Raw genomic sequence first — 70,641 nt, 5'->3', positions numbered from 1 at the left:
TGCTTCGGTCCCATTTGTTTCTTTCTCCACAATTTCAATACCAGTGCATTTTGAAGAAGGATTCTGTGTGATTCTACAGGTTGCTTGCCCCTCATTTTTTTTTTTCTGTATAATTGTACAACCTTTGAAAATTATATAAAACAGAAAACAAAAAGATGAGGAAAAGCAATAAAGAAATAGGTCGTCATCAAACTTATATACTTTTGCACAGCAAAGGAAACCATAGACAAAACAAAAAGGCAAACTACAGACTGGGAGAAAAGATTTGCAAAGGATGCAGCTGACAAGGGCTTAATTTCCAAAATGTACGAAAAGCTGTTACAACTCAATAATAAAGACAGGGAACCCAATCAAAGCATGGGCAGAAGATCTAAATAGACATTTCTCCAAAGAAGGCTTACACATGGCCCATAGGCACGTGAGAAGATGCTCAATATCAATATTTTTATTTTAATTAATTACAAATTTTTATTGTATATTGGAATATATAGTTGATGAACGGAGAAGGCAATGGCACCCCACTCCAGTACTCCTGCCTGGAAAATCCCATGGATGGAGGAGCCTGGAAGGCTGTAGTCCATGGGGTCGCTGAGGGTCAGACACGACTGAGCGACTTCCCTTTCCCTTTTCACTTTCATGCATTGGAGAAGGAAATGGCAACCCACTCCAGTGTTCTTGCCTGGAGAATCCCACGGATGGGGGAGCCTGGTGGGCTGCTGTCTATGGGGTCACACAGAGTCGGACACGACTGAAGCGACTTAGCAGCAGCACTTGATGAAAACTGTGTGTTCGTTTCAGGTGTACAGCAAAGTGATTCAGCTATACATATACATGTAACTATTCTTTCACACATTCTTTTCCCATTTATGCTATTACAGAATATGGAGCAGAGTGCCCTATGCCACACAAGTCCTTGCTGGTTATCTATTTTAAGTACAGTAGTGTGTATATGTTAATCCTAAACTCACAGTTTGTCTCTCTCCATCACCTTTCATCTCTGGATATATGCCAGGGAGTGGGACTTCTGAATCATATGGTAGCTCTGAACTTGCCTGCAATGCAGGAGACCTGGGTTTAATCCCTGGGTCAGGAAGATCCCCTGGAGAAGGAAATGGCAACCCACTCCAGGATTCTTGCCTGGAGAGTTCCATGGATGGAGGAGCCTGGCGGGCAACAGTCCCTTGGGTGGCAAAAAGTCGGACACGACTTAGCAACTAAATCATCCACATGGTAGCTCTGTTTTTAGTTTTGAAAGGAATCTCCATACCATTCTCCACAGTGCGTGTATCAGTTTACATTCCCACCAACAGTGTGGGAGGGTTCCCTTTTCTCCACAGTCTCTCCAGCATTTATTGTTTGTTCAGTTCAGTTCAGTTGCTCAGTCGTGTCCGAATTTTTGTGACCCCATGGAATGCAGCACGCCAGGCTTCCCTGTCCATCACCAAGTCCTGGAGCCTACTCAAACTCATAGACTTTTCAATATGGCCATGCTGACCAGTGTGAGGTTCCCTGAAGGGGGAAGGAGAATAAATGTCAGCGAATGAGCAGTAAAGGCTACAGCGTCTCAGCCCCAGGATCCAGGGCACCGACTGGGCAACAAGGACAGACTTTAGGAGACAGAGCAGGGTTGGTTGCATAGGCCTCTCATTGCAGTGGCTTCTCTTGTTGCAAAGCACAGGTTCTAGTTTGCTTGGGCTTCCAAAGCACATGGGTTTAGTGGTCCTGTGGCTGTGGGATCGTCCCTGACCAGGGATCAAACCTGTGTCCCCTGCATTGGCAGGCGAATTCCTATCACTGGCCCACCAGAAAGCCCCTGCCACATCTTCTTTATCCATTGATTTGTCGGTTGTCATTTAAGTTGCTTCTGTGGACTCTAAATAGCTCAGACTGATAACGAATCTGCCTGCTATGTGGGAGACCTGGGTTCAGTCCCTGTGTTAGGAAGATCCCCTGGAGGAGGGCATGGCAACCCTTTCCAGTATTCCAGCCTGGATAATCCCATGGATAGAGGAGCCTGGTGGACCACAGTCCATGGGGTCGCAAAGAGCTGAACACGACTGAGCTACTAAGCACACACACATTCTCCTTCCCCTGATGGTGTCTAGGCCCTGGTTCCCACCTCTTAATCTGAGCCCACAATTCTCCAGCTGAACAGCCTCAGGTTCTGAGTCCTTGCCTCATGTCTCCCCCAGGGTCTGGGTCTGTTCTGAGCAGGCCTTCAAGGCGTTAATTCTCCTCCAAGAGAAGCAAGGGTTTGGGCCTGTTACTGTCATAATGAAGGAAAGTCTGTTTCTCCGATGCCCTCGTGGAGCCTCCACCTCACATCAGGGCTGGAGTGACAATGAAGTTGTAGCCAAGTTAAGGGTCTGTGAGGAAACTTAGGTGCCAGCTGGCATGGGGAGTGCTGACTCACACTTCATGTGCCCCACAAAATTCGTCTGTTGCAACTTTGGCCCTGAATGTGATGGTATCGGAAGATGGGTGTGTGGGAAGTGATTGGTGGGTTCAGTTCAGCTCAGTTCAGTCTCTCAGTCATGTCTGACTCTTTGTGACCTCGTGGAGTGCAGCATGCCACGCTTCCCTTTCCATCACCAACTCTTGGAGCTTGGTCAAACTCATGTCCATTGAGTTGGTGATGCTTTTTGACCATCTCATCCTCTGTCGTCCGCTTCTCCTCCTGCCTTCAATCTTTCCCAGCATCAGTCTTTTCCAGTGAGTCAGTTCTTCACATCAGGTGGCCAAAGCATTAAAACTTCAGTTTCAGCATCATTCTTTCCAATGAATAATCAGGACTAATTTCTTTTAGGATTGACTGGTTGTATCTTCTTGCAGTCCAAGGGACTTTCAAGACTGTTCTCCAACACCACAGTTCAAAAGCATCAATTCTTTGGCACTCAGCTTTCTTTATGGTCCAACTCTCACACCTATACGTGACTACTGGAAAAACCATAGCTTTGACTAGATGAACCTTTGTCACCAAATAATGTCTTTGCTGTTTAATATGCTGTCTAGGTTGGTCATAGCTTTTCTTCCAAGGAGCAAGCATCTTTTAATTTCAAGGCTACAGTCACCATTTGCACTGAGTTTGGAGGCCCAGGAAATAGTCTGTCACTGTTTCCATTGTTTCCCCATCTATTTGCCATGAAGTGATGGGACCAGATGCCATGATCTTTATTTTCTGAATGTTGGGTTTAAGCCAGCTTTTTTACTCTTCTCTTTCACTTTCATCAAGAGGCTCTTTTGTTCCTCTTTGCTTTCTACTGTAATAGTGGTGCTATCTGTGTATCTGAGGTAATATTTCTCCTGACAGTCTTGATTCCAGCTTATGCTTCATCCAGCCCAGCACGTAGCGTGATTACTCTGCATATAAGTTAAATAAGCAGGGTGACAATATACAGCTTTGATGTACTCCTTTCCCAATTTGGAACCAGTCTGTTGTTCCATGTCTGGTTCTAACTGCTGCTTCTTGACCTGCATACAGATTTCTCAGGAGGCAGGTAAGGTGGTCTGGTATTCCCATCTCTTTAAGAATTTAGCAGAGTTTGTTGTGATCCACACAGTCAAAATAATGGGTGAGAACCATTATAGAAAATGACCCTGTGTTTCCTCCACCCTTCCACAAGGTGAGTGCACCATGAGAAGACAGCCCTCTGTGAACCAGACATCTTCCAGTGCCTTGATCTTGGACTTGCCAGATTCCAGAACCATGGGGAAAACTTTCCTGTCGTTTGTAAGCCACCCAGTGTATGGTTACTTGCTATAGCAATCCCATGGGACTAAGACAGGGAGGAAGGGAGCTCTTAAAAGCCTGGTGTCTAAGACACGGTTTCAAGTCTCCTGAAAGGCAGGACAGGCAGAGAGGACCCCAGACTTACTGGTGTCTCCATTTAACCCCTGATGTTCTGTAGACACTGTGCCTGAGGACTTCCCCAGGGTACATGTGGATGCCAGTACAGCAGCCATAACACACACTGGGGAGAGGAATCAGCTATGTGGAAAGGAGAGTGCCAAGGGCAGGACATGTGAAAAAAAAAAATGTGACCCTGTTTGTATCCCGCAGTTAACAACCTAGCTGAAAAAACGAACCATCCTGTGGAAAGTAGTGGTAAGTATTAGGGCGACCTCCTCAGGACAGCAGGGAGGACTTGGCAAGTGGGCATTGGCTCTAGGGTTTCCTGGATGGGAGCCAAGGGGTGGTGTGGGAGGGGTGGGATGGAGTGTGGTTGGGTTGGCTAGGGAAAGGAAGAGGGAGGAGCAGGGCAGGGGAGGGAGGGTAGGTTGTATTTAAAAGCTGCTGGGGAGTAGTCTCCAAGGTCACAGCTCAGGCTCCCAAGTCCCCACTTTTCTGTCGAAGCTGCTTCTGCTCCCTCTGGACAGAGTCCAGGACACACGTGCCGTGAGTGTCTAAGGGTGGGTCCGGGGGTCTTGCCATGCAGGCTCCTGGCTTCCCACCTGAGCTGCTGGAGAGAGCTGGGAACACCTGCGATGAGCGTAAGAAATGAGGGAAGGTGGGGAGAAGGGCGAGGTGGGGAGGAAGGAGTTGGGGGACAGTGAGGGGTCTGGGCCTGGAGAGCTGGGAGGGGCGCGGTGGAGAGGGTTGGGTCCCCTCCTCTACCTGTTGTGCCCCCCACAGGAGTCCCTCCCCCTGAGCTTAGTAGGCAGGAGGGGATTTAAGGGAATCCTATTGCTCAGAGGCTCCAAAGTGAAAGGCACTCAGTCGGGTCCAACTATACAGTCCATGGAATTCTCCAGGCCAGAATACTGGAGTGGGTAGCCTTTCCCTTCTCCAGGGGATCCTCCTGACCCAGGAATTGAACCAGGTCTCCTGCATTGCAGGCGGATTCTTTACCAACTGAGCTATCAGGGAAGCCCCAGGCTGACTAGAAACTGAGGGTGGGAACGCAGTTCAGCCCCTGGGCCTGGGGGAGGCGTCAGCTGGTGAAGGCAGGTGACCCCAGTTGACACCGGTCACAAGGCAGATATTCTTGTGTGGTGTTTCAAGCTAAAAACAGAAAGTAAATGATAAGGGGTATCAGCTTTTTCCCTGTCCCTGCCAGTTTTTGGTTCCCTTGGAACCTCGGGGTCCAGGCCAGAGGGTCCAGGCCCAGAGAAAGGAGAACCCAGGGAGCCGGTCACCACTGAGGCCCCTTCAGCAACAGTCCTGACCCACTGCTCACCCCACACTCTCCATGCACACCTGTCTTCCCACACTTCAGCCCCCACAGTTACACACACAAGCCCCCTCGCCGTCCACACTGCCCTCCATCACCCACAGCCCAGCCTGACTCTCCAGCCTCCCACACAGCCCCTCACATACACGTGTTCCCCACCTAGGCTCCATGCCTCTCACTTATACGCCTTCCACCCTTGTGCACGTCTCCCTTCCTGAAACTTTCCATGCAGGTCTCCTCACACCCCCTTCCCTCTGTGCACACCCCATCCCCCACGCCCACACACTTTATTTCACACACAAGTGCCTGCTTGCCTGCCCCACTGGCTCTCCACTCTCTGCAAAATCACACCACGTTCCCTTCCCACAGGGACCCTGGCTTCCTCACACTGTCTGTACACACTGCTTCACACAAATTCCACACAGAAGGCTGCCATCTACGTCCACTGCCATCCAGAAACTTTCCCCTCACAGCCATTTCCCTTCACTGTCTCTCTCCTCTCTGGGTCCCCCAGGGCACCCCTCTCTGGGCCCTCTGCATACGCATACTGTCCACTCCCCTTCTGTCCCAGGCTTACCTGTCCACAGTCACACACACACACACACACAAGGTTCCCAATATTCTCACACACTAGTTGTGGCCAGCCCCCACACATCCAACACACTCTTTCCAGAATTCCCTCACTCTCTTCACATTCACCTTTCTATCACAATTAGTGTCACTGCCCCACACACGCCTAAGTAGGAAATGGCAACCCACTGCAGTATTCTTGCCTGGGGAATCCCATGGACAGAGGACCCAGTTCAGTTCAGTTGCTCAGTCACGTCCAACTCTTTGCGATCCCACGAATCGCAGCACGCCAGGCCTCCCTGTCCATCACCAGCTCCTGGAGTTCACTCAGACTCGTGTCCGTCGAGTCAGTGATGCCATCCAGCCATCTCATCCTCTGTCGTCCCCTCCTCCTCCTGCCCCCAATCCCTCCCAGCATCAAAGTCTTTTCCAATGAGTCAGCTCTTCTCATGAGGTGGCCAAAGTACTGGAGTTTCAGCTTTAGCATCATTCCTTCCAAAGAAATCCCAGGGCTGATCTCCTTCAGAATGGACTGGTTGGATCTCCTTGCAGTCCAAGGGACTCTCAAGAGTCTTCTCCAACACCACAGTTCAAAAGCATCAAGTCTTCAGCGCTCAGTCTTCTTCACAGTCCAACTCTCACATCCATACATGACCACTGGAAAAACCATAGCCTTGACTAGACGGACCTTAGTTGGCAAAGTAATGTCTCTGCTTTTCAATATGCTATCTAGGTTGGTCATAACTTTTCTTCCAAGGAGTAAGGGTCTTTTAATTTCATGGCTGCAATCACCATCTGCAGTGATTTTGGAGCCCCCCAAAATAAAGTCTGACACTCTTTCCACTGTTTCTCCATCTATTTCCCATGGAGTGATGGGACCGGATGCCATGATCTTCATTTTCTGAATGTTGAGCTTTAAGCCAACTTTTTCACTCTCCTCTCTTACTTTCATCGAGAGGCTTTTTAGTTCCTCTTCTCTTTCTGCCATAAGGGTGGTGTCATCTGCATATCTGAGGTTATTGACATTTCTCCCGGCAATCTTGATTCCTGCTGTGCTTCTTCCAGTCCTGCGTTTCTCATGATGTACTCTGCATAGAAGTTAAATAAGCTACAGGGTACAGGTCGCAAAGAGGCGGACAGGACTGAGCAACTAACACAGCCACTCCTCTCTTCTGCCCTCCTCCTCTCACGTATACCCTCTCTCTGTCTCTCTCTCTCTCACACACACACACACAGTCACACTGACGAGTTCTCCCCAAGATACTGGGCCTTGCAGCTGCCACAAAGCCACACACAGCTCAGCATGGTCCTGGGAAGTGGCTGGCTGCCAGGACTCCGCCCCAGGGCCAAGCAGGAATTTTAGGTCTCTGCCTGGGTCCTACCTGGAAACGTGCCATCTCCTTTTTAATGCCCCAACCCCATATCTGAAACGATTCAGCAAACGTGCTCCAACTGGCATACAGCCCCAAGCCCCCACGAACAGTCACCTTCATGCATTAGTCAACCTAAAATGAATGTTTGTGTGTTGTGCTGAATAGAAATCCTCTTTTAGTTACAGGATTAGTCTGTTCTCCCACTGTCATCTATTGATCAGCATACCCTTCGCTGGTATTTCTTTCCTCGTCTACTAGGTGTCACATTTCTAGACATCCCTGGGTCTGTTTCTTGGCTCTTTTCTAAAACCACTCTCCTGCCTTCCTTCTTGCTCACCAGTTCCCTTTGTGCTGGGAATGCAGCCTAAGCCCCCACAAGCTGGTCAGGACAGTGAAGTCTTTATAAAAATGACCACAAACTCTATGGCTTGAAACAACCAAAATTTATTCTTTCAAGATTGTGAGGGTTAGAAGTCTGAAATCAAGCTGTCAGTAGGGCCCTCTCTGAAGGCTCTAAGGGAGGCTCCATCTTTTCTCTTCCTGACTACTGGTGGTTGCATGGAGAAGGACATGGCAACCCACTTCAGTATTCTTGCTTGGACAATCCCCATGGACAGAGGAACCCGGTGGGCTGCAGTCCATGGGGTCGCAAAGAGTCAGACATGACTGAGGTACTATGCACAGCACTGGTGGTTGCCAGAAACACTTGGCATTGCGTAGCTCCAGTGTCTACTTCTGTCCTTCCATGACACTCATGTGTCTTGTTTTCCTATATCCATCTCTGCCGGGGTCTAGCCCTGGTGGATCCAGGGTAATTCGAAGCAGGGACGGAGTAGGCGAGGAAAAACTTATTTGTTTAGAAATATAAAAAGAGGTTAGGAAGAAATAGTATAGTAGGAAAATTTAGTGGAGAAAAGAGGCTGAATAACTTGGTTTACACAGAGAACTAATAAAACCTCAGGACAAGAGGTTTGCACCATCTACGTTAGGCCACCAGCGCCTGTTTGAATAGCAGAGGGTGCCCCGCCTTGGGCTCCCTCTCTTGTGGATCTTAGAAGCCAGGACAAGTAAGTAGACATGGCGAGCCTCCATGCCCCAGATGGGAATTCAGCCAGAAAATAGAGTAAAGAAGACACGAGGGAAACCAGACTTTCCAGTGACTGGGCCCTCCTCTATTGTCCAGAAAGGCATTTTATACTTTTGATTGTACATAGAGATCAATGGATAATACAAAATTATGCAGCGTCAGCAGCCCTGACTCTTATCGAGACCAGGCTTTCTCTCTGTATACCTAGTTGTATACACAAGTCTTAGGTGATTTACATCATCTTCTGGCCAGAGGGCCAATTAACACTTTATGGCCATTTTCTGATAAGGGTCTGTCAACCAGAAGTCTTATTTGTGTTGTTCTTCCCAAAGTCTGGTGCCACTCTCAGAAAGCACTAAATAAAGTTACATTCTTACATAGCAAGGACACAACAATTTATAACAATGAAAGAAGTACAGTGATTTATAACAAAGAGAAAAGTACTTAACTCAAAAGTCTAGTGTTGCTAACATCAAAACTACTATATTCCTTTTTCTATATCCCAATTACATTGATTAATATCCTTCAGGTGCCTAAAAGATAAAGAATATGGAGGCCTGGCAGCAGTGATTGACTCAACAGTGAAACCCATCACCAATATAGTTTTTAGCTCTTTAGAAAAGGCTCTGTATCTTTAGATGCTTTAAGCTTTGTGCCTCTCGTGGTTAGGGACCGTAAACAATCACAAGTTGTAAAAGTCTGGGCAGACTGGTCAGGTAAGTTAGAAAGCCATCAGAGGGGTTTAAACCGAGACATTCTTTTTATATGCAGGGGACTGTTAACTGGAGCCCTAAGTTAATTCCTTTGAGAGGAAGGTGATCGGGGATGGCCCTCCGATATGTTAGAAGAGTGGAAAGCACAGTACAGTAAGGCAGGCAGACTCTGGTTTTGGGGGGTAGACGTTCAGGAAAACCCAGGGGGAAGCCCTGAAGCCAGATCACACCTTTTCATATGTCTGGCTTCCTTTCTCATGACCTTTGCCATGGGCAGGATTCCTCATGCTGGCTCCCGGCACATCTCTTCTTTGCGTGCCTACATTTCTTTAAAGGCGTGCCTCCTGATAAAGGCACTAGTCTTTGGATTAGAGCCCAACCTAATCTATGCTGACCTCACCTTGGTTGGATTACATCTGCACACACCCTATTTCCAGGTGAGGTCTCCTTCACCTAATGGTAGGACTTCACCACATTTGGGCCCCTAAAATAAAGGAGTTTCAATAAACATTCATGTGATTCTCATTGGGCAAAAAAGGTACAGTGTATAATTGAATTCTCCGCATCACTGAATATATTCCTGACAAGAGAAAACTTCGTTTGTCTAGACATTAGTGAAAACTGAAAGGTTAAAATTTTTTCTGATGTTGTCTTCTTCTCATCCTGGTATGAATGTATGAGCTCAAACATCCTCTGTGTTTGAGCATTGTTTTTAGGTGTTTCTGAGGTCAGCAGTGTTCTCTGTTAGCCAGTTCAGTGCAGTCGCCCTTTCTAAGTGGAAAATATTCATCCAAGAGCTAATTCTCTACAGTTTTGTTGTGCATGAGCTGGTTTAGAGCACCTGATAAGGGTCCATCTAGGTTGTGGATAGTCCTTTAAATAATATCTTTTCCAGTATGCATAATTTCCTGGTTGCAAGTCATGGAACATCTAATCTTCATCCATAAATTATTGAGATGTGATTTAGAAGCAAGCTTAGAATGTCTTTTTAATAATTCGATTAGGGGCTTCCCTGGTGGTGCATTGGTAATGAATCTGCCTGCCAATGCAGGAGACATGAGTTCAATCCCTGTCCGGGAAGATCCCACATGCTGCGAAACAGCTAAGCTCATGGGCCACAAATACTGAGGCTGTGCTCTGGAGCCTGGGAGCCTCAACTGCTGAGCCTGTGTGCCCCAACTACTGAAGCCCGCAGCCTAGAGCCTGCGCTCTGCTACAAGAAGAGTCATCACAGTGAGCGGCTCTTGCACCATAACTAGAGAGCAGCAAGTAGAGAAAGCCCACACACAGCAATGAAGACCCAGCATGACCAAAAATAAATACATCTTAAAAAGATAATTCAGTTAAACTGCACAATCATGTAACACAACAAATAGGAGTACCACAGCATATCTATTCTTTTGTGTCCAACACTTGCCTCTCAAATCCTTTTTATGAGGCATCTATGTTTTTACTGCAGTAATTCATTCTTTATTGATTGCGTTATAGTGTTCCATTTCTGGCTATATCACACCTTATCCTTTCTTCTGTCCTGGATACATCTTTATGCATTAACTGTTAGTATCTTAATATGCATATTAATCTACATGATAATTCAACTGGTAGCCTCATACTTTTGTGTCATGACATCTAGGCAGTTAGCACTTGACTGTGGTTTCTGCATATGTATTAATCTGCTAGGTCTCTAAAGAAAAGCTATTTTTCTACACTCAGAACACCAAATATGATACCAAAATGTGGGTTTTAGAAACTCTGCTCCAGGAACCAGGACTCCGACCAAACGTATACTTCCTATTGTGTCACAACACAGACTATAACCGCACACCACCGACTGAGTGGTTTCAACAAGTCTTCCTGGAGGTGAGGATTTTATCACATGAATTAAGAACATTCAGCCCATAAAAGCATGTGGTAACTTAACTATACAAGAAAGTGAGTGTGAACACATAAATTATGTCTCATTAAATCACAGAAGTATATCCCTAATGCATTATCTTCTTAACAGAATTAAAAAAATTCCAACACTGCCCCCCGTCCCAATTCCACCCCACATGAAGGGAAGTCTGATGGAAAGAATAGAACTGGAAGTCTTAACTGATTGTGAGCAAATATTTGACTTTTGCAAATCCTCAAAACGACCAAGTCAATACATCTTAGGGGCCCATAAGCAGTTGTGGAAAGTGAAGGAATTCTTAAGCATAAGCTTCTTTAGCTTCTTGTTAAACCCCACTCTGAGTAGAAGGTAGTATATGAGATCAACAGCCAGACTGTCATCAAGGGTCAGTGTTTGCCACCCAGAGTTGGGTTAACATTGTACTTTCTCATAGTCCAGGGAGAAACATCCAAATGATGGAATAGCTGTTAAAACATTGGGGGAAATGTTCAGCTAGATAGTGCTATCATCAAAGAACAAAAGGTTTTTTTCATCAAAGGGCTGGGAAAGCCTGAGTAACATCTCAGGACAACACCCCACCCCACCACATCGACATCTCGTACCCGAGGCCCCCAAAAGAGAAGACACTTGTCTTCATCCCCACTCCCACTGCACGGTCCTGCTGCCCACACCAGCCTCTTCTACCCCAACAACAGGGTGGTTCCCAACCCTACAGGGAAGTGCGTGGGCCCAAGACAAAGACGGAACATCATCTTGGTAAAGATGGGTCCAGTGGACAGGGGCTTGGTGAGACCCGAGGCTCACCTCTCCCAAGTCCTGACCAGAACATGCCTGCCTAGGAGCCAGAGGCCGGCTGGCTTCTCACCTGCTGTGGTCCCTGATTTCTTTATAAGATTCATGACAATGAAGCAATTAGAACTAACTGGGTGATGATCAATAGGATAATGCAAGCAACCAATCAGATGGATGCAGACTGGCTGATATCTGGGGCCATTATTAGTGGTTCTAAAATGAAAAAGCAAAAGCCTTGTCAAATCTAAGAATACACCTTCCTCAGCACCTGCTGTCCTTAGCACCTGTTCCCCATATAGTTACTGACTCATGGGAAGGCACGCTTCAGGTCCGGGTATGGAAAGATCAATGGGCTTGTGCTCTGTCTTCGTGGAGCTAATATTTCTCCTGAGTTGTGTTAGTCACTCAGTCATGTCCGACTCTTTTGAGAGCTCATGGACTGTAGCCAGCCAGGCTCCTCTGTCCATGGGATTCTCCGGGCAAGAATACTAGAGTGGGTTACCATTTCCTACTCCAGGGGATCTTCCCAACCCAGGGATCGAACCTGGGTCTCCTGCCTCGCAGGCAGATTCTTTACCGTCTGAGTCACTGAGACAGCAAGTGTCCATCTGATTATCTTTCAGGTGGACATGTTTACTGTGAGGAGTCCTTTTTGAGGAGGACACAATTGGGGGCACTTAATTCTGTCTGGGAAGGGATAAGGGCTTCATTAAGTGACACTGGAGCTGGTTAAAGGACCAGTATGACAGGAGGGAGAGAAGGCCTGGAAACATAATGCATATATAGATTTGGGGACCATCGTGCAGTGCCTGGGGTCTGGGTCATTGGTTAATGGGGAAGGGGGCTCCTGTGCTGAGGGAGGTGGGCTGGGACAGGAGGATGCTGGCAAGTTCTGTGCTATGCCCATCACTGACTCTCCAGATAAGAAGTCCACCAAGAGATCAGTCACTCCATCCATCCATCATATTTTCAATTACACACACATATGTGCTCACATCCACACATGAAGGCTCTAGACCTTTGAAGAGAGCTGCCATCCCCCCCCCACACACACACACCCCACTCAGTTACCTGTGGGCTCTGGGAGCAGCATGTTCTCCCAGTGTTCCAGGAATTCCCTAAGCCAATAGCTGCAGTCTCCTGTTGAGATCTTCCTGAAACACTCTGCCAGTTCCTGGTTGTTCTCCCACTCCTCCTTGATGCTTTTGGCTCCAGGATCAATGACTGTCCAGGTTACGCTCCTGGTGTCAAGGAGGAGGACTGTCCATCCATTGAGGCTGAAGTGCAAGGAGGCACCAGAGCATTGCTCAGCTTCGCGTTGACAGCACATTTTTACCTGCAGGATGCGAGGATCTGCGCCCCCCACACACAATGAATCTTTCTGGACTCTCCACAGTCCTTCCTCCCCAGTCACTCAAATGCGTCTGCACATCTAGGGGCCTGTGATCTTCCGACCATGACCTCCCCCTCTTACCCATCATGTCCAGCGGGTCTCTAAGGCTGGATCGTGTTCAGTCCTTTCACAGGAATCTCCACCTTGCATGCACTCTCTCTTGCTATCTCCAGCTCTCCACCCCCTTCCCATACTTACCCCCTGTCTCCTTTTTGTCCAGTTTGGTGACAGGCAGGACCATCTTGAGCTCTTTTCCTGCTTCTGCCAGTGTTTGGCTCAATTCGGTCCACACTTTTGTGTCGTTTACCTCCTTCCCCAGGAAACCCAAAGGTTTGACCTTGTTGCTGTCACTGTCACACTGGAGGAAAGGCTTTGTGTCCAGGGAGCCCTGGACTCGACACCAGGGCTGGCCAGGTCTGGACTGAGATTTGATAGTGAGGTCAAGGCACAGAGAGTGGGCATCTGTGAGAGAAAACCACAGGTGTGTCTGGGAGTTTCCTCCTCCAGGGCCTGGTTGCAGAGGGAGGGGTCTCTATCCCAGACCCCCTCCTCTGCTGCATCTTCAGTCCTCCCTCTCCTTTAACTGTCTGAGCTTTAGTTAAACACTTTGGTGCCACCATGGATCTTTTCCGTCCATATACTATTAGCAGGAAGATTTACCTGATATATGGTGGCTCAGGAAGTAAATAATCTGCCTGCAATGCAGGAGACCCAGGTTTGATCCCTGGAGAAGGAAATGGCAATCCACTCCAGTATTCTTGCCTGGAGAATGGACAGAGGCGCCTACAGAGTGCATAGGCTGGCAAAGAGTTGGACACACCCATGGACGGAGGAGCCTGGTAGGCTGCAGTCCATGGGGTCGCGAAGAGCCAGACACGACTGAGCGACTTTACTTTGACTTTTTACTTTTATGCATTGGAGAAGGAAATGGCAACCCACTCCAGTATTCTTGCCTAGAGAATCCCAGGGATGGGAGAGCCTGGTGGGCTGCCGTCTATGGGGTCGCAGAGTTGGACACGACTGAAGCCACTTAGCAGCAGCAGCAAGTGACTAAGTATGCACATGCCAGCTTGTGAGGCAGCAAAAACAGAAGACAGTGTCTGGTTTCTAGAGACTTCAAATCTATCTGAACAGACAAGACTTTCAACAGAATGGGGAGAAGGATGCCATAGGGCCCATGCCGCATTCACGATGGGCCCCTGGTCATCAGGAAAGTCTTACTGGAGTAGGAGGTGGGGCTTGCCAGGAGAGGGAACGCTGCTACAGGAGCACAGACCCAGGCACCATGCCTTGGGTGGGGTCCCGGAAGGCAGGGTGTCCCCTCCTGGGCAGCCAGTCCAGCTAAACCACACCCTGTCCTAAGAGCAGGTGGACAGGCACCCACCAGGGTGGAGCCCCTTCCCTCCCCATTTTCTCATGTCCCCCCTCCCCCACCAGAGCCCCAGATCCAGGACACTCACTGCCCAGAGTCTTCCCGGCTTCTGTCAGCAGCAGTGTCAGCGAAAGACGACCTGCGCTGTAAGCCACTGACATTCCTCCCTGAAGCTTTAGGAGAGTGACCAGCAAAAGGTAGCCTGGGCTGTGTCTATACCTCTGTCTCCTGGCACCACCCAAAGTCTTCAGTCCTAGACTGAGGAAGCCCTGCTGAAAAACAAGAAAAATCACACTTATACCCAGGAAGTATTTCTTAAGTTTCAAATGTAATTACTCATTTAAAAAAAAAGTCATGACATTACAAAGCCAAATTCACTTTGAATAACTATCCTCCCTCCAAAAAAGCCCCTTCCTGGTGTGAGCAAACAAAGCCCACATTTTGTTGGCTCTTCTGCTCATTCCTTGAACCACTTCCTGCTCTGATCTTTCTTTGAACTCACTTCCTCCCTTACCTATACCCCACCGCCACTGCGGCTGCCATCTCCTGCTCAGTTATCCCTTCTTTTCTCCTACATCCACTTCCCATCCTAACCTCTCAAACTTTCTCTGTAATGATTACGATTCACTACATTTTAGTCACTCAGTCGTGTCCGACTCTTTGCGACCCCATGGACTGTATAGCCTGCCAGGCTACTCTGTCCATGGGATTCTCCAGGCAATACTGGAGTGGGTTGTCATTCCCTTCTGTTAATCAAACTAGCAGCGGCGGACCCCACCAGGTCTGCCATATCGGAGGAGGGTGTACAACAGGGTCCAATAGGCCTGTTGGAGCCGAGCTTCAGAACAGCCGGGAATTTATTATCATTTGCTCACCTGCAAGTTGGCAAAATCCTCCTAGAGACCCGGAGAAGCAAGCTCACCGCAAAACACTGACGGATTTTCCCGAGTCAAGCAGCAGCAGCGGCCCCCTCCCGCCTTTCCCAGCTCCCTCCCCTGCGCTACCCGTCTCCAGCACGACATCCGCCGCGCAGGTGGCTCAACCCCGCGGGCTCCAGGTTGGTGGCTTCAGGGTGGCGAGAGAAGACAGAACATTTGTGGGGACCCGTCCTGGGTTCGTACTCTCCGCACCCGGCTCCTGCGATCGGCGGGACGCGGTCCTCGCCTGCCGGTTCAGCCAAGGTCAGGTTTCGCTCAGGTTGAGGTTGGAGTTCGCAACCACAAAAGTTCCGAAACTCTCCTCGGGGTTTCGTTTTGGGGTTTTCAGTGTGACTCGCCCTTTCGAATCTCAGCCCGACGCCCCGTGGCCCCGGCTCGGGGGAAGCTCGGCCGGCGGCTTCGGAGAGGCGTCGCTGGAGCGCGGACGCCGGGCGGGCGCGGAAGAGGGGCCCCGGGCCGAGGTGCTGCGCTCGGGGGACGGCGCGCCGGGAGGCCCGCCCGGCAGGTGAGTGAGTCTCTGTAAGGAAGTGCCCAGGGTTGGGGGTGATGACCAGGCTCTTTCCGGTTGTCAGTTGGGCGCCGCCGCTGTGATTTCGGGGACCCAGGACCTGGAACGGAGGCAGGCTAAGGAGCCACGGGCGATTTCTCGGTCCTGCCCGGGCGAGTTTCCAGGCGCTCAGGCTCCGCCCCTCTCTTCTCTACCATCCTATCCCGTGTTTCCTGGCCACCTGACCAGCTGCCCAAGTCAGTCCTTCATAGATGGCATTCCTTATAAGGGCAGCTCAATTAGAACTGGACATAGAACAACAGACTGGTTTCAAATAGGAAAAGGAGTACATACATCAAGGCTGTATATTGTCACCCTGCTTATTTAACTTATATGCAGAGTACATCATGAGAAACGCTGGGCTAGAAGGAAGCCCAAGCTGGAATCAAGATTTCCGGGAGAAATATCAATAACCTCATATATGCAGATGACACCACCTTTATGGCAGAAAGTGAAGAAGAACTAAAGAGCCTCTTGATGAAAGTGAAAGAGGAGAGTGAGAAAGTTGGCTTGACATTCAGAAAACTAAGATCATGGCATCTGGTCCCATCACTTCATGGCACATAGACAGGGAAACAGTGGAAACAATGGCTGACTTTATTTTTCTGGGCTCCAAAATCACTGCAGATGGTGATTGCAGATGTGAAATTAAAAGACGCTTACTCCTTGGAAGGAAAGTTATGACCAACCTAGACAGCATGTTAAAAAGCAGAGACATTAGTTTGTCAACAGAGGTCAGTCAAGTCAAGGCTATGGTTTTTCCAGTGGTCATGTATGGATGTGAGAGTTGGACTAGAAAGAAAGCTGAGTGCAGAAGAATCGATGCTTTTGAACTGTGGTGTTGGAGAAGAGTCTCGAGAGTCCCTTGGACAGCAAGGGAATCCAGCCAGTCCATCCTAAAGGAGTTCAGTCCTGGGTATTCATTGGTAGGACTGATGTTGAAGCTGAAACTCCAATATTTTGGCCACCTGATGTGAAGAGCTGGCTCATTAGAAAAGACCCTGATGCTGGGAAAGATTGAGGGCAGGAGGAGAAGGGGACAACAGAGGATGAGATGGTTGGATGGCATCACCGACTCAATGGACATGGTTTGGGTGGACTCTGGGAGTTGGTGATGAACAGGGAGGCCTGGCGTGCTGCGGTTCATGGGGTCGCAAAGAGTCGGACATGACTGAGTGACTGAACTGAACTGAAATAGATGAGCTAAATAAAATACATGGCAGCAGTTACTCCCACCGCCTTTCTAGGTGGTCTGTGATCAAGTCTGGGACAAGTTAGAGGGTGCAGGGCACCACCCCACTTCTAGGGACAGTCCCTCTCTGCTCCTCCCCCACAGTGGTTCCACGTTCACCTTGAACCTCCAGGGTCCGAGGGACACGGTCTTCCCCAGCACCCCTCACTTCACACTGCCTCCCACACGGAATGTCTGTTGTGTATTGGTTTGATCTGATTTCAAATCCACTTGCTTTTGACTTAAATGAAGTTGTACTACTTGTTTATGACTTAAATGTGCTAGTCCACTTGTTTATAACAAAAACAAAAAAGTTAGTTTTTCATGGTAAAGTTATTTTGAGACTAGAATGATGTAAGATGTGACAGCGTGTCCTTTCATCCGTTGTGGTTCCTCAGCACTTTTTAGATCATCTGCCATGGGTCCTCCCTGGGAGCTTGTCCGGAGAGCACACCCATTATGGAGTGTGAGTTCTTTATCTATTCTGATGTCGGTCACTTACCAGATATATGTGAGCTCGTTCTTGTGTTCAGCCGCTCGATTGTGTTTGACTCTTTGTGATACTATGGACTGTAGACCGTCAGGCTCCCCTATCCATGGGATTTGCCAGGCAAGAATACTGGAGTGAGTTGCTGTGTCCTCCTCCAGGGAATCTTCCTGATCCAGGATCGAACTTGTGTCTCCTGTGTTGGCAGGTGGATTCTTTACCAATGAGCCACCTGGAAGCCCTACCAGACACATGACTTGCAAATATCTTCTCTCATTTTTTCACTTTCTTCATGGTATCCTTTAAAAAGCAATTTTTAAAAAAAAATTTTGAAAAAGTCTTTTTTTTTTTCTGTTGTCATTTGTGGCTAGTATTGTATTTAAGAAGAGTTTTGTCAAATGCAAAGGCAAAAATTCACTCATCTTTTCTTCTAAGACTTTCATAGTTTTATCTCTTCAATGTATGTCTATGATCCAATTTGAGTTAGTTTTGTATATGTGACTCTCCAGTTGCCCCAGCACCTTTTGCTGAAAACACTCTTCTTTGCCCATGACTTGAAAATCAATTGACCATTGTCGACTTAAAAAATAGTCACAACCTAAAAGTTGAGAGCTGTGTTTTCTTTGGTGGAATTTTTTAAGACATAAATCAGGGAGGTAGCATCTCAAGTAGCCTTGAGAGAACTCTTCCAAGAAGGCAGCGGGGAGGACTCAGGTGATGTAGAAGTTTGCAACACAGGGCAGGTAGTCTGAACATCAAAAGTATTTTTGTGAATTAAAGAAAACCAGGTATCTCAAGTTAGGGAATTTAGTGCTTTCCTATATATGGGAAGATGCAAGAGTCTGGGCTCACTGAAATCATTGCTTTCATACGCATCTCAGCTCTCTGAGGCCACTTGTCTGTGTTTTCACCTTCCAAGTTCCTCAGGGCTCCCAGTAGCAAGTGGCTGCAGCCTGATTCCTGCCATATCACACAGGTGTTCTTTTCCCTCCTGAGTGCTCTGGAGGGCCGGAATCGCTGATGACTGTGACATCCTTGTTACTGACATAACAGGAAATATTCCATTTTCCAGTCCTTTCCCTTGGTCAGAAATTCGACCGATATTTGGGAGACATTTCATGACCAATTTTGGTCCCACGGTGCTGGCAGGCTCATCCCAGGTCAGGTGAAGGTTTTCGTTGATATATCGCTCCAGCTGTTAGTTTCTGGATTAGACCCATTGATAGAGAATGAAAGATTTCCTGGGTCCTCTGTCTTTTAACCTATTGTGATCCAGGAGATAGTTCTCTTCTTTTCTTTTCCCATACCTAGAGTCACACTATTATAATTATTGATCATATACAGAACTAAATATTTGATTAATTGTTTTAAGTCACTGTTACGTTTGTTGGAAGCCTGGTTATACACTCTAAGAGACAACAATCTTATAAAATAGAATATAAGTAATGTAACTGTTAATAGCTGGAGAAGGCAATGGCACCCCACTCCAGTACTCTTGCCTGGAAAATCCAATGGATGGAGGAGCCTGGAAGGCTGCAGTCTATGGAGTCGCTGAGGGTCGGATACGACTGAGCGTCTTCACTTTCACACATTGCAGAATGGCAACCCACTCCAGTGTTCTTGCCTGGAGAATCCCAGGGACGGGGGAGCCTGGTGGGCTGCCGTCTGTGAGGTCACACAGAGTTGGACACAACTGAAGTGGCTTAGCAGCAGCAGCAGCAGCTGTTAATAGCAACATTGACAGAGTCATAGTGTAGTAGAGACACGGACATAAACAATTTGGAAATGAAAAATAAATTAAAACCAAGATTAGTATCACTAGTTGTAATCCAGTTGTAATAAACCATCAAATCCATAGGAGAGCCAGCTGGAGAATCCAAATTTTGCCAGTATCAGGTAGAGAGAAAAAGTTAAATGTTTCATCTTTGTTTACAAAGGCTTAATATATCAACTTGGGACAGTATCAGAGAAAAAGGTTTACTGGAAGACAGATTCAAGTTAGTATGTTTTCTAAAATCCAAGTTATAAATTATATTTATCTATTTAGTGTCATGTACTTAACTCCTATTGATCTGCAGGAATTAGTCAAGTTTTCTATTATAGTGTGTCGTTTATTATCCAGTTTAGTGGCATTACCTAAAGGCTATCAGAAACTTACATTTGTTTAAACAGGTTCTTTTTATGAGTCTTTTTGAAAATCTTTATTTTGTACAAGCCATATAAAATTATAATACTCTATGAAGGACAAATTTAAAATAGTATAGTTAAAACTTTGAATACAATGTAATTAGCAGGAAGCTTGGATATTTCTGTAACATATAACCTTTTAGGATAATAACTAGAATTATGACTGATAACATTATATCAGGCCATATCAGATGTTAGGGATAAATTTTGGAATATCTATATCAATGACATTTATCTGTACATTACAACCTAAAGTTTACCTTCAATAACTTGACAATGTTTTTGAATTTAAAATAAACTTAATTTAGTATTTTTCTCTGAGATGTCTCAGAGATTTTTTTGAAGCATCTCTGAGTCAGCTGGAGGCTAAAGGAGTTTTAGTTAGATTTTACTATTTGGGAAGTTTGTTAGAAATATTTAAAAAAAAGTTTTAAAAGACAACAGGATCATAGGTCACTGAAACAGTACTTATTCACTTCACCAAAGTCACAAAAACAGTAAATATGGCTCACCTAAGGGCACAGAAACTCATGCAATTTGTTTTCAAACAGGAGTACTTTTAACAGAAAGAGAAATCAAATTCCAGTCTTGCATTAGCTTGCTTAACAAAATCCATTTAGTTAGCTTCAAGGCTCAGATGGTAAAGCATCTGCCTACAATCCGGGAGACCCAGGTTCAATCCCTGGGTTGGGAAGATCTCCTGGAGAAGGAAATGGCAACCCATTCCAATATTCTTGCCTGGAAAATCCCATAGACAGAAAAGCCTGGTAGGCTACAGTCCATGGGGTCGCAAAGAGTCGGACACAACTGAGCGACTTCACTTAGCACTTAAGTGTTGTTCATCCTAACTATGTATAAAATTTTTCCTCCTCAGGCTTCCTTTGCATAATCTCTCATCACTTTCTGTATTCATCCTGTCTCTCATTTTTCCATCTAAATATGATCAACCAGCTAATTGTTTTCCTGCATAGAATATAATCTCATTTCTCATGTATTTTTTAACTGAAAACATATATTTTACTTCTTACTATATACTGAAATGTTACTGTATTATTCCTTGTAGCTTTAGTGACATGTTTAAATTAGAATCCTCAACACTTAAAACCTTAGTTTTTAGTAAAAGCTAAGAATTAAGCAATGAACTGTCTTTTACATTGGCATTTTATAGATTGGTTATCATAAACACCGGTGATAAGGTTTTAAAACTTTTGTTCTCTTATAGAGAACATATCGATGTGATAGCAACATTTTTTAATATTTCTAAATACCTTTAGTTTTTCTATTTAGTAATTGATGTTTCAGTGTATTTTATTTAATACACTTTGATCACTTAAATTAGCACAGTTCTAGGACTTTCAGCCAGTCAGTCATTTCAGTTGTTCAGTTGTGTCCGACTCTTTGCGACCCCCTGGACTGCAGCATGCCAGGTTTTCCTGTCCATCACCAACTCCTGGAGCTTGCTCTGACTCAGGTATCAAATATCTAGAAATATTATTTTAGGTAGACATTTCTAAAATTTAATTATTTTAAAGAGTTTATCCCAATGTTTTTATCTCATTTACATTTACTTTCAGATTTCATAATATCAAGTTATTTTTCTTATAACAGATCTAGTAAGGTCTTATGTATTAAATCTAGGTACAATACGGAGTTACATAATTTTGATGACTTGAGATGTCTATATCAATTAGATAAACAAACGTTAATACCAGATATCAACTTAATATTGAATATTTGCCAGTTTACATGAACCTGAAAGTTACTTTAGCCACTGTCTTTAAATGTAAGTGCTTTTTATTAAAATTAAATAGTTATTTATAAATCGAATTTTGATAAAACTTTTTAGAAGTAGAGATATCTCACATGTATAATGTGTACACAGAAATATACAGGCAAAACCAGAGATCTCATAGCTTCACTTAAAAGCTTAACCATGAATCGGGTATTATAATATAAAGTTATTAGTTTACAAAGAACAGCTGAAATGCATTAACATTGTTTGCTCAGATGACGAAGGCTTTGCTATCTGTGCGGTTTGGTTAACAGAACATTCCCAGGGCTTTTAATTTTAAAGCTGCCACTTTTCCCCTTGGTTTCCAGTCTTGTCTGATGGAGCTAATTAGGCTCAGTCTCAGTCCTTGGGGCTTGTATTTACACTTTGGTTTGTAAGAGATTTCTAAGAGAAAGCCAGTTGCTTTTACAGTTTTCTAAAGAACAGTTCTGTCACCTAAAGATATTAAAATCAGTGACAAGATCTTTAACAAAACTGAAATTTCTTTTACTAATTGTCTGTTTTAGAACTTTAGAGTTTAACTTACCATGCCTTCAAAGGTTTATATTAAATATTTAGCAAAGATCCTTTTGAGTTTACAAATTAAACCCAAAGCAAAATCACTATTTTTATTAGTCCTTGTATGTTAGTTCCCAGTTTTTTTTCTTTTTTTTCCTTTTTTGTATGGCTCAGGTAACATTATTGGTTAGTACGTTTAGTTATTATCTCCTGGGTGGCAATCTATATCTCTTGTCTTATAATACCAGGCAGGAGAACTATTCTCCAGTGAAACATGTCTATCTCATAGTACAGTTAAGCAAGAGATTTAACCATTTTCTATAAATCCATTTAAATATACCAATGTTATATACTCTTATCTAAATTCCATTAACTTGTATACCTTTTAACTTTATTTTCTATCATTATTGTTGTTCAGTAGCTCAGTCGCATCTGACTTTCTGTGACTCCATGGACGGTAGCCCACCAGGCTCCTCTGTCCATGGATTTCCCAGGCAAGAATACTGGAGTGGGTTGCCGTTTCCTTCTCCAGAGGATCATCCTGACCCAGCGTTCGAACCTATGTCACCTGCATTACAGGCGGATTCTTTACCACTGAGCCACAGGGGAAGCATATTGGAATTTTTTTTCTTTTGTTCCCTGTCCATTTTATCGAGTTTTATATAAAAAGCTCTGGGATCCCCAGAGTGGGGTTGAGCCAAGATGGTCAGGCCCCTTGGTCTAATTCTTGCCCCAAATAACTGTTGGTCAGATATCTCAATGTGAATTTTTCTAGCCCCTTAAATAACGGCTGCAGCCTGATGGCTGCTAGATCATAGGTGTTCTTCCTGAGTGCCCTTAGGGCTCACCAGCTCTTGTAGGAAGGCTGAGCAATCACTGGTGACTATAGCATCCTCATTTGCTGATATGGCAGAAGATATTCCATTTCTCACTTTCTTAAACATCTTTTATCTCCCCTAAGCCTACATCCCTCTCCTCTCTCATTTCCTTATTAATGAGATATTTTGTGTGTGTATGAAAAACTGCTTTTTATTATTTATTAAAATTTTTTTGGATTGTGGTATTGAGATATCTATTATATAAGTTTCAGGTATACAGCGCAGTGATTCACAATGTTAACATGTTATTCTCCGCTTATAGTTATAAAATATTGACTGTATTCCCTGTGCTGTACAATTAAAGGTAGTATTTAAGTCTGAATTCTAAGGAGATACTCATTTTTCCGTGGGTATCTCCCATATATACATGAGGTATACATGTTAATAAACTTAGCCACCTGATGCAAAGAACTGACTCATTGGAAAAGACCCTGATGCTGGGAAAGACTGAAGGCAGGAGAAGGAGACAACAGAGGATGAGGTGGTTGGGTGGCATCACTGACTCGATGGACATGAGTTTGAGTAAATTCTGGGAGTTGGTGATAGACAGGGAAGCCTGGCGTGCTGCAGTCCATGGGGTTGCAAAGAGGCAGACACAAGCCACGGAACTGAACTGAAACTTTTGTTTCTTTTTCTCTTGTTAACCTGTCTTTTATTAGAGCCTAGAACTCAGAGGGATGGAGGGGAAATTATTTTTCCTCCCCTACAATACGAATATTTTATAAAATAATTTTATGTATCTATTGATTTAGTCGTGGCTGTGCTGGGTCTTCATTGTTGTGAAGGCTTTTCTCTAGTTATGGAGAGATTTTCTCTGGTCATGGAGAGCCGGGGCTACTCTGCATTTGTGGTACGCAGACTTCTCCTTGCAGTGGCTTCTCTTGCTGTGGCGCCACCGCTCCAAGGTGCGAGGGCTCAGTAGCTGAACCACGTGGTCTCAGGAGTTGTGGTTCCCCGGCTCTAGAGCAATAGTTGTGGCACAAAGGCTTAGTTGCTCTGCGGCACTGGAACCTTCCTGGATCAGGCAACGAACCCCTGTCTGCTGCATTGACAGGCAGATTCTTTACCACTGAGCCAGCAGGGAAACACCCCAGTATTTACAAAAGACTCATTCTTTCTCAAGCTGAGCGCTTTGTCTGGCTTTTGCTTGTCGGGCTTGAGAAGGTGTACCTTAGGTCTTGAACTACAGTGTGCTTACTTGACCACAAGCCCCAAGCTGAGCTCTGAAGTCCATCGCTGTGTTTGTATCAAGGTCATTCACCCCATGTCTGCTCCCAGCCAAGAAGTAAGCCTGATAGTCTTGGGGGCTGAGGCATGCCCCTTCCTGGGGGACATGGATTCCTCGAGAGCCTTATGGAACTTTCCCCAGACGACATGGCAGTGTGGGATGCCACCACCCTTCCTCCCGCCCCTCTCTCCTTCATTTTGGGTCAGAACTGCCTCCATCTGAATGGTTCTCCAGCCTCCTCAATCTTCCTCCTTTTCTCTCACAGGGGTTTTCTTCAATGAAATTCCTGTAAGTTAATCCCATCTTGAAATCTTCTTCTCAAACCTGGACTACCATCTGGATTTATGAGCTGAATGCATCTTATTTATTGACTATCAGGAGAAAAGTAAGAGAAGGGGGAACATGTAAGTTAAGCAGCGCTGTCCAGGTTTGGAATGAGTATGGAGAGTGAAAAGGTAGTCCAGAGAGTAAGCAGCTGAAAAAGGAATGTTCAGGTGAGCGCTGGGTGGGGAGAAAAGGATGCTTTATGTCCCCAGTGTCCCTGAGACCACAAGGAAACCTCTGAAGGGCTGGGCCACCAGTGGGAGGGGCCTCCATTCTGGGTCCCAGCGGTCTCAGCCCCCAAATCCTCAGCCCTAACTCCTCTGACTCTCTGAGGTTCACAAAAAATGGCAAATTCTGCAGATCACTGAGTGCGTGTTCACGGGTGCCAGGTGCATTCCCATGGTCAGACGTTGGGGGAGTAGCTACTATAAGCAGAGCATGAAGTGGGGTGTGGAGAAAATTATGACAGTGCAAGACAGGGTCTGTCCTCTGCCAGGGCTTCCAGGTGGCTCAGCAATAAAGAATCTGTCTTTAATGTAGGAGGCGCGAGTTGGATCCCTGGGTTGGGAAGATCCCCTGGAGAAAGAAATGGCAACCCATGCCAGTATTCTTACCTGGAAAATCCCTAGTGGGCTACAGTCAGTGGGGTTGCAAAGAATCAGACATGCCTGAGCTACTAACACATGTATCCTCCAAAGGCTCACAGTCTGTCTGGACACACAGGACGTTCAGCAGATAGTGAAGAGGCAGAACATCCTGGAAAACGTGGTAAATGAACCCGGGGCGCAGGGTGGCCAGAGGCCTCCTGGGGAAGAAGGTAGGACACAGCAACAGGCAGAGTGAAGAGGAAGACTAGAGGCAGGAGTTATAAACCAAGGGTCTTCTTTCCAGAAGATCCAGAGAAAGGCGCAGTGCGAGGAGGGGTCTACCTTGGGGTCTAAGAGGCAAGATTGCAGAGTAGTGATGAAAGAGATTTTCACATATTGGGATATAGGGAAGTCATTCTGGCTTATACATGAGTTTACCTGAATTTTATGTTAGTTAAAATAGCCTGTTTGTGGCCTATCAAACACACACTGTACGTCTGCTTTAATTGCTACGGAAAAGGACACCCTGACCAGAAGGACAGAATGTCCATGCTAAAAATGAAGAATTAAATGCCCTTCCTCCTGGGATTCCAATGCTGGTCCTTCTTTGAGGGTAAGACGCCCTTCCCAGGGGCCAAGGCTGTACCGACTGGATGTGTGCATGCTGGTCTGTTCTTTCTTGAATCATTGGAGAAATAGAAGCCTCGCTTCTTTTTGTTCTTTGTCCTGACGAGATATGAGACTGTGCGGAAAACCCTGCCTCTCTGGAGCATGTTCTCAGAGTGACCTGAAAGCTGGCCACGGGCTGGTTGTTGCTTGGCTCCAACAGAACTCTTTTCTATTCTTATTACAAATTGTTTCTTGCTTATTTCTGTTGACAGAGGGCCAGGCTCTCTCTCAAACACTGGGAGGGGAAAACTTCCCTGGTACCTCCTGGCTAATCTACAGGCCCCTCTAAATACACCTGGAAATCAGACAGACAGACACTCACACACACAAAGAAAGAAACAGGCAAAGCCCCAAGCCCCTGGCTCAGAAGATTGAGGGAAGGATGAGAAAGACTCATCTTCTTCCTTCACCAAGACAGAGTTCCCTCCTCCTTGGCTGAGGGGACCCAGCTCTGCAGAACAATGACCAATTCCAGGAGAGAGAAAAAGCATCGCGCAGCCATGCTCCAGAGACAAGGCAGAGGCAGGAACCTCAGCTTCACCTAAGGGCACAGGGATGGGAGGCCAGGCCTGAAGCCGCAGCCCCTCCTGCCCTTCCAAGTCCTGTACTTCTGTTAGGGGTGGATCCCCAGAAGTGGCACTGACCCGGGTTCTGGTGAGGGAGGCAACAGTGGGCCCCTTGGCTGGACACCTGGTATTTGTCAGGTGGAATAACATTCAAGCTTTGTTCTCACTCTAAGGACAAATTTAGTGGCAAAAGTTGAGCTCTGCTGAAGCAGAGATGAGGTGCCCACTCCTGAGGTTAAGGAAGACTTCCCTGGGTGCACATGTGCAGGAAGGCTTCTTGGAGGTCAAAAACGGAGGCCGCCCCATAATAAGTGTGAACATGTAGGCCTCTGTGGTGCGATCCAACTTAGAAAAACATTGCACATGTTACAGTTCGCAAGGGGCTCATAGCGTATTATTAAAATATGGCCCATTGTGGTCACCTGACAAACAAGGGATGAAGTCACCGTGGCCACATTGCCCTGGTGGTCAGACTGTACCTTCCTTAAGGCGATATCCTGTTTTCCCCTGTTGGTGCCAGTTTCTCAAGACTACGTGACCACCTGACCCTGAGAACCCTTCAACTAAGTGACCATAAGACCCCAGCTGTAGGCTAAAGATAAACTGAGACCACCTTCCTCCAGGGCACAATTTCCCATTAATAGGGGATGAGAAGGCTTGGCTGTAAAAAAGAGCACTGGTTTCTCTCTATAGCCAGTCGCTTTCTTTCTTTCCTCCTATAATAAATCTTCTCTGCTTGAATGCCTGGCTCACTCTTTTTCATCGCGCTTGCCTTACGTTTCTGGCGCTGAAACATGGGAGGGAAGACCCACTGCGGCTAGGTGGGCTCCTCTCCTGAGCCCACCTTTGGTGGTTCCCTCCCTTGGACCTCACTAAGAAACTGAAGGGAGTCCCCAGGTTGGGACTCTCCACTTGCCTTCCTGGATTGACATCCACACACAGCCTCTAATTTCATCAGCTGCAGGGGTGAGTGAATTCCTGCTCACTGGGATCCTCTTTCTCTGGTCTGGTTTTTGAAGCCCTAGAGCTAGGCAGAGGATCCCCTCAGCCCTTGGGCCCTGGTCCCACTTTGAAATAGGGGATGCCCATTTCAAAAAAATAAAATGCTGAGCACTGAAGAATTGGTGCTTTTGAACTGTTGTGTGGTATTGGAGAAGACTCTTGAGAGTCCCTTGGACAGCAAGGAGATCTAACCAGTCCATCCTAAAGGAAATCAATCCTGAATATTCATTGGAAGGACTGATGCTGAAGCTGAAACTCCAATCCTTTGGCCACCTGATGTGAAGAACTGACTCATTAGAAAATACCCTGATGCTGGGAAAGATTAAAGGCAGGAGGAGAAGGGATGACAGAGAAGGAGGTGGTTGGATGGCATCATGGATTCGATGGACATGAGTTTGAATAAACTCCGGGAGTTGGTGATGGACAGGGAAGCCTGGCGTGCTGGAGTCCATCGGGTCGCAAAGAGTCGGATATGACTGAGTGACTGAACTGAACTGATTTCAAGGTAGACCCTGCCGCTGTCTGGCTGTCTGAGAAGCCCGTGAGAGTGGGTATGCCTTTTCTCTGAGACCTTTCTCCTCGTTTTTCTCTCGCCCCAGTTTGCCCTCCCTCCCTATTCGTCCATAATGGGAAATTCTCAGTCCCAACCTACAAAATCTACCCCTTTAGGCTGCCTTCTCCAAAACCTAAAAACCTTGGGTTTTCAAGGAGAGATAAGGCCAATGCAACTCACTTATCACCCTAACACTGTCTGGCCACAATCTCGACTGGATATTAGGTTCCAATGGCCAGAAAACGGAACTCTCCGTTCCAGTACTTTACGGGACCTCTGTAACTTTGGCCGCCACAATGGCAAGTGGTCAGAGATCCCTTATGTTCAGGCTTTCTTTGCTTTCAACCCTTGGTCCTCTGTACTTCCTGTTCTACTCCTCAGATACTTTTAGGCCATCCTGGGGCACATCCCCCAATACTATATCTCCTGATCCCTGTTCGAATTTTTCCTCCTCTTCTTTTGAGCCTTCTGACCACAGTGCACCTCCAATCACCTCTAATCCTATGGTAGCAGACCTGGTTCCCCAACCTCCACCTTAGGTTCCCCCTCTCCTCTTGCTCTCAGGTGCAGGCTGCCACCACTTCTCACCCTCCCCCCAAGCCTGTTTGGAAGGGGCTCTGGGGCTTTGATCCACCCCTGCTACCAGAGTCTCAAGTCCCATCCCGACCTCCCTAAATCCCCTCCTCACACCTGGCTGCAAAGGGCCTTAAAGAAACAGGACCCTGAATCTCTACTGCTCCCCTCCTTCCCTTAGTAGAGGTGGCTGCTACAGAAGGCATTGTTCAGGTACACGTCTCATTCTCCCTCTCCGATTTATCTCAAATCAAGAAACATATTGGCTCTTTTTCCTCTGACCCTGACACTTGTTTCAGTTCAGTTCAGTCGCTCAGTCATGTCTGACTCTTTGAGACCCCATGGACAGCACGCCTGGCTTCCCATCGGGAAATCCGGGAGTCCATCACCAACTCCCAGAGCTTACTCAGACTCATGTCCATCGAGTTGGTGATGCCATCCAACCATCTCCTCCTCTGTCGTCCCCTTATCCTTCTGCCTTCAATCTTTCCCAGAATCAGGGTCTTTTCCAATAAGTCAGTTCTTTGCATCAGGTGACCAAAGTATTGGAGCTTCAGCTTCAGCATCAGTCCTTCCAATGAGTGTTCAGGATTGATTTCCTTTAGGATGGACCGGTTAGATCTCCTTGCTGTCCAAGGGACTCTCAAGGGACACTAATCCCTAATGCCCTAATCCCTCTCTAGGGATCCAGACATCTCCTGGTCCTGAGCAGGAATCCTCAGACTCAGCTCTGCCCAGGCTCCTCGGACTGGCTGCTGAAGACTGAAGGTGCCCAGGACCCCAGGCCCCAACTCTCATCACCTTTACAGAGTCCAGGGTATCTCACAGTGGCAGGGAAGCCGATCTCTTTTCTTATCAACACAGGGGCCACCTGTTCTGCCACACCTGCTTATTCCAGAAAAACTAAAGTCTTTCAGATCTCTGTCGTGGGGGTTGACGGTTTAGCGCCTACACCACAGATTACCAAGCCTCTGCCTTGCACACTTCAAAATACCCCATTCTCTCATTCTTTCCTTGTACTCCCAAACTGCCCCACTCCAATCCTTGGAAGGAATCTGCTCTCCAAATTCAAGGCTTTCCTCACTGTTCCAAATCTTTCTCCTGACATGGCCTGGCTACTGCTTCTCGAACCTACTATTTCTTCACCTCCCTCACTACCCTCCTCATCTCTAAACCCTATAGTCTGGGATACTGATAACCCCTCCAGTGCCTCCCACCATACTCCCATTTATATTTGTCTAAAAGATCCAACAAAGTTTCCCAATCAACCTCAATATCCTATTTCCCAAATACATCAACAGGGATTAAAACCCAACATCTCTAAGCTGCTGCATCAGGGTCTCTTGTGCCCTACTCACTCTCCTTATAACACGCCTATCCTACTTGTTAAAAAGCCAAATGGCTCCTACCGTCTGGGTCAGGAACTAACCCAGGGATTAAACCCAGATCTCCTGCATTGCAGGCAGGTTCAGAGCTACCATATGATACAGCTATCCCACTCCTGGGCATATATCCAGAGGTGATAGGTGATGGAGAGAGATAAACTGGGAGTTTAGGATTGACATATACACACTACTATACTTAAAATAGATAACAAGTACTTATTGTGTGGCATAGGGAACTCTGCTCAATATTCCATAATAACATAAATGGGAAAAGAATTTGTAAAAAAAATAGATACATGTACATGCTTAATTGAATCACTTTGCTGTACACCTGAAACTAACACACATTTTAATCACCTATATACTCTAATCAATATAAATTTAAATTAATTAAAAATAATAAATATTGATATTGAGCCTCTTTTCACATGCCTATGGGCCATGTGTATGCCTTCTTTGGAGAAATGTCTATTTAGATCTTCTGCCCATTCTTTGATTGGATTCCCTGTCTTTATTATTGAGTTGTAACAGCTTTTTGTATATTTTGGAAATTAAGCCCTTGTCAGCTGCATCATTTGCAAATCTTTTCTCCCAGTCTGTAGTTTGCCTTTTTTTGTTTTGTGTATGGTTTCCTTTGCTGTGCAAAAGTATATAAGTTTGATGAGGATCCATGGCTTTATTGCTTTTTCTCATCTTTTTGTTTTCTGTTTCTACCAGAGTAGAAGCCATCTTGAATTGGCCTTCTTTCAGGAACTTTAATTCCCCTGGATGGTTGCTGGGAGCAAGAGAAAGTTGTGTTGTTTTGTTTTGTTTTTGAATGACAAATAATACTGGATCATTATAACTTATGTAATTTTCAAAGTTGTACAATTATACAAAAAAAAAAAGGAGGGGCAAACAACTTGTAGAATTACACAGAATCCTTCTTCAAAATGCATTGGCATTGAAATTTTGAAGGAAAAATAAACAAATGGGACCGAAGCAAACTTGCAGAGTGATGAACTGGCCTAATTTCAATACTGTTGTGTCTCTGGGACTCAGGCAGCTGGAGGAGAGAGAGAGGGATGAGAGAAGGGCAGGTCGGTGGAACCGTCAGGACACAGACGACGTTTATCAATTAAGTTTGCCACCTGAACTGGCACCGGAAACAATAAGTGGGTTGGCTGAAAAGTTCCTTCAATTTTCATAATATGGTATGGAAAACTCTTAGTGACCCCATGGAATGCAGCCCACCAGGCTCCTCCGTCCATGGGATTTTCCAGGCAAGAGTACTGGAGTGGGGCGCCATTGCCTTTTCCATGGAAAACCCTCAGGAAACTCAATACAATGAAAAGGTCAGTGATCACCCAAGGCAAGCTCAAGATGGGGAAGTAGGAAGCCCTGAACTCTTCCCTCCATGACCTGCTTGCCAGAAATTCTTCCCTGACCTCTGATCAATTTCTATTAATTAGGGAGACGAAAATGACAAAATGATCTAACTAGGAATATTCTGGCTATCAGCCCACGAAACGCCTCCACCAAGTGGTAAGAGGAGGAAGTGGCGACACCCTGGCTTCGAGCTAGCAGTCTGGGGAAGCCACAGGTTAATGACTGCACAGGCCTTGCCTGGGGCGGGGCGTCAGGGCGGAGCAATGTCTGCAGCGCCAGAAGCGCAGTGTCTGCCTCCCCAGGGGCAGACCTCTGACCTGGCATCCTCCACTCCTGCAAAATCGAGATCCAGATGGCAAAGGGGGAGATTGGTAGCCCTGAGACCCGTTTTGGCTTCCTGGACTTGCTTGTCATTGTCTGATTCAGCCGGACTCCCAGTGGTGAGTTCCGGAATGAACCTGTGGGGGGGGCGGGGAAGTTGGGTGAGCGGGGGTTCGCGAAACTTCTTGCGGGGTTGCGCCACCGCCCTCTCCTCTTTTCCCTCCCCTGGGTCCTTTACTTCTCTGTGGCTCCCCCGGGCTACTTGCCGGCTCTTCGGGCCAGAACAGGGGTGCCTTGGTGAAGCAGTAATGCCTGGAGTTTGGGAGGTGACACTAGAAGCAGGGGCCAGAACGCTACAGGAAATGCTGAGGAGGCCCCCAGGGCTGAGCCCGGCCCTGGAAAGTGGGAGGGGACCCAGAGCCGCCCTGAACCACAAGCCCTTAATCTGCCCATCTGCACCATCGCAGCCGCCTCGCTCCTGTCCCCTGTCGCAGCCACCCAGCTCCCGAGCCAGGCTTCAGCAATACCTGAACCATGAAGTTCCAGATGTTCAAGCTGGTTTTAGAAAAGGCAGAGGAACCAGAGATCAAATTGCCAACATCCGCTGGATCATGGAAAAAGCAAGAGAGTTCCAGAAAAACATCTATTTCTGCTTTATTGACTATGCCAAAGCCTTTGACTGTATGGATCACAATAAACTGTGGAAAATTCTGAAAGAGGTGGGAACACCAGACCACCTGACCTGCCTCTTGAGAAACCTATATGCAGGTCAGGAAGCAACAGTTAGATCTGGACATGGAACAACAGACTGGTTCCAAATAGGAAAAGGAGTCCATCAAGGCTGTAAATTGTCACCCCGCTTATTTAACTTCTATGCAGAGTACATCATGAGAAACACTGGGCTGGAAGAAGCACAAGCTGGAATCAAGATTGCCAGGAGAAATTTCAATAACCTCAGATATTCAGATAACACCACTCTTATGGAAGAAAGTGAAGAGGAACTACAAACCCTCTTGATGACAGTGAAAGACGAGAGTGAAAATAGTTGGCTTAAAGCCCACATTCAGAAAATGAAGATCAGGGCATCTGGTCCCATCAGTTCAGTTCAGTTCAGTTCAATTCAGTCGCTCAGTTGTGTCCCAGTCTTTGCGACCCCATGAATCGCAGCACACCAGGTCTCCCTGTCCATCACCAAATCCCAGAGTTCACTCAGACTCACGTCCATCGAGTCAGTGATGCCATCCAGCCATCTCATCCTCTGTCGTCCCCTTCTCCTCCTGCCCCCAATCCCTCCCAGCATCAGACTCTTTTCAAATGAGTCAACTCTTCGCATGAGGTGGCCAAAGTACTGGAGCTTCAGCTTTAGCATCATTCCTTCCAAAGAAATCCCAGGGCTGATCTCCTTCAGAATGGACTGGTTGGATCTCCTTGCAGTCCAAGGGACTCTCAAGAGTCTTCTCCAATACCACAGTTCAAAAGCATCAATTCTTCGGTGCTCAGCCTTCTCCACAGTCCAACTCTCACATCCATACATGACCACAGGAAAAACCATAGCCTTGACTAGACGGACCTTTGTTGGCAAAGTAATGTCTCTGCTTTTCAATATGCTATCTAGGTTGGTCATTGGAGAAGGCGATGGCACCCCACTCCAGTACTCTTGCCTGGAAAAGCCCATGGATGGAGGAGCCACGTAGGCTACAGTCCACGGGGTCGCGAAGAGTCGGACACGACTGAGCGACTTCCGTTTCACTTTTCACTTTCATGCGTTGGAGAAGGAAATGGCAACCCACTACAGTGTTCTTGCCTGGAGAGTCCCAGGGACAGGGGAGCCTGGTGGGCTGCCGTCTATGGGGTCGCACAGAGTCGGACACGACTAAAGTGATTTAGCAGCAGCATCTAGGTTGGTCATAACTTTTCTTCCAAGGAGTAAGCGTCTTTTAATTTCATGGCTGCAATCACCATCTGCAGTGATTTTGGAGCCCAAAAAAATAAAGTCTGACACTGTTTCCACTGTTTCCCCATCTATTTCCCATGAAGTGATGGGACCAGATGCCATGATCTTCGTTTTCTGAATGTTGAGCTTTAAGCCAACTTTTTCACTCTCTTCTTTCACATTCATCAGGAGGCTTTTTAGTTCCTCTTCACTTTCTGCCATAAGGGTGGTGTCTCTGCACATCTGAGGTTATTGATATTTCTCCCAGCAATCTTGATTCCAGCTTGTGCTTCTTCCAGCCCAGCGTTTCTCATGATGTACTCTGCATAGAAGTTAAATAAGCAGGATGACAATATACAGCCTTGACGTACTCCTTTTCCTATTTGGAACCAGTCTGTTCCATGTCCAGTTCTAACAATCTTAAAAACTATTTATTTTATAACATTGTTTAAAAATTTCTTGGTCACAAAAGTTATACAAACATTTTCAGATTAACCTAATGAAGGTGATATCTAGAAAATATTCCACATCCCTAAGTCTGTCTTAGAAAGTTCAGATGCTATGGCTTTCCTAAGGCACAGTGTTCTGGAAGACAGTGTGCTTCTGCGGTGCTGGGTGATGTATGTGGCTGCCTGGCTCCAAGCGGGCTTCAGCAGGCACCTTCCCCCTGACGCTGGGGGACTGTGAGAGGACAGTCAGACACAGGCCCCCAGGGCTGCATGGAGCCCTGTGAGACACTGGGCCAGCTGCTGGAACTGGGCTTCTCCTCCGAATCTAAGGCCCAGCACAAGCCATCACATTTTGTAGCACATTTTCCTTCCTTTCAAATTTTTGAAGAAGGGAAGTTTTTGAAGAACTTACGGTCAATACTAATACTGACAACAGACAGACTAATCCTGTCAGTGCAGCACTGCATTTAGTATCAGAACCTCATCATCTACTTTGCAGAGAAGGAAAGCTAGAGCCAAATCACTGATACAGGGCCTGGAAATCCCCCCACCCCGTGCCTCTCGCACCCCCACCCCCAAGCAGAAATGCTGGCCTGGGGAAGGTTCCCGAAATTGTCTACTTGGAAACCTGCTTATATTCAACTTGTACTCTGCAGGCCACGTGAAAGGCAGGACATCTGTTTCGCTGGGTAAGAACAGGTTAAAGGATAGACGTAGTGCCCAACAAGATCAATTCTCTCTTTTTTAAATTTATTTTTATTTTATTTTACTTTACAATACGGTATTGGTTTTGCCATACATTGCCATGAATCCACCACGGGTGTATACGAGCTCACAATCCTGAATCCCCCTCCCACCTCCCACCTCATATCATCTCTCTGGATCATCCTCCTGCACCAGCCCCAAGCATCCTGTATCATGTATCGAACATAGGCTGGCGCTTCGTTTCTTACATGATAGTATACATGTTTCAATGCCATTCTCCCAAATCATCCCACCCTCTCCCTCTCCCTCAGAGTCTAAAAGTCCGTTCTATACATCTGTGTCTCTTTTGCTGTCTCGCATACAGGGCCATCATTACCATCTTTCTAAATTCCATGCATATGTGTCAGTATACTGTATTGGTGTTTTTCTTTCTGGCTTACTTCACTCTGTATAATCGGCTCCAGTTTCATCCATCTCATTAGAACTGATTCAAATGTATTCTTTATAATGGCTGAATAATACTCCATTGTGTATATGTACCACTGCTTTCTTATCCATTCATCTGCTGATGCACATCTAGGTTGTTTTCATGTCCTGGCTATTATTAAAAAAGTTCTGCATCTAGATCAATGGGCCAGCGCACGTAATCCCTGCACAGGAAGAGGCTCGCACCGACCCCGGGGTCCGGGGTGGAGCCGAGCAGGGGAGCCCAGGAACGGGGAAGGAGCTGCGTCTTGGAGCCCAGGGATCACCCGGGGAGCAGCGCAGCGGAGCCTCGGGGTCCAGGGGTGGAGCCCTGGGGCCGGGGGTGGAGCCCAGGGAACACCGTTGGAGCCGCGCCTTGGAGCCCGGAGACCAGGGTGGAGCCAGCAGCTGCGGCTTGGACAAGAGCCACTCAAGCACGTTTAAGCCAGGAGCGCGCCGCCGCCGCCGCCGCCGCCTGGGCACCCGGGTCCGCTCTGCGTTTATAACTTACCGCCGGGAAAGAGCGCGGGTCCTTCAAGGGCCGGCAGATGGAGGGACCAGAAGGGTCTCTGTTGCACAGGTCGGGGCGGGAGGGCGTGCTTTGTGGGGTGGATCTGGGTCCCTTCTCCCCGGGAAGGCCGACTGGTCCCAAACCGCCCGGCTCCAGGGCTCCCACTTTGCAGGGGCGGGCTGGACCCTTGGGGGTGGGGGTGGGGGGCGGTTCACCGCATTTCCTGCCGCGTCCCGGCCGCCCGCTTCTCCCAGCGTCACCTTCCAAACTCCCTGCATTACTATTTCACCCAAGGCGCCCCTGTTCTGGCCTGGGGAGCCGGCAAGAAGCCGGGAGGAGCCTCTGAGGAGAAAAGGGGCCGAGGGAAGGGAAGAGGAGGCAGCGGCGGCGACACCATGCAAGAAGTTTCGCGAACCCCCGCGGACACCACCCCCATCCCCTTTCCGGGTCAGAACCCATGCAACCTCCTCGCGTTTCCCTGCAGGTTCATCCCGGAACTCACCGCTGGACGTCCCGCTGAACAAGACAATCAGAAGCAAAACGAGGAAGACAAGACTGCTCTTGGAATCACCCATCTCTCCCTTTGCCACCTGGATCCCAATTTTCCAAGAGTGCGAGGCTGCCAAGTCAGAACCTGTGATCCTCTTCCGCTAGGCGGCAGCTGCGGTCTGGACCTGCGCCTCTGCGCTGACTGCCTGGGCGGTCCCTCCGCCGACAGGCCCCGCCCAGGTTTCCCCTTGGAGGCTTCGCGCCAGGGTCTGGGCTGGGCACTCTTGTCAGCTCCCTCACTCACAGGCTTGCCTTCCTGTAAACCAGCCTACCCGCCTGTTTACCCTGGGCGCCAACGTGCACTGGTTACAGGAGACCGCCAGGCCCTTGTTCCTTCAATTCAGTTCAGTCGCTCAGTCGTGTCCAACTCTTTGCGACCCCATAGACTGCAGCTCGCCAGGCCTCCCTGTCCATCACCACCTCCTGCAGTTTACTCAAACTCATGTCCACTGAGTCGCTGATGCCATGCAACCATCTCATCCTCTGTTGTCCCCTTCTCCTCCCGCCTTCCATCTTTCCCAGCATCAGGGTCTTTTCCAATGACTCAATTCTTTGCATCAGGTGGCCAAAGGATTGGAGTTTCAGCTTCAACATCAGTCCTTCCAACGATTATTCAGGACTGATTTCCTCTAGGATGGACTGGTTGGATCTTCTTGCACCAAGAGTCTTGTTCAACACCGCAGATCAAAAGCATCAATTCTATGGCACTCAGCTTTCTTTACAGTTCAACTCTCACATCCATACATGACTATTGGAAAAATCATAGCTTTGACTAGACAGATGTTTGTTGGCAAAGTAATGTCTCTGGTTTTTAATATGCTGTCTAGGTTGGTCGTAACTTTTCTTCCAAGGAGCAAGAGTTTTTTTAATTTCATGGCTGCAGTCACCATCTGCAGTAATTTCTGGAGTCCAAGAATATAAAGTCTCTTACTGTTTCCATTGTTTCCCTATCCATTTGCATAAAGTGATGGGACCAGATGCCATGTTGAGCTTTAAGCCAACTTTTTCACTCTCCTCTTTCACTTTCATCAAGAGTTCTTTTTCACTTTCTGCCATAAGGGTGGTGTCATCTACATATCTGCGGTTATTGATATTTCTCCCAGCAATCTTGATTCCAGTTTGTGCTTCCTCCAGCCCAGCATTTCTCATGATATACTCTGCATATAAGATAAATAAGCAGGGTGATAATATATAGCCTTGATTTACTCCTTTCCCGAACTGGAACCACTCTGTTGTTCCATGTCCAGTTCTAACTGTTTCTTCCTGACCTCCATACAGATTTCTCAAGAGGCAGGTGAGGTGCTCTGGTATTCCCACCTCTTGAAGAATTTTCCACAGTTTGCTGTGATCCATAGAGTCAAAGGCTTTGGCATAGTCAATAAAGCAGAAGTAGATGTTTTTCTGGAACTCTCTTGCTTTTTCAATGATCCTTCTTCCTTAACTTGTTCCTTATCAGATCGGGGCACTCAGACCAGTCGTCGGAGTTGAGGGGAGACAAAGGAGAAAAGAAAATACTTGTTTAGGCCACTGGATTGGGTCAGTCAGTGGACAAGCTTGTCCCTAAGTACCTGAATGATCAGGGCATCGGTCACAGTGAAGAAACCCCACCAGAGTTGCCATCTGTTACAGAAAGGGAGACTCCTTGCAGGGTCTGAGAATGGGCTTTTGTCTAACACTGAGAAGTGAATTGTTCCATGCTAACAAAGCAAGAGGCTTTTTTGGGAAGGGGCTACAAGGTGGAGAGCAGCAGGGTAAGGGAACCCAGGAGAACTGCTCTGCCACATGGCTTGTAGTCTCAGGTTCTCTGGTGATGGAGTTAGTTTCTGGGTCATCTCTGGCTAATCATTCTTACTCAGGGACCTTCCTGGTTTCAGAAATGTGTTCTGGTGAGTTTTATTGATATTTCTGAGAGTTTATTTATATAGTGCTTCAGTTCAGTTCAGTTCAGTTCAGTCGCTCAGTCGTGTCCGACTGTTTGTGACCGCATGAATTGTAGCACACCAGGCCTCCTTGTCCATCACCAACTCCCAGACTTCACTCAAACGCATGTCCATCGAGTCGGTGATGCCATCCAGCCATCTCATCCTCTGTCGTCCCCTTCTCCTGCCCCAAATCCCTCCCAGCATCAGAGACTTTTCCAATGAGTCAACTCTTTGCACGAGGTGGCCAAAGTATTGGAGTTTCAGCTTTAGCATCATTCCTTCCAAAGAACACCCAGGACTGATCTCCTTTAGAATGGACTGGTTGGATCTCCTTGCTGTCCAAGGGACTCTCCAGAGTCAATTCCAACACCACAGTTCAAAAGCATCAATTCTTCAGTGCTCAGCTTTCTTCACAGTCCAACTCTCACATCCATACATGACCACTGGAAAAACCATAGCCTTGACTAGACAGACCTTTGTTGGCAAAGTGATGTCTCTGCTTTTTAATATGCTATCTAGGTTGGTCATAGCTTTCCTTCCCAGGAGTAAGCATCTTTTAAGTGCATGCCAGAACTAGAAGTCACTTCCACTTACTATGGTGTTTATAATTTATGAGCTTCATAAAATTAGTCCACATAATACTATATTTATTACAAGTATGATAGATATTTTAATGAGCTGCCCACTCACTTTTAGTCACTGGAAACACTTATGTTGATTATAGACTTAAAAAAATATGGACTTCCTTGGTGGTCCAGGAGATTAAGACTCCATGCTTCCAATGCAGGGGCATGGGTTCGGTCCCTGGCGAGGCAAGTACTACATGCTGCATGGTGTGGGCCCCCACCCCCTAAAAAAGTCCACAGCCGTTGGTGACAACATGGATGGACCATGAAAGTGAAAGTGAAAGTCAGCTCGGTCGTGTCTGACTCTTTGCTGACCCCATGAACCATATAGTTCCATGGAATTCTCCAGGCCAGAATACTGGAGCGTGTAGCCTTTCCCTTCTCCAGGGGATCTTCCCAACCCAGGGATTGAACCCAGGTCTCCCGCATTGCAGGTGGATTCTTTACCAGCTGAGCCATTAGGGTGGTCCGAGAATACTGGAGTGGGTAGCCTATCCCTTCTCCAGTGAATCTTCCGGACCCAGGGACTCGAACTGGGGTCTGCCTGCATTGCAGACGGATTCTTTCACCAACTGAGCTCTCAGGGAAGCTAAGGGGAATAAGTCAGACAGAGAAAGATAAATATTGGTATGCCTTTGCATGTGGAACCTAAAAAACAAAACAAATGAACAGAGTCATCGATACAAAGAACAAACAAGTGGTTGTCAGGGTGGGTGGAGGCGAGAAAGAAGTAGGGGATGGAGATTAAGAGGAACAGACCTGCAGTTACAAAATAAATGAGGCAAGGGCATGAAAAGTACAATGTGGGGAACATAGTCAGTCAAGTTTAACATCTGTGCATGGTGATCAGAAAGTAGCTCGAATTTACTGACTTACGGTGATCATTTTGAAATATATAGAAAAATTTAAGTCACTATGCTGTATACCAGGAACTAACATAGTGTTGTATGTCAGTTATATTTCAAACACAAATCAACAACCTCAGAAAAAGAGATTAGGTTTGTGTTTACCAGAGGCGGGGTGGGGGTGGAAGTGCTGGGAGAGGGGGAATTGAATGAAGTTAGCCAAAAGGTACAAACTTCCAGTTATAAGATAAGTAATCACTAGGGGTGTAATATACAGTATAGTAAATGAAATTAACACTGCTGTATGTATGATATATCTCATCAGAGGATGAGATGGTTGGATGGCATCACTGACTCAATGGACATGAACTTGAGCAAACTTCGGGAGATAGTGAAGGACAGGGAAGCCTGGTGGGCTGCAGTACATGGGGTCTCAAAGAGTCAGACATGACTTAGCGACTGAACAACAATGTTATATGTTAAATTTCTTAAGTGGGTAAATCTTAAGAATTCTCATCACAAGTAAAAAACATTTTCTTCTTTTGTATCTAAATGAAGTGATGGATATTTACAAAACTTGTGGTAATCATTTTATGGTGTATATAAGTCAAAGCATTATCTTGTATACCTTAATCTTATGATGTTTTTGTACATCAATTATATCTCAAAAATGGAAGAAAAAATAGATTAATTTACTTAAAAAAACAAAAAAAATTTTAAAAAGTCACATTGTAGAATACAGCACCCTTTAAAAACTGAACTCAACCAAATTAAATCAGATACACTAGATAGTTTGAAGACTCTCAGAGAAGCTTAATGAATAGTTTGAAATAATTTAAAATACAATTTAGAATATATCTAAATAGCATGAATTATAGTAACACTTTGCTGTTGAGGAGAAATCATTAGTTTTGGATTTAACATAGATTTGCACAATAGGAAAAGATGAATTGGGAGAATTGTGCCTTTATGAATACAAGCGAGCAGTGAAAATCCATACTACACAGTTACTTCATTGGATGATTAGACATTTCCTTGTAATATGAGAATTTTTTTTCTTTTTACCTTGAAACTACATAATTAACTGTCAGTTTTAGTTACCAGATACCAGGTGATACAGTAGCAGAAGTGAGAAAAGCACATGTTATTTTTTCTGCTACAATCAGTTTCAGATCATCTTCTACAAAACATTTTGGCTAAAGCCCATCTTCCCCATGATGAACTAACAAACAAGGAACAAGGAATAGCAACAAAGATGAACAACATTTAAATGTTGTTTAGGCTGATTTCTATAATAATGGATGAAAATTGTCAGTGGGAGACAGTAATATTTATCCAGGGGAAAAAAGGTATAAAATGGAAAGCTAGTGACATGCTTTTCATGAACATGTTTTGCCTTATTAGCAGGTATGTGCTAAACATGTAATTGCACTTATTTTAATATTTAACAAATCAGATAGTAATTTTGTTTTCCATTTTTTCTGATTTTTTTGTATATTATGTAAGACATTTTCTCTTATTTTTTCCCCACAATATTGAATGCCTGAAATTTGTTCCTGTCAGGATGCCATCCATTTTAATTACTATCAAAATATTTTTTATCTTTTCATAAAGGTAAAGCTTATCTCAGAGAAGTGTGCTTGATTTCTCAAAGACTCCTTTGGAAAGCTCCTATCTACCCACGGTAATTTGAATTCTCCTTCACTTCTCTCTCTTTTGGAAAGGACTCCTTTGGTCTCCCTTCTGAGCCATAAGATTCATCTTTGCAATGATAGTACTTAGCTTCTCTGTTTCTTCTCGTGGAGAACATGAATCTGGTCACAGGCACTCCTTGGCTGAATTTACAGCAAGTCATGCTCATTTTCTCACAAAGGCTTCGGCTGCTTCTAAGTAGCTTCAGTAGTGTCCGACTCTGTTCGACCCCATAGATGGCAGCCCCCCAGGCTCCCCCATCCCTGGGATTCTCCAGGCAAGAACACTGGAGTGGCTTGCCGTTTCCTTCTCCAATGCATGAAAGGGAAAGGTGAAAGTAAAGTCCCTCAGTCGTGACTGACCCTCAGTGACCCCATGGACTGCAGCCTACCAAGCTCCTCCATCCATGCGATTTTCCAGGCAAGAGTACTGGAGTGGGGTGCCATTGCCTTCTCTGTCTCACAAAGGCAGCTTTACTCATTTGTTCCATAACCATTGGTGGGAAAGAGAATGGATTGGGTCCCGGTGTGAGCAGTTAAGTAATGCGCTGGAATAAGAGAGGAGAAGGAGAAGTAAAAATAAAAGGAGAGGAAATATGAGACAGAATGCTCTAAGTCATCAGCAGGTTTCAGATGGTGTGCAGCTGTTACTCATGTAAAGAACACTTGCCCAGGATTCCTTGAGTGGTTTATCACCATCTCCATTGGCTCTCTCCAGTTGGGGGTGGGGGGACCTTCTCTTGATAGTTCTTGAAGACACCATCTAAGACTTTCTCTCAGGGTTTAGGATTTTGGTAGGGGTGGGGTTGGGGTGGAGGGAAGGGAGTCTTTTTCACGTTGCTGTGAATCTCCCTAGAGGGAAAGAACCCAGAAAACTACTTGCTCAGATGGCGAGGTGGGAAAATGGAAATATATAGAGAAACTTCTAATGTTTATGTTGCAACAGTGAAGTCAGATTAGATTTTATTCTCTAGAAGTTTAAGCTGAATAAGAACACATGAGAACCATTCCTGTGTGTTCTAATGGGGTAAGATTCATGATGAAATATTCACCTTTAACTGAGAATTGAGATATTCTCAGTTTAGAGTTTTGGTTCTGAGTCTCCAAAGCGAGAGGGACACATAACTCCTTCTTAAAGGAAGTTTACAAGGGAGGGAAATTTGTGAGGGCCAAACCAGAAAAGAGTGGTAAGTCAAGTGTGGGGGAGGGGATTTCCAGAGGATGGTGGAAGGGCAGGGAAAGGAGGTGAATGTTCTTGGCCTCAGGATGCTAAGTGTTTAGATTTCACACCTATCTAGGCACCAGCCTATGGGCTTTATCAAGGTGAGGAGTTGCATCTGGGACACCATATAAAGCTGAGAGTGAAAAGATGATTTGGAAAGACATCTCAGGGCCACAGAGAGACAACAGTAAAAGGGGACAGCAGGCAGACTTCTCTGTCTTGGCCCGAGAGATCTGTGTAAAACAAACGAGAACCCTCTGCGGAGAATTAATAGCTATAGGCTGTCTTTACCTGGTTTTAGGGTTAGAATTTACTCTGCCTGACCCATCAAGGCATCTCCAAGTCACAAAAATAACATAAAAATGATTCCTGCTAGCAAAGATCCATGTGTGTCTACAGGACTAAACTAATATTCCTCCAGAAGAACACAGTCTCAAGTAGGCTGCTGACATTACCCATAGATAAAGGCCAGCCAAAGAAAACCTCACAGCTTAAACTTAGAAATTGCATCAAGACTCAAAGCACAGTAAGTGAAACAAGTCTATCCAACTCAGTAGGAACCATTATATATATATATATATGGTTAAAACTCACTGCACTGGTGAATCAGCGTTTTAGACAAAGCAGCATAAAGAATCTGTGACGTAGATGATTGATCTGAATAAATTAATCAAAATTCAGCAGAGAGTTTCATTCTGAAACTGAGAGAGAGACTCTACTTTATTGACTATGCCAAAGCCTTTGACTATGTGGATCACAAGAGACTGTGGAAAATTCTGAAAGAGATGGGAATACCAGACCACCTAACCTGCCTCTTGAGAAATCTCTATGCAGGCCAGGAAGCAACAGTTAGAACTGGACATGGAACAACAGACTTGTCCCAAATATGAAAAGGAGTATGTCAAGGCTGTATATTGTCACCCTGCTTATTTAACTTATCTGCAGAGTACATCATGAGAAACACTGGACTGGGAGAAACACAAGCTGGAATCAAGATTGCCCTGAGAAATATCAATAACCTCAGATATGCAGATGACACCACCCTTATGGCAGAAAGTGAAGAGGAACTAAAAAGCCTCTTGATGAAAGTGAAAGAGGAGAGTGAAAAAGTTGGCTTAAAGCTCAACATTCAGAAAACGAAGATCATGGCATCTGGTCCCATCACTTCATGGGAAATAGATGGAGAAACAGTGGAAACAGTGGCAGACTTTATTTTTTTGGGCTCCAAAATCACTGCAGATGGTGATTGCAGCCATGAAATTAAAAGATGCTTACTTCTTGGAAGAAAAGTTATGTCCAAACTAGATAGCATATTCAAAAGCAGAGACATTACTTTGCCGACTAAGGTCCGTCTAGTGAAGGCTATGGTTTTTCCTGTGGTCATGTATGAATGTGAGAGTTGGACTGTGAAGAAGACTGAGCACCAAAGAATTGATGCTTTTGAACTGTGGTGTTGGAGAAGACTCTTGAGAGTCCCTTGGACTGCAAGGAGATCCAACCAGTCCATTCTGCTGGAGATCAACCCTGGGATTTATTTGAAAGGAATGATGCTAAAGCTGAAACTCCAGGACTTTAGCCACCTCATGCGAAGAGTTGACTCATTGGAAAAGACTTTGATGCTGGGAGGGATTGGGGGCAGGAGAAGAAGGGGATGACCGAGGATGAGATGGCCGGATGGCATCACTGACTCGATAAATGCAAGTCTGAGTGAACTCCGGAAGTTGGTTGTGGACAGCGAGGCTTGGCGTGCTGTGATTCATGGGGTCACAAAAAATCGGACACGACTGAGCGACTGAACTGAACTTAACTGAAAGGGAAACTCCCCTAGCACAGAAACCATACAAATTCAAGAGTTCAGGTCCATGCAAATGAAGAAAGAACATAAGATAAAAATAGACATCAGGAATCAAGACAGCGTGTCATTATCGTCCCTTTTGGTCCTTGTGGTTAGTGTTAGTCCTGTTTAGGACGATCATCTCTAAGATGTTTTTAGGGGATATATCAACCAGGCTCCCCTCTGATTTTCAGAAAATGATAGGGACCTCAACTCCAGAATTCTCCCAGGGGACTGATGAACGTGATGGTAGCAAAACCACAGTCATAGGAGAGAAAAACCTCTCCGTCCACCTGGCCTTGAACCTCACACCATGGCTGTCCAGATCTGGGCTGAGGACTGATGGTGAAATTATAGGAAAGAGAGTGAGCATGTGTGAAGGCAAAACACAGTGAGGGTGAGGTTGGGAGGAAAAAACCTATAGGCCTCCTCCCCCAGTTGTGTGAGAGCAGAATAGGGCTGCAGGGCTGGGCTGACAGAGCAGGACGGCCCCGCCTGCCACCCCCCACCCTAAACATACCCCAGTTACTGGCTGAGGAAGAGGAGGAAGCCTTGATCAGGCAAAAAACCACACAGTCCTGGATATACCTATCTCCACTTTGTTCAAAAGCTCCACAGCTAGCATGAACTGACACAATTTTTTCCAGAGGTGGGCCAGGCCAGCTCAGAAGGAGAGGCCTAAACACAGAGGACTGTGAGAATGTCTCCGAGTGTCCTGAGGAGAGATGGGGAGCCTTTGGGGACTGCTCCTGAGGAAGCAGGATCACAGTGGGGGAGAATGAGCACAGAACCCAAAGCTGTAGAAGGGAGAGCTCACAATTAGGGGGTGACAGGACTTAGCAAGGCCAAGGAGATGCTGCTGATCTCCCACTAGGATGGGTCTTGGAAGCCTGGAGAAAGGCCTGGCCCACCTGGCATGAAACAGAAAGTCCAGAACTTCTGAGGCAGGTGGGAGAGGAGGGGATCCAAGGCTCAGAGAAGTGAATCTGCCGGGGCGGACACGGTATGAAAGGGCAGGAACGTGTGCAGTCCGCCAGCTCCATGGGAGAGCCTGATGGACTCCACGGAGCCCGAGAGGAAAGTGCAGATGAGAAACATGTCCAACAGCACCAGTGAGATCTGCCGGGACTTGAAACCTGGGATCTGTGGACCTTTGCTCTAGTGCTTGCACCTGGACAATGATCTCCTCCCGCAACAAAATACAAAGACATTATAAGGGACTGAAAATAACTGTATGCATGCCAAGTTGGGGTTAATTATGAATGAAAAGATAAAAAACCCAACTGGAAAAGTAGGGTACACTGTATGATCCCTGCACAGGGCACTGCCATAACGGTGGGCAGACCACCTAAGCCATCCTTCAGGTCCTAACCCTTGGCCTGCCCCTACCCTCACCCCATATAAGGGGCCAGCCCGCCCCCACCGCCCCCCCCCAAGGGAATGAGCAAGGAGACCCGTTGCTGGTGCTTGCGCCCTCACACTGCAGCACGTGTCCCAGGGAAGCTTCACCTGGATTTCTTATCTGGCCTCTTATCCACTTTTATAGATTAAGGTTCTGTGTGTGCCCTCCAAGAGTTTATTTCACCAGTCCTGTGTATGTTCTGGCAGCATTTTGGCGGGGTTAATGGCGACCTCCACCAAGAGGACTTAGGCCATACCCATGTCTGCAGCACCCAGCCATACCCAAGTCTGCCGAACCCAGAGTCCCTGCCCCTGTGGCATCATTGACTCAATGGGCATGAGTTTGAGTAAACACTGGGAGTTGGTGATGGACAGGGAGGCCTGGCATGCTGCAGTCCATGGGGTCACAAAGAGTTGGACACGACTGAGTGACTGAGTGAAGTGAACTGAATGAACTGATTGATTAAGCAGGCCAAGAAGCCTGGTCGCTAACATGCTCTGTGGCAACCACGAAGGGCTACTGTCCCCTTTCTGCCAGAGCATCTGGGCATCTCTGTGACCTCGGGGTGCAACTTCCCCATGGTGACAGGTGGCCACCTGAACCTCGGCTCAGAGTCACCAGTTTGATTGGCCTGACTTCCTGGCCCCTGGGGGCCTCAGGGCCCTCATTAAGCCATCATGCTCCCCCTCACCATTTGTCTCCTTCCCTTATCTATTATGTATCCACTTCTCTCTCTCTCCTTTTCTCTCTCCGTCCTATCCTTCTGAGAGAGTGGACCTCGGCAAGAACAGCATCACTCCTCTCAACTTAGGAGACAAAGCTCCCTCTGATCAATGGCTCACTTTGATGGGTGACAAGCTGGTGGGAGAGACCCACCTCATACCCTGCAGGTCTTGGTCCAGCAGGCTCTGCCTCATAGGAGATTGTGAGAATGATAGAGGTTCAAACCTCTTATTAGATAGTGGCTGCATGTCTGATCATACCAATATTCTCACTTCTATTTTCCTGCCGCCAAGAGAAGTTCCGTTGGGAACTCAGTGAACTGGCAGATTTCTCTATATGCTGGTTTACGGGTGGGTGAGAATCCCACCTCTGGGCTGCAGGCCCACAGCCAATATTCAAGGGGCTGGTTTCTGGGCTTGATCACCCCAGTGGGCAGTGGACAGGGTGCTCCCTCCCTCACTGGCCCTTTCTGGAAGCCTGCAGGTTGGTGCCTGAATAAATAGACACCCGCAGGTGCAGGGGCTGAAAAGGCAATGGCTCCCTTCCGTTTCTCAGTCTTTTCTGTGCCTCCTCCCTTTTGCTCCCCCTTGGGCCTCATACCTCCACTCCTGTCCTTTTGCATCCAAGAGACTCCCTGCTGGGTCACCTTTTTCACCACCACTTGTTTGCTTTGTGTTCCCACCTCAGGCTTGAGGTTCCCACTGGCCCCATTGCAGAAGGGCCAGTTGAGAGAAGAGTTGGGCTGGGCTGGACAAAGTGCCCCAGAGGCCACTTCCCAGTAAGACCCTCTCTTTGTTTCTTATTTGTTAATTTTCTGTCATTGGGAGGTTCTCTCAGTCAATGCATTTAAAGGCATCCTTGTTTTATGTACTTTTCTCTGTCCAATTGCTCCTGCAAAGCTCTGTTACAATTGTGGGCATGGGTTACTTGTTGTTCAGTCACTCAGCCATGTCTGACTCTTTGCGACCCCATGGACTGCAGCAAACCAGGCTTCCTTGTCCTTCACCATCTCCTGGAGCTTGCTCACACTCATGTCCATTGAGTCAGTGATGTCATCCAACCATCTCATCCCCTGTCATCTCCTCCTCTTGCCTTCAATCTTCCCCAGCATCTTTCCCAGGTCTTTTCCAATGAGTCATCTCTTCGCATCAGGTGGCCAATGTACTGGAGCTTCAACTTCAGCATCAGTCCTTCCAATGAGTATTCAGGACTGATTTCCTTCAGGATTGATTGGTTTGTTTTCCTTGCTGTCTAAGGGACTCTCAAGTCTTGCCCAACACCACAGCTCAAAAGCATCAATTCTTCAGTTCTCAGCCAATTCTCACATTGCTTTAACTATAGGTACTTTTGTTAGGAAAGTGATGTCTCTGCTTTTTAGTATGCTATATAGTTTTATCATAGCTTTTCTTCCAAGGAGCAAGCATCTTTTAATTTCATGGCTGCAGTCAGTGTTCACAATCATTTTGGAAGGCTTTAAAAACAAAGCAAACAAAAAAGGGAGCTTCCATTTCTCCCTTCCAAAATGTAAGTCTTTCGCCTGGGTTCTCAGGAACCATTTGATCCATCTGTGGTCCCCCAGAGGGAGGAAAAAAACAGCATTTTAAAACCGAAGCAGTAAAACAAGGAAATCTCTGGTTCTGTCTTTACATGGAAATGAATTTGTAACTGAGCTGGATTTAATTGGGTTAAGGGAAAGTAAGCACTATACAAATAAACTCTCAGAAATATCAATAAAGCTCACCAGAGCACATATCTGACACCAGGGATGACCTGAGTCAGAATGATTGGCCAGAGATGACCCAGAAACTAACTCCATCACCAGAGACCCTGAGACTACAAGCCATGTGGCAGAGCAGTTCTCCTGGGTTCCCTTACCCTGCTGCTCTCTGCCCTGTAGCCCCTTCCCAAAAAAGCTTCTTGCCTTGTCAGCATGTGTGTCTCCTGGAACAATTCACTTCTCAGTGTTAGACAAAAGCCCACTCTCAGACCCTGCAAGAAGTCCCCCTTTCTGTAATAGATGGTGACTCTGGTGGGATTTCCTCACTGCGACTGATGCCCTGACCATTCAGGTACTTAGGGACAAGCTTGTCCGCTGACTGACCCGACCCAGTGGCCTGAAGAAGAATTTTCTTTTGTTCCTTGTCTCCTCCTAACTCAGATGACTGGCCTGAGTGCCCCCGATCTGATAAGGAACAAGAGACTTAAGACTGAGAAGGAACAAGGTGAGAAACAAGAGTTCAGTGGCTCAGTCGTGTCCAACTCTACAACCCCATGGACTGCAAGCCTGTCACCAACTCCCGGATTTTACTCAAACTCATGTCCATGGAGTCGGTGATGCCTTCCAACCATCCTCTGTCGCCCCCTTCTCCTACCGTCTTCAATCCTTCCCAGCATCAGGGTCTTTTCCAGTGAGTCAGTTCTTCGCATCAGGTGGCCAAAGTATTGGCGTTTCAGCTTTGGCAACAAGAACTAGGCGGTCTCCTATCACCATTGAGAGTTGGCGCACCGCGTAAGCAAGTGGGCGGGCGAGTACACAGGGAAGCCGGGCTAGAGAGGGAGTGAGCTATTAGGATGCCCCGCCCAGCCCCCGGAGCGGGGGTTCCTAGTGGTTACTGCTAGGAAACCTGGGGCGGGGCCTGTCGGCGGAGGGGCGGGCCAGGCAGTCCTGGCAGGAGCGGAGGTCCAGAGTGCAGCTGTGGGCTAGCGGGAGAGGATGGTGGGTTCTGGCTTGGCAGCCTGGCACTCCTGAAAAATTGGGATCCAGGTGGCAAAGGGATAGATGGATGGCTCCAAGACCAGTCTTGGTTTCCTCGTTTTGCTTTCGATGGTCTTGTTCAGCGGAACGTCCAGCGGTGAGTGCGGGGATGACCCTGCGCGGGGCTTGGCGGGGAAAGGCGAGGAGGTTGGATGGGTTATGAGCCGGGAAGGGGATGGGGGCGGTGTCCGTAGGGTTTCGCGAAACTTTTTACAGGGTGGCGCCGCCGCCCCCACCTCTTTCCCCTCCCTGGCCCATTTAGTCCTCGGAGTTTCCTCCCGGCTTCTTGCCGGCTCTCCGGGCCAGAACAGGGGTGACTTGGATGAAGTAGTAATGCCGGGAATTTGGGAAGTGACGCTGGGAGAAGAGGGGGCCGGGACGCGGCAGGAAATAGGGTTGAAACCCCCCAAGGGTCCAGACCGCCCCTGGGAAGTGGGAGCCGTGGAGCCGGGCGGTTTGGGACCAGTCGGCCATCCCGCGGAGAAGAGACCCAGACCCGCCCCGGAAAGCACACCCTCCCGCCCCGACCTGTGCAACAGAGACCCTTCTGGTCCCTCCATCTCCGGCCCTTGAAGGACCAGCGCTCTTTCCCGGCCGTAAGTTATCAACGCGGAGCGGACCCGGGTGACCAGCGGCGGCGGCGGCGCACTCCCGGCTGAAACGTGCTTGAGTGCTCTTGTCCCAGCCGTCGCTGCTGGCTCCACCACTGGCCCCGCGCTCCACCCCCAGCTCCCGGGCCTCACCCGCGATCCCAGGGCCGGTGCGAGCCTCTTCCTGAGCAGGGACCTGGTGCCTAGGCTCATTGGTCTAGATGCAGAACTTTTTAGTAGAGAAGTGGCCTTGTTGGGCACTACGTCTATCCTTTAACCCAGCGAAACAGATGTCCTGTCTTTCGCTTGGTCTGCAGAGTCCCAAGTTGAATATAAGCAGGTTTCCAAGTAGACGATTTCGTGGACCTGCCCCGGGTCAGCATTTCTGCTTGGTAGGGTTGGGGCGTGTGAGGGGCACGTGGTGGGGGGATTTCCACGCACTATATTGGCTCTAGATTTCCTTTTCTGCAAAGTAGATGATGAGGTTATGATACTAAACGCAGCTCAACTTGACAGTAAATTCTTCAGAATCTTCCCTTCTTCAAAAATCTGAAAGGAAGGAAAATGTGCTACAAAAAAACTTCGGTCTTAGACAAAGCCACTAGCAGAACTGTTTATGATCCTGTTCATGCAGCTCCAGCTACTTCTACCCGTGTGTTTTATATCAGCGCAGGGGTTTGCCGTGCAGTTATATTTCTTGTAGTAATAATATTAGCTGTTTTGCACCTTCATAATATGACAAGAATTGAACTGGAAGACAGCATCAGTGTCCAGTAGTTCCCAAAGGTTGTCTCAGCCATGTCCCAGATGACTCAGTATCTGAGAGGAGACACACTCAACAGTGGTACTTCCATCCCATTATCCTACCTTGTGGCTGGGTAGAGGAGTGTTTTGAGAAGTGCCACTCTTTTGGAGGCCAGAGCTAAGGTGAAGGATATCAAAATATCCAAGGAGAGGATAACTCTATCCACAGACAGGATGTACTCCAAGAAGGTAGTTTAGGGTGTATTTTCCATGGGATTTATGTAGATGAAAAAGATCCAAATAAAGAACAGCAATCATTTGTAAAAACAGAGATTAAGCTTCTGAAATTCAGGTGACAATGATACTTACTGAATGTTGCATGCTATGAGATCTTCATCACAGAAATCTTCCTCCTATTTCCCTTATGTGTATAGAAGAAAGAGAAAACCCCTGGTGATATTGCATTACATTAATTGGGAGAATCGTACATAGTTTTCACAGCATTGCAAATTGTGTGTCTGTGTGTATTAGTCAGTCAGTCCTGTCCGACTCTTGCCACCCCATGGACTGTAGGCCGCCAAGCTCTTCTGTCTGAGGAATTCTTTAGGCAAGAATAATGGGGTGGGTGGCCATTCCCTTCTCCAGGTGATCTTTCCCACCCGGGGATCAAACTCAGGTCTCCTGAATTGCAGGCAGATTCTTTACTGTCTATGCCACCAGGGGAGCCTGCAGCACAAATTAGTAGAGGCCAATAATCCGCAGGCAATTTCTCAACAGGACCTGGTCCACAAGGTCAGATTGCCTGTGGAATGGATTACCTGGTCAGAAGAGAAGTCCTCCACAAAGACCTGGCTGCTAGGAGCTCTGCCATTGATGACAGCCTCAAGTTAAGAGTGCAGATAGCTCCTCTCCAGAGTCTTGTTCCCTCCCCATGGACTCTCACTGTGTGGGGGACAATGAAAAAGTGGGAGCGATGGATGGCTCATGAACATCTGGTTAAGAATGAGGTCTCCAGACTTCCCTGGTGATCCAGTCGCTAAGACGCCACACTCCCAATGAAGGGGCCCGGTTCGATCCTTGGTAGTGGAACTGGATCCCGCATGCTACAACTAAGAAGTCAGCATGTTGCAACTAAGAGTCTTCACGCTGCAAAAAGATCTCAAGTGCCACAACTAAGACCCTATACAACCAAAACAAAAAAAAAAAGAGAGAGATAAAAAAATAATTTATTTTAGTTCTCCAGTGCTAGTGATGTGTGGGCCTTCAGAGTTATACTGTAGGAGTTCATGACTCTGGGTCAAATACCCTACACAGATGTCGACTCTTTAGAGATATGGAAGGTTATCAAATACCCCAGCCAATCAACTGTCCTGATGAACCATTTGCTGTGATGGCTTGTGCTGGGCCTTAGATTCAGAGGAGAAGCCCAGTTCCAGCAGCTGGCCCAGTGTCTCACAGAGCTCCATGCAGCCCTGGAGGCCTGTGTCTGACTGTCCTCTCACAGTCCCCCAACATCAGGGGAAAGGTGCCTGCTGAGGCCCTCTTGGAGCCAGCCAGTCACATATATCACCCAGCACCACAAAAGCACATTGTCTTCCAGAACACTGTGCCTTAGGAAAGCCATAGCATCTAAACTTCCTAAGACAGACTTAGTGATGTGGAATATTTTCTAGATATCACTTTCATTAGGTTGAACTGAAAATGTTTATATAAATTTTTTCACCAAGAAATTTTTAAACAGTGTTATAAATAAATAGTTTTTTAAAACTGTTTCAATACAAATACTTGGACTACTTAGTGCCAAGTGTCCTTTAGGTTGTACTTCATCAAAGTAACGTAGTTGATTCACCCTTGAATGTGCCAGGCTTAGTTGCTTAGTCATGTCCAACTATTTGCAACCCTGTGGACTATACAGTCCATGGAATTCTCCAGGGTTGAGTACTGGAATGGGTAGCCTTTCTCTTCTCTAGGGGATCTTCCCAACCTAGGGATCGAACCCAGGTCTTCCACATTGCAGGTGGATTCTTTACCATCTAAGGCACCAGGGAAGCTCAAGAATACTGGAGTACTCGATTTTCCAAGGGATCTTTCTGACCCAGGAATTGAGCTGGGGTCTCCTGCATTGCATGTGGATTCATTACCTGCTGAACCACCAGGGAAACCCTTAAGTTTCTTTCTTCTTCTTCTTCTTCTTCTTCTTCTTTTTTTTAAATATTTATCACTAGTCTTGGGAATTATTGTCTATAAGATAAAATACTTCATCTTAGGAAAAGAAAAATGAAAAAATGCTGTTGCCTTGTACAGGAAAAGGCAGTGTTGGAGGAAGAAAACTTAAAAGCTAGAAGGAAAAAAAACAGAAAAATACACCAGAAACAGAAACTACTCTTTCATGAAAAATTGCCTTTTAAATTTTTTTTTTAATAGAGAGTTCCGCCTTCTTACTTGGGGGAAAGTAGGAGTGGAATTCATTGAAACATCTTAAATTTGGCAGATCTTAGCATATGGCACCCGGCTCTAGTACTCTTGCCTGGAAAATCCCATGGACAGAGGAGCCTGGTAGGCTGCAGTCCACGGGATCGCTAAGAATCGGACACAACTGGGAGACTTCACTTTCACTTTTCACTTTCATGCATTGGAGAAGGACATGGCAACCCACTCCAGTATTCTTGCCTGAAGAATCCCAAGGATGGGGGAGTCTGGTGGGCTGCCATCTATGGGGTCGCACAACGTCAGACATGACTGAAGCGATTTAGTAGCAGCAGCAGCAACAGCAGCAGTTCTGCGAGCCAGAAGTGGATTTGGGGCAGGTCAATAATAAACAACGGTGATTTTATTTATTTTTACTTTCTGGAAAAGGAGGATAACACCATTCCAGAAGGTGCAATCATGGTTTAAGGTTAAGAATCCCTTTTACTGCACCTAGAATAGTGCTATGCACAGAATGGGTGCCCGAGTTGTGTTGCACACACACACGAAAAAAGTAAACAGATTTTGTGCTTATCTTCAAGGCTGGCTTAAGTATAAAATGGATTTTTTTAAAACACTTGAAAAAATTAAAGAATTCAAATTTTTTTTTTAATTACATATGCATCATGAGGAAAGCGCTCAGTGCCTAGCCACCGATCAGCGCCTCCCTGGAATTAAAGCTCCTCCCAGACAGCTCAGGCTGTTACTAGTTGAAGCTGGTTATGACCCAGATCCTACCACTGGTGAAGGTAACAAGTGGTGAAAAAGGACAAGTTGGTTTGCTCAGGAGCCCCGGGAAAATAGTGGCCTAATGTCCTCAGACCGCCTCAAAGTTTCCAGGTTAGAAAGGGGGCAGAGGTGGCTGCTGCAGGGCGCATCAGCATCTTGAGGACAGTCAGGTTGGTTGGCACAAGGCGAACGTTTGAGCACCACCAAGCTTATGGTTTCAACCAGTCTGGGGGTCTGCATGCTTGCAGCCAGCAGTATTGATGTGCTGGAGGTCTGCTTCCTATAAAAACAACTTGAGGCTTGTGTCAGCTCTTTTTTATCTTTCATGGAACTGGGAAATTCATGACACTGCTATGTGGCTGCTCACAGTCTACATTGTAACCAGTTTCCCAGCCTAAGGAGTATTCCTTTCTCCATCTTCACATGTTCTAATCCTTAACTCGTAAATCACCATTTTGAGACTCACAGGAGGCCTGGCTGACTAAAACTTTTCTACAAACAAGAGGCAGACAGATAGCATGGGGGTGGTCTTTCCCACTCAGGCTCCCTAGGGCCCTTTTGGTTACAAGACCATTTATTACCCATTTTTCCATGGCCCCAAGAAGCCCAGGGCCTCCAACAGCTTCCTGTCTCTTGAAGAGAGTCTCAACATGCCCTCTCTCAACTGGCATCTTATCCCTCTGTCTGATAACTCACCCAGCAAAACCCCCCGACCTGGTGCCCAGGACCTAACTTAGGAGGGACGGGAACAGGGTTTCCCAGAGTGTGACACAGGGCTCGAGGGTGAGGCTGGGCATCCCCACTTCTACCCTTTGCTCCCACATTCATAGTGTCTAGGAATTGGGACAGCAGCAGCCTATAATGGTTATTGATTAAGGTAGGTGTTGACAGATGTTTTTCTCAGGAAGAAAGTAAATCTCGAGGTCTCTTTAGGCAATTTGGTATCTGTCTCTGGGTGGAAAAGGAGCTTCCGCATTTGTGGGGCACCAGAAGCCAAACATAATGTGTACATCAACTGAGAACCAGACTTGTCCATGGTCCTGCTTTCGGACCCCAGTAATGAGTGACCCATCCCGTAGAGAATCATCCAAGAGCTGCCTCAGTTGTCTGTTTATGAACCAGAAACTTACCCTGTCCTGCCTTGTAGCTTCTGGTGGTGGGACTGCGATAGGAGTGTGGATCTGGCTGTTATGGGCTAATGAACCCCCTCTGCTGTAGACTGGCTTCCTTGGTTCAAGGAGCCATAGGGGACACTGCATGAAGCCACAGGTGTGATCAGGGGATAGTGTCCCTGTATCAACTCTGGTGTCAGGCCTAGGTCCCCTGCTGGTACATCTGATTTGTTCCCTGTGGCCCTGGTTATGCCAAGCCACATAATCACTTCTATCCTATGACGGCTGGCCTATCTGAACTAATGGTTAGGGGTTGGTGAACCCAGATCATGCTGGGCAACTCTGACATTCCATGACCAGAGGCCTCATCTCTGCCAGGCCCCAGGACCATACCAGGAGCCACACTGAATGGTATGGGCTTTCTCACTGCAAGTGGTGTGCCCTTTCTTCAGGACACTAGGAGTCTGTGTTGTGAGCCTCCAAGTAAAATGCCACATACAGCATGTAGCACCTTTCCAAACACAGATAGCTATGACGTCACCGGTTCTGTTGGGTCATCTGCCCAAGAAGCAGGTCCAGCCACACTCATCATTCATCAATTGTGACTGCTTTTGTGCCAGGACAGCAGTTGCAGCAGAGACCTAGGGTCTGTGAAGCCTGAAATGTTTCATATGTACCATTAGAGGAAACCTAGGACCTCAGTGGTAATTCAGTGTGGAGATAAGATAGGGACCAGAGCTCTGCAGGCCTAGGGAGACTGTAGGTTGGTACTCGTTTCCATGATTTCCTCCAGGAGATGATGTTGTTTACACGTACTATCAGGGGATGGGGAGTCAGGGTCAGAAGAATGAATGTGGAATTCACGACTATGGTACCCTCACCCATGGTAGTTTACTAACAACACAGACTGTCCATTCATGTCAGAAGTCCAGGACATGTGCAATGGACACTGAATGGATCTGTGGACCCAGAGATAAGCACTGTTAGCAGGACCTGGGACAGGTGTCTATTAATTGCCTGGTCCTCGGAGCATCACTTCACAGCACGGGGGCCATGATCATGCTACAGTCCTGTGCATGGCGTTAGTAACACACTGGGTCCCATATGAATGTGGGAGTAGTTCCAGCTCACTTCAGTCGCTCAGTGGTGTCCGACTCTTTGCGACCCCATGGACTGCAGCCCGCCAAGCTTCCCTGTACATCACCAACTCCCAGAGCTTACTCAAACTCATGTGCATCATGTCAGTGATGCCATCCAGCCATCTCATCCTCTGTCGTCCGCTTCTCCTCTGGCCTTCCATCCTTCCCAGCATCAGGGTCTTTTCCAATGAGTCAGTTCTTCCCATCAGGTGGCCAAAGTATTGGACTGACTTACCCCAGTAAATAACCATGTGGCTCATCGGGAGAGAATGGAAGGACTTCTGCACTTGCTGTCATGATGAAAGGGCCCTCCTCACTGGGACGGGGCTTCTTTCTCTGGTGATGCCTTCTGAAAACTAGCTCAGTTCTGGAAATTTTGGTAGGGATGTTTGGGAGGGATGGCTGCTTTCAGCCTGCTGATCATCCAGTCTTGTGTTTGTCTCTCCTTGGTTTCTGTCTCTCAATCAAGCAGTTTGCATCCAGGTTCACTGGCCATCTCTCTGCCTCTAGATCACCCTGTGCTCTGAGCCAGCATTGTGCTCTGGGCAGCCAGGCCCTGGCTGGCATTGGGACTCTCTAATCACTTTCAGCTTCCCTGATAGCTCAGTTGGTAAAGAATCAGCCTGCAACACAGGAGGCCCCAGTTTGATTCCTGGGTCGGGAAGATCCGCTGGAGAAGGGATAGGCTACCCACTCCGGTATTCTTGGGCTTCCCTTGTGTCTCAGCTGGTAAAGAATCCGCCTGAAATGCGGGAGACCTGGGTTCGATCCCTGAATTGGGAAGATCCTCTGGAGAAGGGAAAGGCTACCCACCGCAGTATTCTGGCCTGTGGAATTCCATGGACTGTATAGTCCATGGAGGTCACAAGAGTCAGACATGACTAGCGACTTTCACTAATCACTTTGACCATTGTACCAACTTTGCTCCTGACATACAACACTCCACCTGGAATCTGATTTTTCCCCATTTTCCATCCTGTTCCTGCTGGAAGCCCATGGCAACACGGTCTCCTACCACTATCCCTGATTTCCACAAAAGTCAGCCTTGAGCTGCTGGAGATGCTTCTCATGCACGCTTTCCTCTCTAGCTCCATAGACTCCATCAGGCTTTCCCATGGTGCCTGGTGGCCTGGACACTTTCCTGCCCTTTCATACCGTGTCTGCCCTGGCAGATTCACTTCTCTGAGCCTTGGATCCCCTCCTCTACCACCTGCCTCGGAAGTTCTGGACTTTCTCTTTCATGCCATGTGGGCCAGGCCTTTCTCCAGGCTTCTGAGACCCATCCTAGTGGGAGATCAGCAGCATCTCCCCAGCCTTGCTAAGTCCTGTGACCCGTAATTATTAACTCTTCCTTCTCCAACTTGGGGTTGTGTGCTCACCAGTCGCCTCTTTGCCTCTTCTCCCTGTGGTCCTGCTTCCTCAGGACCATCCCCACAGGCTCCCCATCTACAGGACCTGTGGTTAGATTCTGACAGTCCTCTGTTATCTAGACTTTTCCTGCATAGCAGCCTGGCATGTCTCTGCAAAGGTTATGATGCTGGGAATGGACCTGATGGACAAGGGGACACAGCCAGATGTGTGATCTTTGCCAGGCAGGGGACTCCTCCTTCTCCACAAGGAGAGGAGGGGCACTGGCTGTATGGTGTGTGTTGTGGGGAGTCATTGCTCTGTCAGCCCGCCCTGCACTTTACTCCGCTCTCACATAACTGGGGGAAGGGGCCTCAGGGTCTTTTTTCCCCAACCTCACCCTCACTGTGTTTTGCCTTCACAGACGCTCATTCTCTTTCCTATAATTTCACCATCGATCCTCAGCCCAGAGATGATCAGCCATGGTGTGAGGTTCAAGGAGAAGTTGACCAAAAGGTCTTTCTCTCCTATGACTGTGGTACAGCTAAGATCAAGTACATGAGTCCATTGGGAGAGGAAGTGAAAAGTATGAATGCCTGGGAAGCACAGACTGTCACACTCAGAGACACTGGAGACTTGCTCCAGGGGCAGATGCCTGACGTTACACCGGAGAATCACACAGACAAGGGTGAGTTAGAAAATCCAAATGCAGGAGGAGTAGACTGGGGGCTTAGCTGTATCACTGTTTTCAGGTTAAAAAAAAAAATTGGATATTGTCCTTCCCTAGTAGTCCAGTAGAAAGTGCAGGTGTTGCAGGAGAGACCAGGGCCAGATTAGCTGGGGCCAGGGGAGGTGGACCCAGGTGGGTAAGAATCTGTCAAGCCCAGAGGCTGAGCTCTTTCTTTCCTTCCGTGGGATCAGGCCCTCTGACCCTGCAGGCCAGGATGACATGCTGGCGTGAAGACAATGGACACACCAGTGCATCCTGGGAGTTTGGCTTCAATGGACAACTGTGCCTCCTCTTTGATTCGGAGAATGGACACTGGACAGTGGTTCATCCTGGAGGGAGACAGATGAGAGAGAAATGGGAGAATGACAGGGCTGTGACCGACTTCTTCAGGAAGGTCTCCATGGGAGCCTGTCGGGCCTGGCTTCAGGCTTTCTTAGTGCGCTGGGAGAAAATGCTGAAGACCTCAGGTAAGTGAGAAGAGTAGGAGAAAGTGGTCGTCCACTCCCGTGTGTGTGTGTGTGTGTGTTTGAGAATGTGATCCGTCAGAGGTGAGTTGTTCCTGGCAGAGCAATGGCCCGGGGAAGCTCTGTCATCCTCCTTCCTCTTCCACTCCTGACGTCTCTCCTCACAGCACAGGCCTTGGAAGACTGAACATGGATTTTTGCTGACCCCAAACCTGTAGACATCTCTTTGATTTCTGGGATTTATTTCTCACTGTACCCTCTTTCCAGAATCTTCTTTCAAATGTCACCTATACTACTTCAGGAAATCTGTCAATACCGCCTCTGCTGTAGCTCCTGAGGACTGCATCCTCATGTCACCGTCTCTGATGTCACAGCAGGACTGAGTGGCTGGAAACCTTGCTCCCCCATTAGCTGTCAGAGCCTCGTGAAGACTGGGCTCCTCCCTTCCCCATCTGGCCTGAGGATCTATCATAGGGGCCTCTATGTGATGGGTGCCAGCTGTCTGCACAGTAGGGGTACTGAGTGAGGGGGGTGAGGAGGCATCTGCTGAGTTTAGGGTCTGGACAAGGGTTTCACTCTTACTCTCCTTGCAGTACCACCGACCACAGTCCCCACTACAGTGCAGCCCACGGCCCCAGCCAGCAACCACATAACCAAGATCGTCCTTGTGGTTCTCGCCGTTTTTGTCATAATAAGCATCGTAGCCTGGATCCTTTACAAGAAGAGGTACTGAGGGCAGAATTCAGAGGGAAAGCAGGGGCATGGGGCCTGGCGTGAAGACGGGGAGGGAAATCCCAGCCAAGCCCTGCCCCTCACTGAACCTCCTCATCCTGCAAATGAGCAGGTGAACAAGGCCTCATATAACCTGAGAGCAAGAACTCAGACAAGCTCAGGCCTCAGTACTGAAAGGTCCTCACTGTCAGATGACAGTGGAAAGTGGGGGCCTGTTGGAAGTTAAAAGGGTTTAGCCAAGTCCCCTGGCTGAGCACAGACTGCTGGCTGGCAGGGCCCAGGGTAGGTGGTGTGAGAACAGCAGGCACTCAGGGGGAGGGCAGGACTAAGGGGAGTTGAGAGCAGCATGGGGGCTCCACATGCTGTGTCAGTGAAGAGGGGACCCACCCAGGGGCCAAGATGAGAGGGGCCGGGCTCCCATCCCAGGAGGAAGGGGTGGGAAGGCCTTTGCAGACCCAACTCCAAAGGCCCGTTCTCACAGGAAGTGGCGTGGGTCAAGCAGGCAAGTCAGGAGCCCCACAGTGGAGACGGTGGGAAGGGCTGAGGCCTGGCCTGTGTTCCTGGAGGAGCAGCAGCTCTGACTCAGCCTGTGGCCTGCACGTCACCAGCCTCCTGGGGACCCAGAGCTCCATCACTGAGCGGCCCTGCCTTGAGCAGAGGTGCCTGGGGATGGTGGGCCTGAGCTGGGGTGGAGGCGCCCGGCTGGGCAGGACCAGGAAGAGATGGGAGGCAGGGACCCTGGTCCTGAGAGCTGTGTGTGCTGCTCAGAGGCTGGAGGGGTGCGAAGGAAGGAGGTTTGCCTGCAGCCCCCCAAGGCTGTCAGGAAGCAAGGCCCCTCCTCTGGGGATCTGCTCCCTGGTCCTTTAGGCCCCCTTCGGGGAGGATTTGGACCTGAGTAAAGGGAGCAGTTTGATTCCTCACTGGCTCCAGTCCTGAGCCTGAGCAGGGGGTGTCAGGGCCTGGGGTGACTCTGTGATGCAGGAAGGAAGGAGCAGGTGACAAGAAGCTGCTGGGCCTGGGGTGGGGGTGAGGGTGGAGGACATAGGAGCCCCTCAGTGAGGGCAGGGCTGGGGGTGCTGGGGAGGGGCAGGCCCAGGAAAGTGAGAGGAGTTCCTCAGCCTCCTGGACCAAGGCCTCTTTCTTTTCTGCAGGAGACGGTGCTCCCAGGAAGCACGGCAGGTGCTCTGTTGTCCTGAGGACTCAGTCTTTCCTTGGCTGCCTTTGTTTTCCTGGGTTCACTTTAGAGGCAAGAGATGAGACCCAGGAATTCGGAGCCTGCCTTCCTGTTATGATGACAAGGTGGCTGCACTGTTACTCCAGGTGTTTCTTGACTTCCTACTTTTGCATTCCAGTCCCCTATACTGAAAAGGACATCTTTTTTGGGTGTTAGTTCTAAAAGGTCTTGTAGGTCTTCATAGAACCATTCAACTTCAGCTTCTTCAGTGTTACTGGTTGGGGCATAGGCTTGGATTACTGTGATATTGAATGGTTTGCCTTGGAAACAGAGATCATTCTGTCGTTTTTGAGACTGCATCCAAGTACTGCATTTCGGACTCTTTTGGTGACCATGATGGCTACTCCATTTCTTAGAGGGATTCCTGCCCACAGTAGTAGATATAGTGGTCATCTGAGTTAAATTCACCCATTCCAGTCCATTTTAGTTTGCTGATTCCTATAATGTCGATGTTCACTCTTGCCATCTCTTGTCTGACCACTTCCAATTTGCCTTGATTCATGGACCTGACATTCCAGGTTCCTATGCAATATTGCTCTTTACAGCATCGGACCTTGCTTCTATCACCAGTCACATCCACAGCTAGGTATTGTTTTTGCATTGGCTCCATCCCTTCACTCTTTCTGGAGTTATTTCTCCACTGATCTCCAGTAGCTTATTGGGCTCCTACTGACCTGGGGAGTTCCTCTTTCATTATCCTATCATTTTGCCTTTTCATACTGTATATGGGGTTCTCAAGTCAAGAATACTGAAGTGGTTTGCCATTCCCTTCTCCAGTGGACCACATTCTGTCAGACCTCTCCACCATGACCTGCCTGTCTTGGGTTGCCCCGTGGGCATGGTTTAGTTTCATTGAGTTAGACAAGGCTGTAGTCCTAGTGTGATTAGATTGGCTAGTTTTCTGTGAGTATGGTTTCAGTGTGTCTGCCCTCTGATGCCCTCTTGGAACACCTATCATCTTACTTGAGTTTCTCTTACCTTGGGCGTGGGGTATTTCTTCATGGCTGCTCCAGCAAAGCGCAGCCGCTGCTCCTTACCTTGGATGAAGGATATCTCCTCACCGCCAGCCCTCGTGACCTTCAACTTGGGATAGCTCCTCTAGGCCCTCCTGCGCCCACGCAGCCACTGCTCCTTGGACGTGGGGTTGCTTTTCCCGGCCGCCGCCCCTGACCTCGGACGCGGGGTAGCTCCTCCCGGCCGTTCCTGCGCTGTCGCAGCCTGGCAGTCTTGACCGCTGCCCCTGACCTCGGACATGGGGTATCTCCTCTCGGCCTGTGCTTAGTGCACCGGTCAGCAGCCGCCTACGCTTAGTGAGTAGTTGAAGCAAATTCTGGAAAAAGGATACAAAGAGATGAAAAACCCAACTGCCACTTTTGAAGAGCCCAGAGCAAAAGCAGGATGCCTCACATGCCCCCGGAACACAACAACACTTAAGGGTTCAGCCAGTCACCTAGCCACCCCTCTGACTGGCCCCTGGACACACCCCTCCCCTCACCCCATAGAAGGAACCAGCTCGCCCCGCCACCTCGGGGAGTGGGCACCCAAGGAAACTGTCATTTGTTCTCACTCCCCTCTGCTGCAGTAGTGGCCCCAATAAAGCCTTGCCTCAATTTCTCTTCATTAAGAAATTTGATTAATTTCTATTGTCTGGCCTCAGATTGATTTCTACTGATTAAGGAGGCCAAGAGCCTGGTGTGTATCAATTTGGGGACAAGAGATACATGGGGGCTGGGAGGAGGACAGGACTCAGATTTGGGTGGGGCACCAATTTAGTGGGTTCAGGTGATCAATGTGTCAGGGGAAAACTCTCATGCCTGGGGGACAGGGCCCTGGGTTTAATCTCTGGCAAGAGGCAACACGGGGACCACATAGCCCCAGTGGAGGAGGCTGGTAAAGAGGCAAGTGATTAGGAGAGCAAGAGAAAGATGAAAAGACAGCGTTAGAGCCCTGGTCAGGACTGCCACATAGAGGAAGATGGGCCACTCTGGACAGGCCTGGCCACCCTCAGACACAGAGTAGCCCCAGATGGGAGTGAAATCAACCAGGAGGTGATTTTAATGAGTGTCAACAATGAACATCCTTCCAAGAACATGAAACTCCACCTGATTGCTCTTGCTACTTCCATAATATTCTGTTCGCATCCATTTCCATATCTACAAATAGGGAAGCCAGCCTCACTCAGTGAGAAGACATGAAATGGAGCACTGCCCGTGCTGAGGTGTCAGCGCGACCTTCCGAGGTCAGGGCTCAGTCACCCCTGAAGCTAGCAAAAGCCAAGAGCCCCGTGATAACAGAGAGATGGATCCCTCTGTCACAGACGTTGACCTCTCAATGTCATTGATAGATCACTATGTCATAGATAGACCACTTCCCAAGAATTAGGAGGTCTTGTCAGTCCCAAAGAGTGATGGATCATCTCACTCTTCATCAGCGGATAGCCCTGAGATGTGAAAGTGAGATGTTCAGTGCTGGCTGGATGCTGCATACAAGTAAATTATGAGGGGGAATAAAATGGATCACACAGGCTGCTGCTAAGTCACGTCAGTCGTATCCGACTCTGTGCTATCCCATAGACGGCAGCCCACCAGGCTCCCCCGTCCCTGGCATTCTCCAGGCAAGAACACTGGAGTGGGTTGCCATTTCCTTCTCCAATGCATGAAAGTGAAAAGTGAAAGTGAAGTCACTCAGTCCTGACACAGGCTACTAGTGTAGAACGAGCAGCCTGAAGAGACCGCCAGGGGGCGCGCGGTGGCAGCGCTGGATCCCGGTCTCCACGAGGAACCTGCAAATTCAGGTTCTGGCCTCAGTCCTCAAACTCTTTCTAATGAGCAGTTACTTTGGCCCACAAAAGGTCTAGGACTACTCTGGGGACAGAAAGTACTAGAAAACATATTGCTGATGACACTGCAGTTAAGGGCTCTCTTCAGGCCCTTTCAAGAGATCCGCAGAATTCTTTGGTGGGAGTGGTTGAGGGGTGGTGGATGGCGTGAAAATCTTGAGTCTTTAAAAAAAAAAAAAAAGCAGGGCTTCCCTCCTACCTCAGTCGGTAAAGTTCTGCCTGCAACGTAGGAGATCCAACTTCGATCCCAGGGTCAGGAAGATCCCAAGGAGGAGGGCATGGCGACCCACTGAAGTACTCTCGCCTGGAGAATCCCCATGGTTAGAGGAGCCAGGCGGGCTACAGCCTTCGGGGTCACAAGAGTCGGGCACGACTGAGCCAGTAAACCACCACCGCAGGAAGACTGCAGGCGGGAATGGGGAGGAAGGTTGAGGGGCGAGAAGGACTCGGAGGAGCAAGGAGTGAGTCAGGAGGGGGCGGCTGGGTGGGGCCATGCGAGGCTTCCGACGCCAGACTCCGGAGAAGGAAGCGCCTGGCTCCCCTGGACCGTCCAGGCGTCACCTGAGGAGGGCGGGGAGGTGACACGGCGGGGCAGTGACACGGCGGGAACCGGCGGGAGTGGACGGGAGGGCGGGGCGGAGAGTGGAAGGGCGGGGCGGGCTCTCAATATAAATAGCTCCCATCTCCCCGCGAAGTCAGATCAAAGCACTTTCCACGTGGTGATGGGCTGGACCACTGACTTCGAAGCGCCTCTTAGTTTGGCTGCCCTGCTTCTTCTCCTGGCTCTCCGGTCTGCCCGGCGCGAGGCGGTGAGTTCATGGATTAACCTGCGTGGAGTGGACACGATGCCTTAAGACCCGGAGAGGGATGAGGGTGTCCGCCGGTTTCGGGGAACGTCGAGCCGGGACCGCCTCCCTGCTTTTAGACCTCCGCGCGCTCCTTTCCTGCTGGGCTCCTGCTCCCCGCCCCCACTCCCCAGCTTGTTGCCGTCCCTCGTCCCCCGCCCCGGCCCTCCTCCCCGCCCTGGCATGTAAAAGACACGATCTGGGTGAAAAAGGAATCACAGTATAAAGGGAGGGGAAGCTGGGAGAAATGGGAGGGAGCCCGGGCAGCAGCAAGAAATGCTGCTCCAATCCGCGGGCCGCCTCTCGGGAATTTGGAGCCACTGGAGCTAGTGGAGGACAGGTGGGGGCCGCTCCCGAGGGACCGAACCCACGGGGTTCAGGGGAAGGCTGGGTGGAGTCTGACCAGTTGCGTTGGGCGGGCCGGCTGGGGCGGCAGGGGGCGGGGGAGATGGGCAAAGGTCTAGGTGGAGTCCACCACTTGGGCGGGGTATGGGGTGCGGTGCAGGAGGTGGGGGCAGGGAGATGGCTGGAATCTACCTAAGAAGCCTCCTTAGAGTCCTGCTTGGTTACAACACTATTTTTTCCATATCCCTTCCCATCCCAAGAAGCTCAGGGCTTCCAACAACTTCCCATCTGTGAAGGGATCCTAAACGTGCCCTCTGTCAACTGGCACCCTATCCTCTTGCCTGAGAATTCACCCCAGCAGAAGCCTCCCACCCTGACCCCCAGGACATAAAGCAGGAGAGATGGGAGAAGAGTTTCCCAAAGTGTGTGACACAGGGCATGAGGGTGAGGATGGGCACCCCCACTTCTACCCTTCGGTCCCACATTCATATTCCCTGAGACTATGGAGACAGTGGCCTATAATAGCTATTATTTAAGGCAGGAGTTGGAGAACCTTTTCTTCAAAAGACAGAGAGTAACACAGTTGGTCTCGACACAGTTGGTGTCTGTGTGCATTATACATCTCCACATTAGTGCTACAAGAGCAGGCAAAGTCGACCTGAAAATAAATAAATAAATAACAATGTGACTCCCCTGTAATAGTAATAGATGACTCATCCCTTAGGGACTAGTGCAAGGATGGCTTAGCTGCCTGTTTGTGAACCAAAAACTTGCTCTATCCTGCCTTGTAGGTTCTGGGTGGTTTGAATGTGAAAGGAGTGTGGGTCCAGCAGATATGGGCTAATGTCCCCTGACCCTCTCTGCTCTAGACTGGTTTCCATGGTCCATGGAGATATAGGGGACACTGCATGAAGCCTCTGGCATGAGCAGAGAATAGTGTGTGCATGCTAAGACACTCCAGTCATGTCCAACTCTTTATGATCCTATGGACTGTAGCCCACGAGGGTCCTCTGTCCAAGAGATTCTCCAGGCAAGAACACTGGAGTGGGTTGCCATGCTTTCCTCCACGGGATCTTCTCTCACTCAGGGATAGATCCCACATCTACTCCAGCTCCGACATTGCAAGTGGATTCCTTATGGCTGAGCCACGGGGGCAGGCCCTGGAGAATAGTGGTCCTACAACAATTCTGATGTCAGGACTAGGCCACCTGCTGCTCTCTCTTATTTGTTGCCTCTGGCCATTCTTATGCCAAACCACAATATCACTTTAATCCTCTGATGGCTGGTCTATCTGAACTAATGATTAGGGGTTGGTGAGCCCAGATCATGATAGACAACGCTGACATTTCATGACCAGAGGCCTCACCTCCACCAGCCCCCAGGACCATACCAGGAGCCACATTTAAATGATGTAGTATTCCCCACTGCAAATCTCATGGCCTTGCTTCAGGACATAAAGGGTCTGTGTTGTGAACCTCCAAGTAAAATGCCATATTGGGCACATAGCACCTTTCTGACCACCGACAGATACCTCTGACGTCACACGTTCTGCTGGGTCATCTGCCCAAGAAGCAGGTCATCAGTCACCAATCATCTCTGACTGCTTTTGTGCTAGGACAGCAGTTGTAACAGAAAACTATGGTCTGCAGAGCCTGAAATATGTCATATGTACAATTATAGAAATCTATGGGCCACACTGGGAATTAAGTGGAGATAGGATAGGGATGACAGTCCTGCAGCCCTGGAGGGTTGAAGGTTGTTACTCTGTCATTTTCTCCAGAATATGATATTGCTTACATGTATTATTGGGGGATGAAGGTCAGTGTCAGGAGTGTGAACTTGGGAATCGCTTTATGGTAGCCCTCACCACACGGTAATTTACTAACTGTGAAGATTTTTCATTCATATGCAAATGCAGTGGATGTGAAATGAGCACTATGAGGACCAGTGAATGGGTGACACTCCTGTGGGCAGGACGTGGGACAGATGTGTATTCCTTACACAGATCTCAGGCACCGCAGTAATAACAGGCGGGCCATGACGATGTTTCAGACTGCTGGACATGACGACAGTCCCACTCTAGGTCCTTATGGATGTGGGGATGGCTTCTCTGCCAAGTGTGCACTTACCCCAGTCAATGAGCGTGTGGCTTCCAAGGCCAGAAGGACTTCTGCACTTGCTGTGGTGATAAGAGGGCCCTCCTTGCTGATGCCTGGCATCTCTGTCTCTAGGAATGGATTCTGAATATAAGACCTGACTCAGTGCTGGATACGGCACAAAGGACCTGGGCATTTTGTTGGGATGTCTGCACTCAGCTTCCTGAACATCCAGCCTTGTGTTTGTCTCTGGTTTTTTCATATAATTTTTCCTTTCAATCATGTAGTTTTTAGCAGGGCTCACTGCTCATCTGTCTGCCTCTAGGATCACCCTGTGCAATGACCCAGCATGGTACTCCCTGCAGTGAAGCCCTGGTACAGTGGGGCTCTCTGGTCCCCTTGGCCGCTGCATCTGCTTTGTTTCTGACATAGGGCACTCCCCCTGGCATCAGCTCTTCCGCCTTCTCCATCCTCACTCCTGCTGGAAGCGCACAGGAACACCAGTCCCACCACCGACCCTGACCCTCAGGAAAAGTCACCCTAGAGCTGTTGGAGATGCTTCTCATCCGTTCTTTCCTCTCGGGCTCCATAGAACCTGGGGGACTGCACACTTTCCTGCCCTTTCATACCGTGCCCACCCTGGCACATTCACTTCTCTGAGCATTTGATCCCCTCCTCAACCACCTGCCTCGGAAGTTCTGGATTTTCTCTTTCATGCCATGTGGGCCAGGCCTTCTCCAGGATCCCAAGACCCATCAAAGTGGTAGATCAGCAGCATCTCCCTGGCCTTGCTAAATCCTGTGACCCCAATTGTGAATTCTCCTTTCTGCAGCTTTGAGTTCTGTGTGGGCCTATGAGCAGAGTAGAGATAATGCTATGTGGTTTCTCCACTTGCTCAGCCTGTAGGTGGTGTTGGGGGGCAGGGGGGCCTTCCTGCTCTACCAACCCAGCCCTGCAGCTTTCCTCTGCTCTCACATAAGTGGGGGGAGAAGGTAATGGGTCTTCTTCTCCAAAACGTGCCCTCACCTGCGTCTTCCTTCACAGATGCTCACTCCCTTTGCTACAACTTCACCATCGATCTTCACCCCAGTCCTGGAGAGCCGTGGTGTGTGGCTCAAGGCCAGGTAGATGGGAATGTTTTTCTCTCCTATGACTGTGGTGGCGCCATGATCCAATCCACAAGTCCATTGGGAGAGGAGGTGAAAACTATGAACACTTGGGAAACACAGAGAGAAACACTGAGAGACACCGGGGACTTCCTCAAGGGGCAACTGCCTGACTTTATACCAGAGAAACACACACCCAGAGGTGAGTTCAATTCAGTTCAGTTCCATCGCTCAGTCATGTCCTACTCCTTGCAACCCCATGGACTGCAGCACGCCAGGCTTCCCTGTCCTTCACCAACTCCCAGAGGTTGCTCAAACTCATGTCCATCAAGTCAAACTCATGTCCATCGAGTCCAGAGGTGAGTTAGGAAGTCCAAATACTGAAGGAGCTGCATCCATTGCTTATGGGGAAAAAGTTCAATTGGGTGTTGTCCTTCCCTAGTAGTCCAGTGGAAGGAGTGGGCCTTGGAGGAGAGAACAGGGCCAGATTTCCAGGGCCCAGGAGAGGTGGACACGGTGAGGCAAAGAATTCATCAAGTCCAGAGCCTGAGCTCTTTCTTTTCCTTGGTGGGGTCAGACCCTCTGACCCTGCAGGGCAGGATGACGTGCTGGTGTGAAGACGATGGACGCATCAGTGGATCCTGGCAGTTTGGCTTCAATGGAGAAATGTGCCTCCGCTTTGATTCAGAGAATGGGCACTGGACAGTGGATCATTCTGGAGGGAGGCGGATTAAAGAGAAGTGGGAGAAGGACAGAGCTGTGACCGACTTCTTCAAGAAGGTCTCCATGGAGACTGTCGGGCCTGGCTTCGGGAGTTTATGGTGCACTGGGAGAAAATGTTGAAGACCTCGGGTAAGTGAGATGAGTATAAGGAAGTGGTAGTCCACTCAAGGTGATATGGACCCACCCTCTGTGTGTGCGGGTGTGTCTGTGTGTGTCTGTGTGTGTTTTGGCAAAGTGATCCATCTCACAGTGAGCTGTTCCTGAAACGGACTGCCCTAGAGAGTGTCATACTGAGGGATCTAAGTCAGAAAGAGAAGGAGAAATATCATATGACATGCCTTATATGTGGAATCTAAACAGAAATAGTACAAGAAAACCTACAAAACAGAAAGAGACTCGCAGACTTAGAAAACAAGCTTATGGTTACCCGGGGGAAGGGATAGTTAGGGACTCTGGGAAGGTCATGTACACACCACTATATATAAATGGATAACCAATAAGCTCCCATGGTATAGCACATGGAACTCTCCTCAGTGGTATGTGTCAGCCTTAATGGGAGAGGGGTTTAGGGGAGAAGGGGTACATGTATATCTATGGCTGAATCCCTTCACTGTTCACCTGAAACTACCATAGCATTGTTAATGGCTATTCTCCAATTAACAATGTTTTTGCAGTGAATAAAAATAAAATAAAAGAATGTAAAAAAATAAATTAAAAGTGAGTTGTTCCTGGGAGAACAATGATCCGGGATGCTCTGTCATCCTCCCTCCTCTTCCACCTCCTGACGTCTCTCCTCACAGCACAGGCGTTTGGACGACTGAACGTGGATTTTTGCTGATCCAAATCCTGTAGATATCTTTTTGATTTCTGGGATTTATTTCTCACTGTACCCTCTTTCCAGAATCTTCTTCTAAATGTCACCAATTCCACTTTGGGAAAACTGTCAATACCACCTCTACTGTAGCTCCTGAGGACTGCATCCTCAGGTCACCGTCTCTGATGTCACACGGGACTGAGTGGCTGTGTTGGAAACCTTGCTCCCCCATTAGCTGTCAGAGCCCCGTGAGGACTGGGCTCCTCCCTTCCCCCCGTCTGGCCTGGGGACCTATCATAGGGGCCTCCATGTGATGGGTACAAGCTGTCTGCACAGTAGGGGTACTGAGTCAGGGGGGCGAGGAGGCATCTGCCGAGTTTGGGGTCTAGACAAGGGCTTCACTCTTATTCTCTTTTCAGCATCACCGACCACAGTCCCCACTACAGTGCAGCCCACAGACCCAGCCAGCAATCGCATAACCGAGATCGTCCTTGTGGTTCTCGCCATTTTCGTCATACTAAGCATCATAGCCTGGATCCTTTTCAAGAAGAGGTACTGAGGGCAAAATTCAGAGGGAAGGCAGGGGCACACCGCCTGGTGTGAGGTCTGGGAAGGTGAATCCCAGCCAACCCCTGTCCCTCACTGAACCTCCTCATCCTGGAAATGAGCAGGGGGATAAGACCCCATATCACCTGAGAGCAGAACTCGACATGCTCAGCCCAGCATTCTGAGAGGTCCTCACTATCAGGTGACATTGTGAAAAGGGAGGGGCCTTCACTAGGCTGAGGGCCTACTGAGGCTTAAAGGGTTTAGCCAAATCCCCTGACTGAGCACAGACTGCTGGCTGGCAGGGCCCAGGGTACGTGGTGTAAGAACAGCAGGCACTCAGGGGAAGGGCAAGACACACGGGGGCTGAGAGCAGCATGGGGGCTCCACGTGCTGTGTCAGCGGGGAGGGGAGGGGACCCACGGGGACCCACCCAGGGGCCAAGATGAGAGGGGCTGGGCTCTCATCCCAGAGGAATTGGTGGGAAGGCCTTTGCAGACCCAACTCCAAAGGCCCGTTCTCACAGGAAGTGACGTGGGTCAAGCAGGCAAGGCAGGAGACCCACAGCAGAGACTGGGGGAAGGGCTGAGGCCAGGCCTGTGCTCCTGGAACAGCTGCAGTTGTGGTTCAGCCTGTGATCTGCACGTCACCAGCCTCCTGGGGACCCAGAACCTCCATCACTGAGTGGCCCTGCCTTGAGCAGAGGTGCCTGGGGGTGATGGGCCTGAGCTGGGGTGGAGGCGTCCAGCTGGAGGGACCAGGAAGATATGGGAGGCAGAGACCCTGGTCCTGAGAGCTGTGTGTGCTGCTCAGAGGCTGGAGGGGCACAAAGGAAGGAGATTTGCCTGCAGCCCCCCAAGGCTGTCAGGAAGAAAGGCCCCTCCTCTGGGGACCTGCTCCCTGGTCCTT

At 48.1% G+C, this 70,641-nt stretch overlaps 2 protein-coding genes and 2 pseudogenes across 4 annotated transcripts; 3 read left to right on the top strand and 1 right to left on the bottom strand.

Moving 5' to 3' along the window:
- LOC108636742 (NKG2D ligand 4-like) lies at window positions 8,941-14,638 on the bottom strand. Of its 2 annotated transcripts, none has more exons than XM_018053347.1 (4): window positions 14,454-14,638; window positions 13,192-13,455; window positions 12,672-12,953; window positions 8,941-11,272 (listed from the first exon to the last, which is right to left on the bottom strand). In XM_018053347.1, exons 1-4 carry the CDS (start codon window positions 14,524-14,526, stop codon window positions 11,220-11,222), a joined length of 672 nt encoding a protein of 223 aa, XP_017908836.1. In that variant the 5' UTR covers window positions 14,527-14,638; the 3' UTR covers window positions 8,941-11,219. The 2 variants fall into 2 exon arrangements, with proteins under 2 accessions (XP_017908836.1, XP_017908837.1); XM_018053348.1 differs by lacking the exon at window positions 8,941-11,272 and adding an exon at window positions 11,479-11,813.
- Window positions 49,047-60,580, top strand: LOC108636739 (NKG2D ligand 1-like). 2 transcript variants are annotated; one of them, XM_018053339.1, is made up of 5 exons: window positions 49,047-49,228; window positions 57,683-57,946; window positions 58,180-58,455; window positions 59,046-59,178; window positions 60,336-60,530. In XM_018053339.1, exons 1-5 carry the CDS (start codon window positions 49,156-49,158, stop codon window positions 60,439-60,441), a joined length of 852 nt encoding a protein of 283 aa, XP_017908828.1. In that variant the 5' UTR covers window positions 49,047-49,155; the 3' UTR covers window positions 60,442-60,530. The 2 variants fall into 2 exon arrangements, with proteins under 2 accessions (XP_017908828.1, XP_017908829.1); XM_018053340.1 differs by lacking the exon at window positions 59,046-59,178 and having other exon boundaries at window positions 60,336-60,580.
- LOC108636760 lies at window positions 49,465-52,013 on the top strand (annotated as a pseudogene).
- Window positions 67,273-68,528, top strand: LOC108636737 (annotated as a pseudogene).

Source organism: Capra hircus, chromosome 9, assembly GCF_001704415.2.
Source record: "Capra hircus breed San Clemente chromosome 9, ASM170441v1, whole genome shotgun sequence".
Taxonomy (NCBI): Eukaryota; Metazoa; Chordata; class Mammalia; order Artiodactyla; family Bovidae; genus Capra; species Capra hircus.
Note: the sequence above shows the minus strand (reverse complement) of the source record. Positions and strands in the feature narration are given on the sequence as shown.

Bases quoted from the DNA above. Each gene is read 5' to 3' on its own strand.
- LOC108636742 (XM_018053347.1), bottom strand. From the start codon at position 14,526: ATGTCAGTGGCTTACAGCGCAGGTCGTCTTTCGCTGACACTGCTGCTG. The intron at 13,456-14,453 runs GTGAGTGTCCTG...TTTCTCTCACAG, and splicing joins AGCCGGGAAGACTCTGGGCA to ATGCCCACTCTCTGTGCCTT. The intron at 11,273-12,671 runs GTAACTGAGTGG...ATGTTTTAACAG, and splicing joins GCTGCTCCCAGAGCCCACAG to CTATTCCATCATTTGGATGT.
- LOC108636739 (XM_018053340.1), top strand. From the start codon at position 49,156: ATGGATGGCTCCAAGACCAGTCTTGGTTTCCTCGTTTTGCTTTCGATG. The intron at 49,229-57,682 runs GTGAGTGCGGGG...TTGCCTTCACAG, and splicing joins GTTCAGCGGAACGTCCAGCG to ACGCTCATTCTCTTTCCTAT. The intron at 57,947-58,179 runs GTGAGTTAGAAA...CCGTGGGATCAG, and splicing joins GGAGAATCACACAGACAAGG to GCCCTCTGACCCTGCAGGCC.